The sequence below is a fragment of the Schistocerca piceifrons genome, chromosome 4 (assembly GCF_021461385.2).
Source record: "Schistocerca piceifrons isolate TAMUIC-IGC-003096 chromosome 4, iqSchPice1.1, whole genome shotgun sequence".
NCBI lineage: Eukaryota > Metazoa > Arthropoda > Insecta > Orthoptera > Acrididae > Schistocerca > Schistocerca piceifrons.
Window position 1 is genome coordinate 716,798,045 of NC_060141.1, and position 72,089 is coordinate 716,870,133.

Here is a 72,089-nt window from a genome sequence, read left to right on the forward strand (position 1 = left end):
ATCTGTTGTTTCAACTAAAGATACACATAATTTTATGATCATTTAACAAAAATGTTCACATTGCAGAATAAATAAAAACGAAAACCCACTGATGATGGCACAGTGGTGCCGAAACATGTTTGTGTACTGAGAAAAAACGGTGTTTTGCATAACTGGCGGACCTCACATCCAACAGTTTTCAATTCAGTCTTCAATACAACGACTATTCCGCATATGACGAGCACTGACTGCTGCGGAACAATGTGAATTTTATGAACTGGCAAACACACAAAATGGGCTCTGTGCATCTATGTTTGAACTGGAGGTCCGGAGAATGATGCTTTCACCTCACTGGCAGCGGCGTAATCGTCCGCGGCAGTGCACTCATGTCGTGGTGCCGGCTTCAGGAAATGTGGCTGCGTGACTGCCGGTGCGCGTATTTTAAAGTGCGGCCGACCGGATGGCGGCCGATACGCAGACTGAAACCACAGGTTTATTGGAAAGCACAAGCAGTCAAAACGTTTACTGGTAATTCTGTGGGCAAATTATAACCTCAAAAAATAATTTATTCAAGTGAGTATGGTGGCTTATTGTTACTGTAGTGGATTATCTTTGGGTTGTGGTAGGTGGGTATTAGGTATCTACAAATTGGTATTAGTACTCTTTGGGGTTTTTACGCAAGTAGGGTAGTGATTAGAGTACTTGACGCGGTGTGCAAATATGGTGTTTCCCATTTCAGTGGCTTAGGCGTTCAGAGTATTTTACTCTAAATTTTATGCTTGTCTTTCACACGTATGCTGAATGTCATTCATTGCAGGTTAATTGACCTATGTCTGCATTGCTTCAAATAGATACAGCAGAACAATGTGTTTGTAAGATTACTTTTCAAGGGCACCACGAATCATCTCGAGTATGTAGCAGAACGTTTCTTCCTTCATCTTATATATTCGTGCAAGTGGTTATTCCAGTGACTGAGGGCAGAGTGTGCAGTACTCGCCACGTTCTTTTTGAGACAGATAGAGCTCATTCAAATGCATTCGGCGTCTGTTTAACAGCAAAAGCCGCAATGCTACACCCGTCTCCCAGCACAGAGGCGTTGTGACATCAATCCCACCCCAGATTAAAGACCAACTTGCTTCCTACATAGAATAGATTCTAACCTAACCGAACTTCCTTGACTCCGCCAAACCTGCCGACGGGGATCGGACGTGCTGGGACCAAGCTGACGGCCGATGTTATCTGGCGACGGCGTCTGGCAACTGTTGCCGGTGCCTTTGTGAACCCAGCCTTGGGCGATAGAAGATTCCTGACAGATGGCATGCTGTTGCCAGCTTTCAGAAGCTGCGAAGTGCAAGAAGACTGCTATCAATACTGAACTTTTCTGACTGGTTCAATGTGGAACGCCACGGATCCCTCTATTACGCCAAGCTCTTGGTCTCACAGTAGTCACAGGTGCGTCAACAAAATCGCTTTGCGTCGTTGGTCATGGGAGACTGGCGAAGCAGCCGCGCCAAGTCCACTTCAACAGTGAAGTACTGTGAAACGTCTAGTAGAAAGGCCTACGGTACTGGGTAGCCCAACAGTAGACAAGAGGTAGTCGAGAGGTTGTAATAACGGAAAATTGTACTGAAATGCAGGAGGATCTGCAACGAATTGACGCGTGGTACAGGGAATGGCAATTGAATCTCAATGTAGACAAGTATAATGTGCTGCGAATACATAGAAAGATAGATCACTTATCATTTAGCTACAATATAGCAGGTCAGCAACTGGAAGCAGTTAATTCCATAAATTATCTGGGAGTACGGATTTGGAGTGATTTAAAATGGAATTATCATATAAAGTTGATCGTCGGTAAAGCAGATACCAGACTGAGAATCATTGGAAGAATCCTAAGGAAATGCAATCCGTAAACAAAGGAAGTAGGTTACAGTACAGTATCTTTCACGCACTGCTTGAATACTGCTCAGCAGTGTGGGATCCGTACCAGATAGGGTTGATAGGAGAGATAGAGAACATCCAACGGAGAGCAGCGCGCTTCGTTAGAGAGATTAGAGCCCACACAGAGGCGTACCGACAATTTTTCTTTCCACGAACAATACGAGACTGGAATAGAAGGGAGAATCGATAGAGGTACTCAAAGTAGGAATGGCCTACCTCAGGGAAGCGTCCTCGCCCCAGCTCTGTATAATATATATACAAATGACCAACCACTGCCAAACATCATGCGCCAATTTATGTATGCCAATGACACTGCAGTTGCAGCCCAAGGTAACAATTTTATGGATGTAGAGGAGAAATTAACCAGTACCTTGGAAGCTCTCTCCCAGTATTATGAGCCAAACCACCTAAGGCCGAACCCTTCCAAGACGCAGGTCTGTGCGTTCCATTTAAAGAACAGGGAGGCAAATCGCGAATTAAATATAATGTGGATAGGTGAACGTTCGAGCATTGTAACACGCCCAAATATCTTGGTGTCACGTTGGATCGCACACTGACCTATAAACATCATTGTAATGCCACAAGGGAAAAAGTCTCAACTAGAAACATCATCAGGAAACTAACCAGTGGATCCTGGGGTGAAAACCTAAAAGTCCTGAGAACTTCAGCCCTTGCGCTCAGTGTGTCAGCCGCGGAATACGCCGCTCCAGTATGGTCTGCATCAACACACGCGAGAAAAGTTGATGTCGCGGTGAATGAAAGGGCACGGATTGTTGTTACCGGATGCTTGAGGCCAACCCCAGTGCACAAGATATACTTAATCATGGGGATCGCACCGCCCAACATATGACGTGACGTCGCTGCCGAAGCCGAAAAAACCAAGCAAGAAAAGGACATGCGTCACCCTTTATATGGACACCAGCCTGCTGACCGACGGCTTTGTTCGAGGAAGAGTTTCCTGTCACGTACCTGAGCCCTGGAAGGGTCGCCTGCAGAGAATCGTTTGAAAAGGTGGGAAATCGACCTGAGAAACCCCCATCAAGATGTAAAAGAAGAACTGGCGCCTGGTGGATACCTACCATACACAATCTGGAGAACGCTAAACCGTATGAGCGTAGAAGTGCCAAAGTGCGATACAAACCTGCAGCAATGGGGTTTCCTAAAAGAGAATGAGAACACTCTCTGTATGTGTGGTTCTGTCCAGGATCCTCAACGCCTGCTTATCTGTCCCTATTTAGACCAGCCCTGCACAATGAATGACTTATGGGAGGCAAATGACAAGGGCATATTGGCTGCTGATTTTTGGAAGAGTGAAGTCTAGTTCCGGACACGGAAAGTAAGTAAGTACCCTCCGCCACACACCGTCAGGGGGCTTGGGGAGTATGGATGTAGATGTAGAAGAGCTGCGCCGCGCCCGCGTGCCGAAGCGGAAACACTGCTCGAGGCGCTGCAAACGCTGCAGCGGCCGGCACCACGCGGCGCCCTAGTCAGCAATGCAGCGTCTGCAGGGCAGCACGAGCGGTCGTCCCGGTGGTCGGTGGTGCATACACTCGGGACGTGCGCAGCGACATGCTACTGAATCTGACACGCAGACGGCTATTTGTCTAAATCCCGCTGCGACCTGCAATTCAGATGATGGCCGCGAAGCGGTTTGCGCTGACCGGCAAGTGCCAGTAATTGGTGTCGGGCTGCAGGCGGCGGCTTCCGCGAAGCGATTACCAGCGCTGTGGGCTGGCCGGCCCGGACCGGTGGCCCTGCGCGGGGCGCGTGGCCCGCCAAGGATGACAGGGAGGCGCACACTCGGCACGGGGCGCAGCGCGGCTGCCTGTGGCCGTGGCGGAGCGTTGACTCCCGGCCGAGTGCGTGGCGGCGGGCAGACGCAGTTCCGCGAACAAGTGCGTCGTACGAGCCGCGGCGCCAAGGATGCGAGGATACTGCAAGCTTCGGCAGGGTTTCGTCACTGGCGCCACTGCTGGCCACTACGGCCCACTTGCGGCCTCTGAACCGTCTAGCTGACTGCCCCATCATCCTCCCTGAAAGTTCATTCTGTTGCCAAGACTTTCTACATCCCACAGCCGCGAAACGGCCTCGCGCAATATTTTTCAGGGTGGGCACGGCCTTTGCAGCAGGTATCTCACAGTACCTGTGAGTGCTGGGGCGAGGAACGGGGGAATAGTCCATCCCCTCGCTCCCTCCCATCCTGCAGGCGTTTGCAGTGTGTGTTACAGGCCGCACGAAAAATTTGTCTTACAACAACACTTCATTGTCAGCCTTCTTGTGTTAACTTGTTCGCTATTTTCTTTTGTTTCTTATGTCTGGCTCCAGGGCACCAAGTTACATATTTAGCTTTTTTTGTATTTTCTTAGAGGTACGTATAAATGGTTCAAATGGCTCTGAGCACTATGGGACTTAACTTCTTGGCCTCACAGTTCATTAAGGTATCAGCGTCCACTGGTGACACTTCTGGAGGGTAACAAGTCATCAGTCCCCTAGAACTTAGAACTACTTAAACCGAACTAACCTAAGGCCATCACACACATCCAGGATTCGAACCTGCGACCGTAGCGGTCGCGCGGTTCCAGACTGTAGCGCATAGAACCTCTCGGCCACTCTGGTCGGCAAGTACGTACACATTGCTTAAATTTCGTGCGTGTTTTTCTATTTAAGAGATTTAATCTCGCGTTTTGTAAATCAGGCCGTCTGTACCTCGGTTGTCATTTCTTCTGAACAGCCAGCTTCACAGTTCAGCGTCCACTGGTGACACGTCAGAAGGGTAACAAGTTGCATATCTGGGTTTCTGTCACCTTTTATAGTTTACTTCTTCAGGTTAGTCTTGCAAGGATGGGTACTGTGTGCGGACACAAGACGAGGTGGCCGCAGTTTGCGAAACAGTTGTGGTGTTTCTTGATGCAATAATTTACCAACAGCCGTATGTACTGTACAAATTTATTTTATCAACATCGATGTTTGCAAACCGCCCTAGTCTGTGTCACCTGATCACCAAGAGCTGCTGCATAGCGATGTGATTCACGGGTCCAGTTATATGGTTCCTTTCGTGTATAGCGTCTTTACGACTATGACGTGTGGGGCCTCAAGATGGCATCAATGTAATGCCGAAACTGGTAGCACATGAGAAGTTCATAAAATAAATTTTTACAACACATACGGCTGTTGGTAAATTATTGCATCAAGAAATACATGCCAGCCGTTGCCCTACAGTCCATAATGGATCAACAAGGATTAAAGTTGTGGTGTAGGCTACGATAAGTCGCCTTCAGGCTACTGCTTCCGATGTAACGGTGGCCAAGAAACTGGTACGTCGCATGGGGCACCTCATACGCCGCTTACTTCGCCAAGGGCTCTGCTGCACCTCCTAGTGTACCCGACGCGATAGCTCCGCCCTAACAAGAGAGTGAATTGGTTGTGGGTGGGTGTGTGTGACGCGTTAACGTCGCCCGAGGTGGAGGGCCGAGGCTGTACGCCTGGCCTTGCCCATTCACCCTGTGGGTGAGCAGGTGGCCGTTCCTTCAGCAGGATCCGAGTAGGCACAAGTGGGCAGGGGTTTGCTACTTATCGAGAATTACCGTAGGAATTCCCAAGGGACCTCGTCCGAGATGTGGAAACGGCTTTGCCTGCGGCTATCAAGCTCGCAGGGTGCAGTCGTCTGCAAGTTGTTCCTCACGTGGGCAGCAACGATGCCTGTCACAAGGGTCCTGAGGCCACCCTCAGTTCAGGCGGCCAGTAGATGGGATGAAGGCTAATGGCCTCGCTTGCGGGGCGCAAGCAGAGTTGATCAAGTACTTTGGTTTGGAACCGAGTGTAGGATCTCAGCCAAACGCTTCGTCCAGTTTGTGACAGTCTTGGCTGCAGATTTCTGGACGTGGGTTATCGGGTGGGGAACCGCAGGAATTCCCTTCACGGAACAGGGATGCACTACACAAAGGAAGCAGCTACTAGGGTGGCAGAGTACTTGTGGAGTGCATATGGTCTTTTTTTTTTTTTTAAAGACAGGCAGTAGTTTGAGGTACTCTGGTGTACACTCGGCAGTCGTTACGCAGATAGCGACATCAGACTGCGTTCTGGGAGGAGGCACTCTGACTGTCAAAATTTTACAGTAAAATGCCGAAGTATTCGTAACGAAGTTCCCGAAGTTACAGCCCTTCAGGGAAGTTCTCACACTCAGGTTGTTCTTGAGACCGAGGGCTGACTAAAATCCGGACCAGAAAGCTCTGAGATAGTTAGCGAGTCATGGAACGTTTATAAAAAGGACAGATTAGAAGCCATAGGAAGGGGAGTGTTCACCGCAACTGACACAAATATTGTCTTTGTTAAGGTTGAAGCTGAGTGTGAAAATGAAGCTATCTGGTCCGCATGTAAGAGGCCTAGGTCAAACCAAGTTAACTGCTGGATGTTTTTTCGTTGTGACAGTTCTAGAGTCATGCAAAGAAAGTCTACGGTCAATAGTACGTAAATACACAGATCATGCAGTAGTAGTTGGAGGTGACTTTAAACCACCACGTATAGAATGGAAACACTGCAGGCCGTGCAGACAGACAGTCTTCCGAAGTACTTTTTGAACACGTTTTCCAAAGACTGTCTTGAGCAGCTAGTTCGGCAGCCCATACGCAATGGAAGCATCTTAGACCTTGTAGCTACGAACAGGCCGGACCTTACCGGCGGCGTGAGTATACAGACGGGTATTACTGTCGTGATTCATAGTGATCATGTTTACGAAAGTTTATAAACCAGTCAAGAAGGCTAAGAGAGTATTTTCGCTACAAAGAGCAGATAAGCAGTTGTTATTATCTCACTTACACAATGAACTACAAGCATTTGGTTCCAGTATGAGGGACACAGAAGAATTATGGGCAAAGTTTAATAGTGCTCTGGACACCTATGTGTCTGGCAAGTGCATTAAGGTCGGTAAAAGACCCACCTTGGTTTAGCAAGGTTGCACTCCCGCTTCAAAAGAGAACGCGGAAATGACGACAGTCAAATGTTAGTAGAGATCCGTGCGCATGTGAAAAGATCTATGCGCGAAGCATACAACTACCATCGTCATACCTTAGCAGAAGATCTGGCCGAGAATGGTGTGGCAGTTGGAAATAGCTAAACTGAAGCTGAAGTTTTAAATTCCGTTTTTATGAAATAGTTTAGCGGGAGAATCATACAAGCATACCGTCGTTTGACCATCGCACACCCGTACGGGCGGCAGAGTAATAAGCATACCTGGCGTAGAGAAACAACTGAAGGAGTTGAAAACAAATAAGTCGCCAGGTCTGGACTGAATCCCAACTCGGTTTTACGAAGGGTATTCCAGAGGTCTGGTTCCTTGCTTAGTTTGAATTTGTCGCGACTCTCATGAACGTCGATTTAATGCAGAATTCTAGAAAATATTCGGAGTTCGAATACAAAAAAAGTTCCAAGAGAGCGGAAAGCTTTTGTCCATGAATCAACACGGTTTTTGAAAGCATAGGTCGTGTGAAACTTAACTTGGCCTTTTCTCACATAATATACTGCGAACTATGGATGAAGGGCAACAGGCAGAGTCCATATTTCTAGATTTCCGAAAAGCATTTGGCACGGTGCCCTACTGCAAGCAGTTAACTAAGGTACCAACATTCGGAATAGGTTCCCAGATATGCGAGTGCCTCGAGGCCTTCTTTAGTAACAGAACTCAATATATTGTCCTTGACGGCGAGTGTTCGTCAGAGGCAAGGGGGTCGTCAGGAGTATCCAAGGGGAGTGTGATAGGGCCACAGTTATTTTCCATATACATTCATGATCTGGCAGGACCACTACTATTTTCTGTGTACATGAATGATATGGCAGCAGTCTGCGGTTCTTTCCTGATGATTCTATAGTGCACGGGAAGGTATCGAGCAATATGAAATGGGACGAGCATGTGAGGAATGTGGCAGGGGAGGCAAATGGTGGACTTCAGTCTACAGTAAGAATTTTAGGAGCGCGTGGTTCATCTGTAAAGGAGACCGGATATAAGACGCTAGTGCGACCTATTCTTGAGCACTGCTCGACTCTTTAGGATCCGCACCATGTAGGAGCAAAGGAAGACATCGAAGCAATTCAGAGATTGGCTGCTACATTTGTTACCGGTAGATTCGAACAGCCCCCCCCATGAACCATGGACCTTGCCGTTGGTGGGGAGGCTTGCGTGCCTCAGCGATACAGATGGCCGTACCGTAGGTGCAACCACAACGGAGGGGTATCTGTTGAGAGGCCAGACAAACATGTGGTTCCTGAAGAGGGGCAGCAGCCTTTTCAGTAGTTGCAGGGGCAACAGTCTGGATGATTGACTGATCTGGCCTTGTAACATTAACCAAAACGGCCTTGCTGTGCTGGTACTGCGAACGGCTGCAAGCAAGGGGAAACTACAGCCGTAATTTTTCCCGAGGACATGCAGCTTTACTGTATGATTAAATGATGATGGCGTCCTCTTGGGTAAAATATTCCGGAGGTAAAATAGTCCCCCATTCGGATCTCCGGGCGGGGACTACTCAAGAGGACGTCGTTATCAGGAGAAAGAAAACTGGCATTCTACGGATCGGAGCGTGGAATGTCAGATCCCTTAATCGGGCAGGTAGGTTAGAAAATTTAAAAAGGGAAATGGATAGGTTAAAGTTAGATATAGTGGGAATTAGTGAAGTTCGGTGGCAGGAGGAACAAGACTTCTGGTCAGGTGATTACAGGGTTATAAATACAAAATCAAATAGGGATAATGCAGGAGTAGGTTTAATAATGAATAAAAAAAATAGGAATGCGGGTTAGCTACTACAAACAGCATAGTGAACGCATTATTGTGGCCAAGATAGACACAAAGCCCATGCCTACTACAGTAGTACAAGTTTATATGCCAACTAGCTCTGCAGATGATGAAGAAATTGATGAAATGTATGACGAGATAAAAGAAATTATTCAGGTAGTGAAGGGAGACGAAAATTTAATAGTCATGGGTGACTGGAATTCGTCAGTAGGAAAAGGGAGAGAAGGAAACATAGTAGGTGAATATGGATTGGGGGGAAGAAATGAAAGAGGAAGCCGCCTTGTAGAATTTTGCACAGAGCATAACTTAATCATAGCTAACACTTGGTTCAAGAATCATGAAAGAAGGTTGTATACCTGGAAGAATCCTGGAGATACTAAAAGGTATCAGGTAGATTATATAATGGTAAGACAGAGATTTAGGAACCAGGTTTTAAATTGTAAGACATTTCCAGGGGCAGATGTGGATTCTGTCCACAATCTATTGGTTATGAACTGCAGATTGAAACTGAAGAAACTGCAAAAAGGTGGGAATTTAAGGAGATGGGACCTGGATAAACTGAAAGAACCAGAGGCTGTAGAGAGTTTCAGGGAGAGCATAAGGGAACAATTGACAGGAATGGGGAAAGAAATACAGTAGAGGAAGAATGGGTAGCTCTGAGGGATGAAGTAGTGAAGGCAGCAGAGGATCAAGTAGGTAAAAAGACGAGGGCTAATAGAAATCCTTGGGCAACAGAAGAAATATTGAATTTAATTGATGAAAGGAGAAAATATAAAAATGCAGTAAATGAAGCAGGCAAAAAGGAATACAAACGTCTCAAAAATGAGATCGACAGGAAGTGCAAAATGGCTAAGCAGGGATGGCTAGAAGACAAATGTAAGGATGTAGAGGCTTGTCTCACTAGGGGTAAGATAGATACTGCCTATAGGAAAATTAAAGAGACCTTTGGAGAGAAGAGAACCACTTGTATGAATATCAAGAGCTCAGATGGCAACCCAGTTCTAAGCAAAGAAGGGAAGGCAGAAAGGTGGAAGGAGTATATAGAGGGTTTATACAAGGGCGATGTACTTGAGGACAATATTATGGAAATGGAAGAGGATGTAGATGAAGATGAAATGGGAGATATGGTACTGCGTGAAGAGTTTGACAGAGCACTGAAAGACCTGAGTCGAAACAAGGCCCCGGGAGTAGACAACATTCCATTAGAACTACTGATGGCCTTGGGAGAGCCAGTCATGACAAAACTCTACCATCTGGTGAGCAAGATGTATGATACAGGCGAAATACCCACAGACTTCAAGAAGAATATAATAATTCCAATCCCAAAGAAAGCAGGTGTTGACAGATGTGAAAATTACCGAACTATCAGTTTAATAAGTCACGGCTGTAAAACACTAACGCGAATTCTTTACAGACGAATGGAAAAACTGGTAGATGCGGACCTCGGCGAACATCAGTTTGGATTCCGTAGAAATGTTGGAACACGTGAGGCAATACTAACCTTACGACTTATCTTAGAAGAAAGATTAAGAAAAGGCAAACCTACGTTTCTAGCATTTGTAGACTTAGAGAAAGCTTTTGACAACGTTAACTGGAATACTCTCTTTCAAATTCTAAAGGTGGCAGGGGTGAAATACAGGGAGCGAGAGGCTATTTACAATTTGTACAGAAACCAGGTGGCAGTTATAAGAGTCGAGGGGCATGAAAGGGAAGCAGTGGTTGGGAAAGGAGTGAGACAGGGTTGTAGTCTCTCCCCAATGTTATTCAATCTGTATATTGAGCAAGCAGTAAAGGAAGCAAAAGAAAAATTCGGAGTAGGTATTAAAATTCATGGAGAAGAAGTAAAAACTTTGAGGTTCGTCGATGACATTGCAATTCTGTCAGAGACAGCAAAGGACTTGGAAGAGCAGTTGAACGGAATGGACAGTGCCTTGAAAGGAGGATATAAGATGAACATCAACAAAAGGAAAACGAGGATAATGGAATGTAGTCAAATTAAATCGGGTGATGCTGAGGGAATTAGATTAGGAAATGAGACACTTAAAGTAGTAAAGGAGTTTTGCTATTTGGGGAGTAAAATTAAATCGGGTGATGCTGAGGAAATTAGATTAGGAAATGAGACACTTAAATTAGTAAAGGAGTTTTACTATTTGGGGAGCAGAATAACTGATGATGGTCCAATTAGAGAGGATATAAAATGTAGACTCGCAATGGCAAGGAAAGCGTTTCTGAAGAAGAGAAATTTGTTAACATCGAGTATAGATTTAAGTGTGAGGAAGTCGTTTCTGAAAGTATTTATATGGAGTGTAGCCATGTATGGAAGTGAAACATGGACGATAACCAGTTTGGACAAGAAGAGAATAGAAGCTTTCGAAATGTGGTGCTACAGAAGAATGCTGAAGATAAGGTGGGTAGATCACGTAACTAATGAGGAGGTATTGAATAGGATTGGGGAGAAGAGAAGTTTGTGGCACAACTTGACTAGAAGAAGGGATCGGTTGGTAGGACATGTTTTGAGGCATCAAGGGATCACAAATTTAGCATTGGAGGGCAGCGTGGAGGGTAAAAATCGTAGAGGGAGACCAAGAGATCAATACACTAAGCAGATTCAGAAGGCTGTAGGTTGCAGTAGGTACTGGGAGATGAAGAAGCTTGCACAGGATAGAGTAGCATGGAGAGCTGCATCAAACCAGTCTCAGGACTGAAGACCACAACAACAACAACAGATTCGAACAGCACACAAATGCTACGGAGCTGCTTCGGGTGCTCAAATGGGAATCCCTGGAGGGAAGGCTAAGTTGTTTTAGAGGAACGCTAGTGAGAAAATTTAGAGAAACGGCATTTGGTGCTGACTGCAGAAGGATCCTACTGCCGCCAACATACGAGGGTAGACTGAAAATTAATGCCTCCACTTTCGTAACTCTTCAACAGTTGGCAGAATTGGTATGCGACAGGTACTGGTTTGTTCCTTAGCCTCTTCTCTGCAGCCCCAGTGAGCGGGAAGCCTTAGCACTGAACGGTTGTGTTGTTACAGTGTAAAGTATGGAACCCTGCGCAGACGGTTGGTCTATGCGATTTAAGCGACGTGCAGTCGTTGAATTCTTGACAGCAGAAGGTGTCACCTCAAAGGCGATTCATCAGAGAATGAAAGCAGTTTATGGTGATTGTATTGATGTGAGTACTGTGCGTTGTTGGGCGAGTAAGTTTAAAGATGTTGAGGCGGGAACATCTGATCTGCGTGACAAAGAGTTGTACGTCCTGTGACAGCAACTACCGAGTTTCATAACCAAAATGTTGACAGATTGATTCAGGACGATCGTCGTATCACTCAGAGAGAAATTGCAAGCACAGTCGGCATTTCACAAGAACGAGTGGGTCACATTATTGCTTTGCTTGGCAAACCATACACTTCACGTGCGACCGCAGCAGAACTTCAGAGACTGAATCTTTCCGCCGTACGGCATCCACCATATAGTCCAGATTTAGCACCGTCTGACTTCCGTTTGTTCCCGATAATGAAAGCCCATCTGCGTGGACATCACTGTGCTTCTGATGAAGACGTTGAGAGAACTGTGAGACTGTGGTTGCAGAAACAAAGTGTCGATTCATCCCTGACGGCTTCAGAAAACTTGTTCATCTTTGGCAGAAATGTATCCAATTTGATGGTGATTATGTGGAAAAGTGAATATTGGTTATTAAAGATCACGTTCTAAGGATTATTTCTGCGTTTGATTTATTAAAAGATTGCCATCCAAACCCAATTAACGAAGGTGTAGGCATTACTTTTCATTCAACCCTCGTACATTTCGCTTAAGGACCACGAAGATAAGAGACGAGAAATGAGGGCTCATACGGAGGCATACAGACAGTCGTTTTTCCCTCGCTCTTTCTCTGTGAATGGAACAGGAAGGGAAAAGACTAGTAGTGTTACAGAGTACCCTCCGCCACGCACCGTACTGTGGCCTGCAAATATTTATGTAGATGTCCAGTTCCAAAAGCAGTGAGGAAATTGTTAGTGAAACGTGCATGTAGAAGTGACATTCATACTGAATGTAAGAGATAGACGAGATAATCTTATCATTGGCGTAGATTTGACTCATCTAAAACGAAACGTTTGTCGGGACTAAAAATTCGTTCGAGCATTTGCATACATAATATCTGTATGATCAAATAACTTAGGTAATGATGCTACGCACACGCAAATTAAGAATTTGACAGTATTGTTCCAGATACATCAACAGAGCTAAAATGATTTAATATATTTACGGCTCATCAAGTGAGAGACACGTACTATGTTCAGGCAACTGACTGAATTCGCGTATTCGTTATAACGGCGCATACTTTTCCTCTACACAACACATCACCATGTTCACACAATTCACTGCTGCATTCATGTAAAGGTGCGTATACAGTTGGCCAACGAAGGTCAGCGAACGACGAACACTGGATTCGGTCGAACGGTGGTTGCCAATGCACTGGCGATCGGTTTCCCATCTTTACAAAATGAAGTGCTTGAAGCCACCGAATTCGACCATGTGTAATCGCAGTTGGCTCTCATAACACGCCGACATTGCCCCCGTTTTGTTATTGTTTTAAGGGAGCGTCTGAATTAAAATTTCACCGGCCGATATTATGAGGGAAAAAGAGGATTTAGCAGTCGTTCCATTTGCAGCATTTATTTTACTGCAAGAAGCTGAAAGGAGAAGAAACGAAGCTGGTGCAAGATGTCTCTTTTAAAAAGTAGAGAGCAGTGTATTGGGACAAAACTTACGTCTGGTCTTCGTGCTGAATTCGAATATGGGCTATTTCGTATTTCCTCCCTAATGAAAGCTACGGATTTCGAATCGTTATTGAATTGCTTAGCCCTTAAAAGTTCCAAAGATGACACCTCATCTAGGAGAGCTGTACCTGCAGCAGGAAGATTAATAATCACTCCCAGTTTTGTTTGTTTCTCTTTGTCGTTCACGGAGAAAAGGTGTCAATACAGACCTTATTTTCTTTTTCATATCGTGAGCGTTTGTTTCTAACTGTTCGCTTATCCCTCTCCAAGCGACTAATCTTTTCAATTTTTTTCTGAACTTGCAGTTCGTAGAGGCCCATAAGCATTCCTTTTCGCGATGAAAGTCTATCAGCTTTAATGTTCTCTCCATATTCCACTCCATACGCCACTATTTTTAAACACAGTAAGTACACATCCTTGGCGAATGCAGACATTGCCTGCAGAAGGCACAGACACGTTTGAAATTAAGTTTTTCAGGACAGCCATAAGTCGCAGTCAGTATCAGTATTGACCGGTTTCGCTCTCTAATTTAACAACCAACTACTGCACTTTAAACTGTTAATTCCAGAGTTTCTGATAATGCTCTTGGTAAACTGAGGAGCGAAACCGGTCAATTAAACGAACTAAGTGCGACTTGTGGCTGTCCTGACGAATCTAAATGCACAACCGTTCCGGGGGCACACCAAATCGCTACTGAACCGACGAACATTCGCCCCAGCGTCCACACTACGAGTGGGATCCGAAGGCCGACCAAACGCCAACGCTCTGATGTTACAGGCAGTAGGCCTAACCACAACCAAGGCCAACCGCTTCGTTGACTCCAATTTGCCGCGCACACTAAGCAAATATCGGCCAACGAAACGCTTCGCTGTTTTTCATTGGCCTTCGTTGGTGTAGTGTGTACCCGTTCAAATGGTTCAAATGGCTCTGAGCACCTGTGACCGTAGCAGTCGCGCGGTTCCGGACTGCGCGCCCAGAACCGCTAGACCACCGCGGCCGGCTGCGAACCCGTCTTCACGCACATTCTTCTCAGCAATGGACGGTAAACTACATCAATATCTGCATATACACGCTGCAAACCACTGTGAACTGCATGGTAGAGGATACCTTCCACTTAACAGTTACGGAGCGCGGTAAGAATGAACATTTAAAAGCCTCGCGCAGTCTGTAATCAGACTAATTTTGTACTCGCGATCCCTCCAGGAGCCATACATAGGGGATTGTAATACCTACTAGATTCATGACTTAAATTTAGATTTTCAAAGTTGTATTGTATTATATTTTATGTTAACCGGGGACCTAGAAACGACGGAGAGACTCCGTCCCCGCCGCAGCCGCAGTGGTCCACAACCCCACGTCGACTACCGCAGTCCACTTGACCCCTCCGCCGCCCCACACCGAACCCAGGGTTATTGTGCGATTCGGCCCCCGGTGGACCCCCCAGGGAACGTCTCACACCAGATGAGTGTAACCCCTATGTTTGCGTGGTAGAGTAATGGTGGTGTACACGTACGTGGAGAACTTATTTGCGCAGCAATCGCCGACATGGTGCAACCGAGGCGGAATAAGGGGAAGGAGCCCGCATTCGCCGAGGCAGATGGAAAACCGCCTAAAAACCATCCACAGACTGGCCGGTTCACCGGACCTCGACACAAATCCGGCGAGCGGACTCGTGCCCCGGACCAGGCGATCCTTCCCGCCCGGAAAACCGTGCGTTAGACCGCACGGCCAACCGGGCGGGCTTCTTTAAAGTTACTAAGTAGGCTTTTACGGAGTATTGCGCGTCTGTTTTCAACCGTTTGCCAGTCCAGTTTTTTCAGCATTCTCCAGTGTGTCAAACAAACCTGTGACCAATCGCCCTGTCCTTTGTATACGTTTAATATCCCCTGTTAGCCCTATCTGGGACGGGTCCCACACACTTGAGCAATATTCTCTAGGATGTGTCTCGCACGAGTTTTCCTGTGTCAGCAGTCTCCTTGCACTCTGATTACATTTCCCAGGTACTCTCCCAAAGAAGCGAAGTCGGCCACCTGCTTTGCTTTTAACTGAGCATATGCGATTGTTCCACTTCATATCGTTGCAAATTGTTATACCCAGGTATTTGTATGAGTTTAGCCGGCCGGAGTGGCCGTGCGGTTCTAGGCGCTACAGTCTGGAACCGAGCGACCGCTACGGTCGCAGGTTCGAATCCTGCCTCGGGCATGGATGTGTGTGATGTCCTTAGGTTAGTTAGGTTTAATTAGTTCTGAGTTCTAGGCGACTGATGATCTCAGAAGTTAAGTCGCATAGTGCTCAGAGCCATTTGAACCATTGTATGAGTTAATCGATTCCAGCTGTGACACTCTGATATTGTAGACATAGGGTATTACTGTTTTTAGTTTTGTGAAGTGCAGAATTTTACATTTATGAACATTTTAAAGCAATTTACCAATCTTTGCGCCACTCTGGACGGAATATCTGGGCATGCTTTTTTAGACAGTATTTCATTTTAGATAACGGCATCATTTGCGTAAAGACTTGATATTATGCCCATGGTAAAGTACAAACTACGTGACACTTGTCTCACGAAACTATTGCTCGAGGCCGTTTCGTAGCGTAAACTTGCCCAGTAACACGAAGTATTAGTCGACCAAAATGTTAGTGCACCTAGGAGGGCGGGCGCTTCGGTCGGCTTAACATGAGTTTCTATAGCGATATTTGACCAGGATACTATCTGCACAAGTGCCCTGACGCATACACAGTGCGGTGCGTTTTCTTTAATAACCAGTAGACCCATTTACAGTCATGTCACCGCATATTTCCGGTAACAGTCGCGAGAGGTTCAAATGGCTCTGAGCACTATGGGACTTACATCTTAGGTCATCAGTCCCCTATAACTTAGAACTACTTAAACCTAACTAACCGAAGGACATCACACGCATCCATGCCCGAGGCAGGATTCGAACCTGCGACCGTAGCTCGCGAGAGGCCAAGTGCAATAATATCGTGGTCGAGCAGTGCTGAATACTCTTGTTTAGTCACAAGTTGTGGGGCAAGGATAAACATGTGATTTAATACGTACCACATCAAAAGAGAACAGAGGAAGATAAAATCTTCAGGAATGTCACAAGCGAGCACTTTCTGCCTCAAGGTGGTGGCTGAGGAATCGGCAGCCAGTCGGCGCAGTGCGACAGCAGCAGGTGCGCCGCGCTTGTTTACGCCCAGTGGGGACCTGCCAGCGGCTCTACTGCGCAGCCGGCCCGGCGCTAAGTGGGGCAGCGGCCTGCTGGCGTGATTCAGGGGCGTGCCGCCTGGTGAGGTGGAGAGGCGAGGCGACGAAAGCAAGCCACACGGCGCGCACGGGCCAACGTCCTCGTGTTTACGTCGCGCGGCGCGCTGGGCCGCTGCCAGCTACCTGCCGCTTGCTGGCCACGCCGCGTGATCCAGTACGGTGCCAATCAGGGCTGCCACTCGTAAGGGGAAGGCCTCGGACACGGCCAAGCGATTCTGCTCATGTTTTGCAGGTCGCTCGTGTAGAAAGGTTAAGAGGGGCAGGGCGCGGGTCGTGTCGCATCGAATAGGCTCAGACTGTGTGAGTTGTTGTTGTTGTTGTTGGGGTCTTCAGTCCTGAGACTGGTTTGACGCAGCTCTCCACGCCACTCTATCCTGTGCAAGCTTCTTCATCTCTCAGTACCTACTGCAACCTACATCCTTCTGAATCTGCTTAGGGAACTCGTCTCTTGGTCTCCCTCTACGATTTTTACCCTCCACGCTGCCCTCCAATACTAAATTGGTGATCCCTTGATGCCTCAGAACATGTCCTACCAACCGATCCCTTCTTCTAGTCAAGTTGTGCCACAAATGTCTCCTCTCCCCAATTCTGTTCAATACCTCCTCATTAGTTATGTGATCTACCCACCTAATCTTTAACATTCTTCTGTAGCACCACATTTCGAAAGCTTCTATTCTCTTGTCCAAACTATTTATCGTCCATGTTTCACTTCCATACATGGCTAGACTCCATACAAATACTTTTAGAAACGACTTCCTGACACTTAAATCAATACTCGATGTTAACAAATTTCTCTTCTTCAGAAACGCTTTCCTTGCCATTGCGAGTCTACATTTTATATCCTCTCTAATTGGACCATCATCAGTTATTCTGCTCCCCAAATAGTAAAACTCCTTTACTAATTTAAGTGTCTCATTTCCTAATCTAATTTCCTCAGCATCACCCGATTTAATTCGACTACATTCCATTATCCTCGTTTTGCTTTTGTTGATGTTCATCTTATATCCTCCTTTCAAGACACTGTCCATTCCTTTCAACTGCTCTTCCAAGTCCTTTGCTGTCTCTGACAGAATTACAATGTCATCGGCGAACCCCAAAGTTTTTATTTCATCTCCATAGATTTTAATACCTACTCCGAACATTTCTTTTGTTTCCTTTACTGCTTGCACAATATACAAATTGAATAGAAGCGAGCATATGACTCTTTGACGATGCTAAAGAATTTCGTTTGAGTGGGCCGCAGGAAAAGAGAAAACGCTCTCGAAAGTGTTTTAGTTACGTTGTGAGCGGTGTTTGAAAAGCAATTCCGGAGACATTGGCGTAAAGCAGTCGGTAAGCGTACTGTGTCATAATTCGGTGGTTCGAGTTCGATTTCCGCTACTACCCAATTTTTTTATTCATTGCATTTTATTCCTCGCAATGTTGAACTATCAATTACAAAATTTAAATTTAGTTTAGCAGTTCGATTTATATAAAGAAAATTAATACACACAATTATCTATGATTACTGTAATTTCAGTAATGAATATGGTTAAACAGTTAATTTTCATAACTGGGTGAAGTTTTTATGGAAGTAATATTTCCGAAAATTCTAGCAAGTAATTATCTGCTCTTTACTTGTTATGCGCAGTTACGTTACATTTTTTTGGGCGATAATCATCAAAGAAACATTTAACACATGAATACTGTTAACACAATGCACATCTTATGAATGCATTTTTTCAACAAGAACATTTTTTTTCGAATTTTATTCTTCAGTGGAATGACATTTCATTGAGGTTTTTAAATGAAGGTCTTTCCTCTATCAATTTTGATGCATAACAAGCATATCGAATTATCGGTGTGGAAACAGGAGCATTGAACTGATGCTGCACGATGGAATGCATTTTTTGTTGCATATTACGTGGACGATAATTCTCGCTGTTTTTGTACCAAATGAGAGGCACTTCGTGATCTTTTAATTAGATTTTGGACGTGAAGATAGAAATATACATCACAGGCTTGAGGCCGGCCGATGTGGCCGTGCGGTTCTAGGCGCTTCAGTCTGGAACCGCGTGACCGCTACGGTCGCAATTTCGAATCCTGCCTCGGGCATGGATGTTTGTGATGTCCTTAGGTTAGTTAGGTTTAAGTAGTTCTAAGTTCTAGAGGACTGATGACCACTGATGTTAAGTCCCATAGTGCTCAGAGCCATTTGAACCATTTGAACAGGCTTGAGCAAGGTGAGTGCATACTCTAGACACTGCCACAATATCTAGGAAAACAGCAGCAATCATAAACCCTCAGAGATGAATCATATAAAAATTTTCCTTGTTTCACTGTATTCATTATTCAAATTGAAGTAATTGTAGCTTCTTATAAACTGTATACATTAATTTACGAACATAAATTGAACTTGAAACTAGCCGCTAATTTTATAATTGATAGTTCAGCATAATGAGATAAAATGAATAAAAAAATTGGGTAGCAGCGGGAATCGAACTCAAGCCGCCGAATTATTACTCCATATGCATAACGACTGCGCCATGCCACTAACTGCACCTTCGTTATTCAAAAACGTCACATTTTGGCTCAACATTCCTCCGTTTTTGAGGAAACCTCCACTAAATTTCATGACACCACTTAAAATCGACGGAATCGATAGATAACTGAAAATTGAGCAGTTCTTATCATCATACGCGGCGCCGAAAACGCAAATTTTCCCTGAAATCGAAGAGAGAAACTGTAATGACTCTCCCTTACGTACCCCTTAGGTACATGACGGTAAACCAAAACGCTGCTGGCGTAGCGACCAAGACATTGGAGCGTGTTCTGTTCCCAAACGAATTCAGCAGGTTTTTTAATTTGTGCTTTTTTTGCATATCGAAACTAGTGGGAATAAGAGGATTTATAAGGTAAGCAGTCAATAAGGAATAAAGCCAAAGAGAGGCAAGTAGGTTTCTTAAAAGACTTTGATTAGTAGAACATTCATAGCATAATTCATCATCATCTGTCAACAAAGATTTTTTAGACGATGTTATTGTTTCTCGCCAGTCTTCAAAAGGAAAAATGTAGTTGCCCGAATACTGTATACATTAGACGCTCTTGATGCCGCGAATGTACTTACTTCGTGTGTTTGTATGACAAACACTATCCATGTAGTCGTGCGAAAGAATATGAGGACACGTAACAGAGAGAGTGAAAGAGCTGTTATAAGGTGCCCAGGATTAAAATCTTAATTCTTTACTAGTCAAACTCGTCACACGATTTATTTCCCTATCTTGCTTTTATTCATTATTGTTTTACTTACGTTATCAAACTTACTATTCCTCCCAAGTTCGATACGAAGAAAAATACTTTTTTTTTTATTTTATATAAAAAAGAAACCACAATAGTTCGTGCGGAAAAAGAACACGGGTTCTCTATTCATCAGTCAGATGCCTTTGTCGCAATGCCATTCGTGCTTTCGTTCGCCAACGTGAACCTTACGGATACATACGAGGCAGTCACAACAGTCTACTTCCTAGATTTCTAAAAAAAATATGCATTTGCGGAATCCGTATTTGACGATGAAAAATACTCAATTTTCAATTATCTGTCGATCCCGTCAATTCTGTGTCGATTGTGCGTACTGAGCTTTAGTGGTGGTTTTCTCAAAAAGGGGATCTTGAGGCAACATATCTTAAAGTCTTTCACTTTAGGTTGCACACAAGCGATCTGCTAAATATTAGGCGAATGGGTTGGCCGTGTTTGAGGTCTTCCCTTGTCGGCTATGATAGTATAAATGCTGTCCATAGTGACTGGTGAATTTACGATTCAAGTGCTTAGATGAAGCGGGATCTGGATGGTTACTATTCTTTTCTTGGGTGATATATGGGAGCAAAACATGGACCATAAACAGTTCAGCCGAGAAGAGACTAGAGGTTTGTGAAATGGGACGGTACAATGAAATGCAAAAACTATACGGGTAGATCGATTTATTAATGAAGGTGTACTTGGTTGAATTGCTGCGAAAAGATATTTGCGACTTAACTTGGCAAAAGAAGAGACACGTTGATATGGGACATGCTGACGTATCAGCGCGTCGTATTCATCCGCCGATAGTGTTTTCATCCTGCCGCGTGGGCTAAAAAATGGCTCTGCGCACTATGCGACTTAACTTCTGAGGTCATCAGTCACCTAGAACTTAGAACTAATTAAACCTAACTAACCTAAAGACATCACACACATCCATGCCCGAGGCAGGATCGAACCTGCGAGCGTAGCGGTCGCTCGGCTCCAGACTGTAGCGCCTAGAACCGCACGGCCACTCCGGCCGGCCCCGCGTGCGCTAGCCGTTCAGTCTTAGGCGCCTTGTCACAGTTCGCGCGGCTCCCCCCGTCGGAGGTTTGAGTCCTCCCTCTCGCATGGCTGTATATGTTGTCCTTAGCGTAAGTTAGTTTAATTAGTGTGTAAGCCTAGGGACCGATGAGCTCAGCAGTTTGGTCCCATAGAACCTTACCACAACTTTCCAATTTGTTTTGTTTTTAGCGGCCTGAGAGAGGGTTGTCAGCAGTGCACTTCTTTGCTTCCGCCTGGTACCGACGCGGATGACACTCGATACTCGGTCAAACCGTATTTGGAAATTACTTCGTCACATAATGAACTACCGATTTCTTCTTCTCAAATTTGACAACGTGGAAATCACCAAAATCACCAACACTGATTTTCTCAGGACTGGGAGTGATGAACTCTTTCCAATCTTCTGCAATAGACTTCCATTCTAAATCTTCCACTTCACTGTCGCTTAGTTTTGACTTCAATCGGAATTTGGCTGTGACCCTAAACTGGAAAAGATCCGTTTCTTTTTAGGCTTTCTGATTTCTATAAGCTCCAATAAATTCTTTGCTGTCGTCATCTCCTTTGTTTTCTACTTTATCAGTTTCGCTTGTCGTTTTCTTTCTTTTTCTTCGTTTCTTTTCTGGTTTTTCAGTATAAATCAAGGATTTTCTCCTCTCTCTTCCTTTCTTAGACGTCTTTTCACTGAAAACTTTTGGCGTTAGTAAGACTGTTAATTCCTGCTCGTATTTGTCAAAAAACTCAGTAACTGTTGTTTTATTGAATGCAAAACTTCTTGCTGCGGTTGTGTTTTTAGGTTTTCTGAGGTTAAGTTCCTGGTTCGTTTTTCTAAATGCTGTTGCCAAATCTTTTCCAGCATATTTATTTTTTTACATGAATATTGGAATTTATATCCCAAATACAAGCGTATGCATAAGCCATTGTCAAGAGTCTCTGCATGGACAATCCGTAGTGCATTTTGCTGCATGTCCATGAATAATGTGCAATAAACCTCTTGTCTTGTTTTGTCGTAAATACCTGAGCAACAGTATATTATGACCTTAGGACGTGGAAGAAGCCAACTGATGATTCTCTTCATGAGCTTTCCGAAACTTTTCAACATGGTGTTGCAAGATTCCAGTTTCGATACCGCGCTTTTCACCTGCTTTTCGTATATGCAGTATCTTCAGTATAAATTCGGTTATAGCAGATTTTATCTCCTTCTCACTTGCATTGCTTCTCTCAGGCTTTTATCTACACGTAACTACCATCTACTGGTGAAAACAAAAAATAATTATATCGCGGAAAAACTGCGCATTAGCAGGACGCTTCCGTACACAGCTGAAGTACACTGATACACATCTACACTAGGGTGACAAAAGCAGTGGAATGCCTCCTAATATCGGGTCAAACCTCTTTTTGCCCGGCGTACGACAGCAACTCCAGGTGGAATGGACAATTCGTTGCAAGTCCCCTACAGAAATATTGAGCAATGCTCCCTCTATATCCGTCCGTAATTGTGAAAGTGTTGCCAGGGCAGGATTTTGTGCACGAAATATTTGACATGGATGGCCAAGTCATTCGCTAGAAATGTTCAGAATGTTCTGCAGACCACTCGCGAACAATTGCGGACCGGTAACATGGCGGATTGTCATCCATAAAAGTTCCATCGTTGTTTTGGGAAATAAAGTCCATGAATGCCTGCAAATGATCTACAAATAGCCGCACGTAACCATTTCCAGTCAACGACTGGTTCAGCTGGACCAGAGGACCCAGACCCTTCCATGAAAGCACAGCCCTGACTATTACGGAGCCACCGCCAGCTTGCACACTGCCTTGTTGACACCTTTGGTCCATGGCTTCGTGGGGGCTGTACACTACACTAGGCCGGCCGTTGTGGCCGAGCGGTTCTAGCCGCTTCAGTCTGGAACCGCGCGACCGCTACGGTCGCAGGTTCGAATCCTGCCTCGGGCATGCATGTGTGTGATGTCCTTCGGCTAGTTAGGTTTAAGTAGTTCTAAGTTCTTGGGGACTGATGACCTCAGATGTTGTCCCATGGTGCTCAGAGCCATTTTGAACACTACACTAGAGACCTACCATCAGTTCTTGCCAACTTGAAATATGGACTCATCTGACCAGGCCACAGTTTTCCAGCCAGTTATGGTCCAACTGATACGGTCACGAATCCAGGAGAGGCGCTGCAGGCGATGTGTTGTCAGCATTAAGTCACTCGCGCGTCGGTCGTCGGCTGCCATAGCCCATGAACGCCTAGTTTCGCCGCACTGTCGTAACGGATACGTTCGTCGTACGTCCGACACTGATTTCTGCGGTTATTTCACGCAGTGTTGCTTGTCTGTTAGCACTAACAACTGTACGGAAACACGGCTGCTCTCGGTCCTTTAAGTGAAGGCCATCGGCTACTACGTCGTGTGTGGAGAGAGGTGATGCCTGAAACGTAGTATTCTGGGCACACTCTTAACACTGTGGATTTCGAAATATTGAATTCCGTAACGATTTCGGAATTGGAATATCCTATGCGTCTAACTCTCATTAGCATTTCGCGTTCAATGTCTATTAGTTCCCGTCGTGCGGCCGTAATCACGTCGGAAACGTTTCCACATGAGTCACCCGAGTACAAATGACAACCCTTTTATACCTCGTATACGCAATACTACCGTCATGTGTAGATGTGCACATCGACATCCTATGACTTTTGTTACCTCAGTGGATGTGCCCCGTGCTTTACTCTATCAATGTGCTCCAACGGAAATTTTCTCAACAATGAAGGCTACAAATAAAACAATCTTATTGATTTTTAAAAATGCGTGAGATCCTTAATGCTTGATGTCCTAACTTACATTTAGTATCCATAGTTACTCATAAAATGACACAAAAGATCGGTGAAACACTAAACTTCAACGTATTTTGTTACTTGCTGGCACTAGAAACACGTTCATTCTTGCCAATGGCCACTGGCTAACTGACGGTCGGGTGAGACGCCATTGTTGTACTCACACATGCTTCGACACATTTAAGAGTCGTCACTAATCGATTATGTTTAACCGATTATGAAATTGCTTCTGTGCCAAATGTGCCCCGTGTATCACCCTGAGCAACTTCCCCCTATACATTTATTTCCAGCAGTATCTCCAGCGAATTTCGCACTTTCAGTTTCACTACCATGTAGCTGAATGTTTATGATGTCATATCTCCTGAACTACGTGCTGTACAATGACATAGTTTTGTAGGTACATCCATCCTCTCGTATATGCGGCTTCTGTCTGCGAAATGTGTTGTGGATAGAATTAGAGATAAAGGAGTAGTAATTTAAAACTTTATGCATGATGCGGCAGTTTTTCACGCTTATCAGTGTTTCTGACGTCATAAATCTTTAACTATGTCTCGTACACAATATAATTTTTCTGTATCCCGAATACTGTTAGTAGTACAGAAGTAATAAATTAAAGCGTCGTCTTTCATGCGGCAATTTTACTGCATGAACAGTGTAAATGTAGTAAGCAATGAACTTTTATCCTTTCATCATTTTGCAAGGGTGGGGGGGGGGGGGGGGGGTGTTGTCAGCGAGAAAAAGTTTGTAAAGCTTTGAAATTACGTGTAATGTCCATCGCAAGTCCTAAGTGGTCTCATGATTAAAGTATGGGTGTATTGGCGCATCGTGGGCTACTCTGCTTCTTCACCATCACCCCTTTGATAGCTACTTAGTCCTTACCGCCCAGCGATAGTTTCCAGACAGTGAGTGAATTGTGTACCAAGTTTGGCTGAAATCGCTCCAGTGGTTTAGGAGTGGAACATAATTATAATTATAATGGGTTGAATGTTGCTGGTTATTTCTTATGGTGTTGCCACATTTCTGTTCTAGTGCCACCCTTTCAGGTAGTGTTAATTACGTTCCATTTTGCGTACAAGCTGTTATCTTCTTAGGGAGCTATAGTAGTAATACGTTTCCTGCAACCGTGGATACTTGGGCCGAACTCATAGTAAAATTTAGTTAGTACATCTCAGTAGTACGCATACAACATGTTTGTTTTGACGAGCGTAGGGAAATTATGTTGTGCATCTGAAGTGCGTGCGTGACCCGCCAGGTTAGCCGAGAGCGCTAATGCGCTGCTTCCTGGACTCGGGTAGGCGCGCCGGCCCCGGATCGAATCCGCCCGGCGGATTAACGTCGACGGCCGGTGTGCCGGCCATCCTGGATGTGGTTTTTAGGAGGTTTTCAACGTACCCCTAGGTGAATACCGGGCTGGTCCCCACGTCCTGCCTCAGTTACACGCAGACATTTGAACACTTTCGCACTATTCCATGAATTCCACTAGACGCAGACAGCAGGGGTACACTAATTCCGTCCCGGGGAGTACAGGGTGGCGGCAGGAAGGGCATCCAGCCACCCCTTCCACTAAAATTGCCAAATCCGATTAACCATGCCGACCCTGCCTAACTGCGGGAAACGAGGAAAACCAAAGAATCTGAAACGGGTGCGTCGCACTTCGTGTGTATTCGGATAGCGTGGAAGAAGGCCGCGAGCGCTTTCTTAGTCAACGCGGGCCAAAAGAATGTTCCAACTCCACACGCGCGGAAAAAATGGGAGCGCCATTTGAGCAGGGCTCCGCTCTGTGTTTTCCCCGCGTCGCATCCCCGTAGAGGAGAAATATTCCGTGTGACACCTTCACCGGTTTTCCGCTAGTTCCTTCTACATTTCTTGCAAAATATTAGTCAAACGTGGTGTGTGAGACGCCCTTGCAGCACGTGTGTCATAATTACTCAGCGCGGATTACGACCACTTCATTCCGCCAACACAGGTCGGTACTCCACGTCGACAACTCAAGAACCGAGAGAGGAAGAAAGAGAAACATGGAGACAGAGACAGAGAGGAGGAGAAACAGAAAATGAAGAGAGGCACTAGCGATATAAGCGAAGAGCTTCCACAGGTAGGTTTCCACTGGTGTGACTGTGTGTCATTCAGGATTCTATGCAGCCGTGAGCATGACTCAGCACACACGGAGGTATTTCACACAAGGCTGCGTAAGGATTTTCCTTTTGGCAAAGTTCATAAGCGTAAAACTCGCAAGTGGTACGAGATCGGAAATGTTGCAGTTTTTAAAGCAGTTCTGTCCATTCCGAGACGCAGCGGGTAACGAAGTTGTGGCAAGGGCGCACGCAAGAAAAGCTCATTACATTATGATGCAGTGTGCTCTGAGGCCTGGTTTTATACAATAAACCTTCATGTGCAGCAGGACAGATCTGCGAATGTCTGCGACGCACTCTAGTAGTTACGTAACAAAAAAAAAAAAAAAAAAAAAAAAAAAAAAAAAAAAAAAAAAAAAAAAATACCGCTTATTAAAGTGATCATCTTACTCAGAAATTCTTGAAGTGTTACTAGGTTTTATCTCTCTTAGCCGTACGCAAACTGAAATGTTACTTCACTAGCCGCATTTCCGTTTTATAAAAGTATCATAAACATTACGAGTGTATAATACTTTGTTGTTTTTTATTCCAAATTCTTAAAAAAAATCTTTTGCTTTAAAGACTTAATTTTTTACAGATGAATGACGGAGATTTTGATTCTTATTTTCATATTCTTTCTCTTCATTGTCAATCGACAGACACACTCTTTGAAGGATCCTTAAGAACAGAGGAATAGGCTGCACTACACGAGAAATAATACTGGAAGGAAAAAGGCAAGAGTAAGATTCAGAGGTTCACTATTGAAAGAATGTTAGATAAAGAGCGGTGTCAGGAACGAAGATGGATTGTTACAAACTTCGTTTAGCATGGCGCTTTACGAAGTAATTGGACAGTAGAGAGCAATAAATGACAAAATAGGAATACCAAAGATGCACGACGGGGCAAAAAGGACAACAGCGCCAAAAGTGGACTGCCTAACCTATACTGACGACACAGCAAGACAGAAGACGACGCAAAGATACATCTCGACAACCGAAGATAAGTTGTCAAAATATTGGGACTGAGGATCACCTAGATCACCTACGAGATACTGAATGCCATTAGAGATTGAAAATACCAGAATGCACCGAACAAAAGATGGAAAAATTTAAATATGTGGTAGATTTGTATAATAGGAAGAAACAGGAGCAACGAGGGATTAATAGAGAGGATGAAGAAGGTGTGGTCATTCTTCTGTAAGACGAAAGACTATATCAACAGACGCAAAGAACAGATACTACAAAGCAACGATCAGGAGTGAGCGGCTGAAGCTGTAACGCTAGGACGAAATGGTGCAGAACAGTTAGAAAAAGAAGAGAGAAAAATACTGAGGGAAATGCTGGGTCTGGGTGAAAGATGGATGCGAAGACCTAGGGAACGGCTGTAGTGGAGTATCTACATCTACATCTACATCTACATCCATACTCCGCAAGCCACCTGACGGTGTGTGGTAGAGGGTACCTTGAGTACCTCTATCGGTTCTCCCTTCTATTCCAGTCTCGTATTGTTCGTGGAAAGAAGGATTGTCGGTATGCCTCTGTGTGGGCTCTAATCTCTCTGATTTTATCCTCATGGTCTCTTCGCTAGATATACGTAGGAGGGAGCGATATACTGCTTGACTCTTCGGTGAAGGTATGTTCTCGAAACTTCAACAAAAGCCCGTACCGATCTACTAAGCGTCTCTCCTGCAGAGTCTTCCACTGGAGTTTATCTATCATCTCCGTAACGCTTTCGCGATTACTAAATGATCCTGTAACGAAGCGCGCTGCTCTCCGTTGGATATTCTCTATCTCTTCTATCAACCCTATCTGGTACGGATCCCACACCGGTGAGCAGCATTCAAGCAGCGGGCGAACAAGCGTACTGTAACCTAGTTGCTTTGTTTTCGGGCTGCATTTCCTTAGGATTCTCCCAATGAATCTCAGTCTGGCATCTGCTTTACCGACGATCAACTTTATATGATCATTCCATTTTAAATCACTCCTAATGCGTACTCCCAGATAAGTTATGGCATTAACTGCTTCCAGTTGCTGACCTGCTATATTGTAGCTAAATGATAATTGATCTTTCTTTATATGTCTGCGCAGCACATTACACTTATCTACATTGAGATTCAATTGCCATTCCCTGCACCATGCGTCAATTCGCTGCAGATCCTCCTGCATTTCAGTACAATTTTCCATTGTTACAACCTCTCGATACACCACAGCATCATCCGCAAATAGCCTCAGTGAACTTCCAATGTCATCCACAAGGTCATTTATGTATATTGTGAATAGCAACGGTCCTACGACACTCCCCTGCGGCACACCTGAAATCACTCATGCTTCGGAAGACTTCTCTCCATTGAGAATGACATGCTGCGTTCTGTTATCTAGGAACTCTTCAATCCAGTCACACAATTGGTCTGATAGTCCATATGCTCTTACTTTGTTCGTTAAACGACTGTGGAGAACTGTACTGAACGCCTTGCGGAAGTCAAGAAACACGGCATCTACCTGTGAACCCGCGTCTATGGCCCTCTGAGTCTCTTGGACGAAAAGCGCGAGCTGGATTTCACACGACCGTCTTTATCGAAACCCATGCTGATTCCTACGGAGTAGATTTCTAGTCTCCATAAAAGCCATGAGGATAGTATCATGAGAAATAAGACTGGAAGGGGTAAGATTTGCAGGACATGTGATCAGGATGAGTATGGATAGAATGACGAAAAGATTATGGGGCAGACAGCAACAAAGGCACGGACCAAGTTCGTTGGTGAACTCAGGAAGGATTGGTCGGAATTGGGCGTTTAGACGACAGAAAAGTAAAATTGGAGCAGCAATTACATACCGACCAATACGCCAGAGACTGACGACAAGAGAAGGACACAGGAAAGGGATAGACATTTACCAGTGTATCAGCCGAGATTGGAGGCTATTGAAGAACCCAGAACAAGAGCGAGAGAGGATGAAGAGGCTCTTGGAGGAGAGAGGGCAGGTGGTGGCAAAGGAGAGAGGAGTAAGGATGGAGGGTGGGGAAGGGAAGAGGAAGATGGGAGAGTATGAAAGGTTTAGCTTACCTTCGTCAGCGAGGTTCAATAGCAACGGAGCACAAGGTTGCGGAAACTGCCTTGAGAGATTTTGGGAAACAACGGAATTTCTGGACAAGGATTTTATCCTAGTCGTTACGAATGAGAGCCAGTCTCTTCTTAACCACTGAGACGACTCGCTCGGTAGACGCATCAAAGAGAGGCGAACAACCCGATTAATGGCGAAATTTGTCCTATATAGTGTTGTAAGGTGTCAGGCAAATCCAACACCTTCCATGAAAAACCTGGCATGATAAGCAAATCCAGTAGTATGTCACATAGCTCTGAATAAATCGTGATATTAAATTAACCAAAGTAATACGAGTAACGAGTGAGCAAATGGAATACCACAGACTAACACTAGAATGCCTAAACGCATGTCATACCTTTGCACCGTGAGACTGACGCATTTCCGAGGGGAGAAACGAGAACAGAAGCCGAGAGCAGAACCGTGTTAAGCTAGAAGGCCCTACGATAAGGGACGGACACCCACGTCGCCAGCTAACAACCAGGACCACCCCCAGCCCATTTTAAAGATAGAGCCCTCCAGAAGAACAGTACAGAACTTACGATAACATTAAAGGGCCACACCAGCTGCAAGTTTTAGCGTGAGACTTTTTCGCGTCTATGCTACGTTGCAAACTTTAAAAACATTGCCCCCCCCACGAAAAGTATAACGTTTCTCATTGGATAGACAGAATTTTTGTAGGTGGAGCTAAGGTTAACATTGAGACCCTGATTGGTCAGATGAAAACACAGCCAGATAGTTTTTTTTTTAAACCAACTTTGGTAAATTGTAGTAAGGAGAAGTTAGGAGAGAGTTGCTTCCGAGACGGCGAGCTGTATGGAGCTGCGCTGGCCGCCGCCCCCTGATGAACACCGACAAGGTAATGAACGCACGCGATGCCGCATTTTTGAGCGCATAAGGCTTCACTCAGAATTGCAGAAGTCTCATCTGTTACATCCCCTTTTTACGTAATACTAGCGTCGATCGTCAATTGAAGCTCATGGTATTCATATTTGCTACGTAAGTTAAAATCTGAAATGCGACGATTTTTCTGTTATATAATTATTGAGTAGCCACATCAGCCACTGTAATTTACGACAAGTTAGATAAGTAATTAAAGATAATTGATGGTCACTGTAGACCATGTTGATAGTTTTCTGTGAAACTTAATTTAAACCTAGATTATAGATGTGATATGGCATAGGTCATCCTTCGATCCATTGTAGAACTTGGAAACCCACTCAGGGAATATTCGTTCACATTTTTGTTGAACGCAGTTGGTTTTTATCATCCTGTATTAAAATATTTCCTTTTATCAATAGTGCAATTTATTAACAATGTTTTGTGAGTAGAATAAAATTTCCAGTGGTAAACTTAACTGCTTTTTCGACGTTATTTTACCAGCTAACTAAAAATAGGAAAGCCTTGAACCCCTTCCACTAAATTTGGTTAGTATTAAGATTCTTTTACAGGGAGTGCAGTGGAGCTGATGCTGAAATCATTAAGTATTTGGTTATATCATCGCTAGTCTCACTGAACTCTTCTGAACTCTACATGTCATGTGTGGTCTGGCGTCTCCTTACCAGCAACAGGTCCCAGGTTCATACTATTCAATTCCCTAAAAAACACGCTCAGAGCGTCGTTGCGCGAAAGTGGTAGGGAGACACGACTTAGAACAAACAGAAACCACGCAGAATGTTAGAGTGTGTCCCTCCTAAGTGTCGCCAGGCGCATCTTCTCTAGTGTTTAAGCAGATATCTGCAATTTAGTTTTTTAAATATGTAGCTGGAGTCAGCCCAAAAATTGCTCAACACGTTTTTCATGCTAACAAAACGATTTTTAAAAGCGGCATTTTACGTGCCCACTCGATAGAGCGACCCTAGATTAGTTTAGTGCGATATTCGTTTTAGCGTTATGTATAACAAGGACGGTACAATACCAACAACAACCAGTACTGCAGCAGCAACTGAGCAGCGCTGCTGTATGGCGGTAGAGCTCAGCGCGGCCCAGAGCGGTGCTGTCGGTGTTAGGGATACTGGTTATTCCTCGTATTTCAATGTTGCTATGAATACATATCGCTAACCCGATTATCGCACTAGACTCAATTGGGATTGTGCAATCCAATGGGTACGTGAAATTCCGCCTTAAAAATAATTTTGTCTGTGTCGGGTAACAAACCGACGCTTATCGTCGAAACTGTGCGTCGCATGAAAGACGTGATGAGCAGTATTTCAGCTTACTCCAGCTACACATTGTAAACACTAAATTTCAAATATGTGCCGAAACATAAGAAACAAATTCGCCTCTTAGGAGGTGCACTTGGTATATATGGGACTGATTAAATGTTTTTCTGAAATGTACGGGACTCCACTTGCGTTGGATAACAGCCTCTTGTTAGGTGCGGATGAAAAGTACTTGTTACTTAACGTCTGTCTCGTGACGCTATATCCTTCCCTCGGTTAAGGATCGGACAACAGGCATCCGACTCCTAATCTGAGTGGAATGCGTGCTGCCGGATACTGTTAAATCGATTGTTAGCAGGGCCGGCTAACGGGTTGCGCGCGTTTAACGCATTGCGCGGAACTGCAAGTGAACTGATGCTTTGTTTGAAGTTAAATATCTTTAACATTTCGCGGCCCTGTCACTAACTGTGTAAACATTAATTTTAATTTTAATAATTAACAGCCTCAGTTGCACTAGTTACCTAAAATTTACCTTGGTTTCAGTCGGGATAACCCAATCTTCTTCAGAATAACTGTGGACAAACGGTAGTTACTGTTATTCTGAAAAAGGTTGGGTTATCCCGACTGAAACCTAGGTAAATCCTATGTAAACGGTGCAACTGGGGCTGTTAATTATTAAAATTAAAATTAACTTTGTTTGAAGTCTTGGCAACAGCAGATATTTTGCGAGTGATGACCAGAGTTCTGGTTGAAGGCAGTACGTTCCAAGGTGTGAAGCAGCGACTGGCAAAAAGTTTTAATAATACGTGGAGGAAAGTGCCCTAAACTGGACTTTCCCTCTAAAGTGGACCCAATATCCCTTGGTTCTACATTCTCCTGCCCTCTAGTGGGACCAAATATAGTCGTAGTTAAGGCTTCTACTACTCTGTAGCAGGGTACACAAGTTGCCCGCTTCACTTGTTACTTACCGGTTCCCCATTCCCCGTTACTTGTTTAGACAATGGAGGAAGATTTTACATTGTGCTACATTTTTTGTTCTATCTTGCATATTGGCATGTATGCCTTTCGGCCTGTATCTATTCTCGAATAGTAAGGTTTAAGAATAATGTTCCTGATTACATAATTTCATTTAGGTGTTCGATTGCTTAAAATAATACTGCGTAAACTGGATCCCCTTCAGTAGCTTAAAGCAGACCTCTTACTCTTTCATGTTTAAAATCTGCCTGTTACAATTCCGTCTACAAAGGCTAAAGCTATTGATGCAGTTCAGAAAAAGAAGATGGGTTGGAAGAAGGCTAGTAAACAGTTTAATGTTGTAAAAACTGGACGTATGAGATAGCCCATCATTAAGTATGACACACCTGTGGAAGCAGCAAAAACAAAAAGAGGCACACCTATCGTTTTGGGTAAAGACCTTGAAGAAGCGCTGGTTTATTACTGTCTTGCTACGGAAGCATCTTGCGTTGGGCTTACTCTTAAGGGCTTGTGAAGAATGGTCGTACGAATGGCAGAGATAAATAGCACTGAACACCCTTTCAAGACAAAATTCCTGGGAAAAAATGGATTAATAGCTTTACTAGACGTTGCAATACCAAACAGTCAGAAGGAAAGCTAACAGGAACATCCTACAAGGCTCTTGGGTTCAGCAAAGAAAAAACAGAGAAATTCTATAACATCTACTTTGAAACTGTACTATGTTTACTGCGATTTAGTATCTTTTTCCAATTTTGTTTAGCGGTATCTCGGTTATTTTTAGAAAGTGTCCGATTTTGGCAACTATTTTTCAAACTCGCGAAGTGCTGTGCCTTTGAAAATCACTTTTTCATAACAACGTTTAATTATACTTTCTAAGAGTAAATATAAGTGGTGCATAAAATTATAAAGTAAATCTTACATGTTTTTAAAACATAATTTTTGGTATTTCATACTTCTTGGATATCAGAAACAAAATGCGGGCATCTATTTTGAGAAGTTCGTCTTCTTTTGCGATGTTGAATCAGTAACTCTTGACAGCCAAACCTAATAGATGTAGGTGTCCACTGCGGCTTTTCGCCGCCCGATGTAAACGCCGCCAGGTGCTTTTCCACCCGGGAAAAGGACAAAATAAACTAACGTAACAAGTGCGATGGCGTGCATTGCGGTTTTTTGCCACGCGACTTAGATTCCATGTGACGCCTCACTGCATTTAAAATCTGGGTTTTAGTAAAATGTTTTTTGTCATCGTTCAATTTTCACATCATCGGCGCAAAATGTTTGTTTCCCCCAGTTTTTTGTTCGTGGTAAGTACGATTACATAATGTATTGGCTGCTGTGTCCTTGTCCTCCAGAAGATAGGGGACACAGCCATGCATAGAAGAGCGCCGAATTGCGTACTACTCACAGGGGAACCTCCCCATCGCACCCTCCTCAGATTTAGTTCTAAGTTGGCACAGTGGATAGGCCTTGAAAAAATGAACACAGATCAATCGAGAAAACAGGAATAAGTTGTGTGGAACTATGACAAAAATTAGCAAAATATACAAACTGAGTAGTCAATGCGCAAGATAGGCAACATCAAGGATAGTCTGAGCCCATGAGCGCCGTGGTCCCGTGTTTAGCGTGAGCAGTTGCGGAACGAGTGGTCCTTGGTTCAAGTCTTCCCTCGAGTGAAAAGTTTACTTTCTTTATTTTCGCAAAGTTATGATCTGTCCGGTTGTTCATTGACGGCTCTGTTCACTGTAATAAGTTTAGTGTCTGTGTTTTGCGACCGCACCGCAAAACCGCGCGATTAACAGGAATACTCTCTCTTCCGTGCGCTGTAGTCGACTGACGTCGTGTGTTTCGATGTTTGTTCAGGTGTAGCGTCCCCATACTACGGCGCAGTTGCCTCGCATCGGACGGACGGACGGACAGATAATAATTGTTTGAAAATAAAAAATTAAACTTTTCACTCGAGTGAAGACTTGAACCAAGGACCTCTCGTTCCGCAGCTGCTCAAGCTAACCACGGGACCACGGCGCTCGTGACCTCAAACTACCCTTGATGTTGCCTATCCTGCACATGGACTACTCAGTTTGTATATTTTGCTAATTTTTTTCATAGTTCCACACAACTTCTTCCTGTTTTCTCGATTGATCTGTGTTCAGTTTTTCAAGGCCTATCCACTGTGCCAACTTATAACTATATCTGAGGGGGGGTGCGATGGGGAGGTTCCCTTGTTAGGTGCAACTTATTTATGGACTATGTTATGCATCAGACATAGATCAGTGAAACAGCCCCCAAGTGGGCACTCACCCACCGAATGCGGATATAAGCCGACACACTGCTCCACTCAACTAGCATGAACTTAGGATCGACGGTACGTCAGGACAGCTCTAGGACTGCCTGTACAGTCGCCGTCAAGGAGAGCCAAGTGATCAGAGTTATGTTCGAGGAATTCAGGACTGGATTAGAGTTAACGACCAATCAGTGCGGGTGAACATCAAACTATTGTTCACAATAAAGGATGGCAGCCAAAAACAGTTGCAGGATAGAATTTTTTTTATTAAAATTCTTGACCAAGGTTTCGGTACATATAAATATACCTTCATCAGAAGTAAAACTTCCTGAATAGAAAGACACATTCATTAGAAAAGCCATATCAACGAAAGTGAGAAACAGAAGCTTAAATAACGGTGAAATTGCTAAAGTAATACAGGCACACAATCTTTAGTACTTACTAAAATTACATCATGCACTGGAGAATAATAAAACAATTATGCCAAAAGGCGTCGTCAGTAATTAAAATATCATCTCCATTTGTACAACATGTGTAATGGGCACAGGATCAAAGCGAACAGTTTAACAATGTTACTTCGCCTATGAACTGTTGAGACACGAGTGTGAAGGCACTAAGGCAGATTGTTTCGCCGAGAGAGGGCACTTGCATGTGCCAGACTCGCGCATATTACAATCCATAAATACGTACATAAACGCATCAAAAATTATTAAAGGTTGTGTTAATTCAAACTTTGCTGCTGCAGCCGTGTTTAAAATCTTGATCAAACTATTGCCATGCGTCATCATCATACTACAGTTAAGTAAAGTAAAGTTTCCTTTAACAAATTATTGGGGTTTATTAACAATCTCTATGACCATAATTTCGCCATGGATGTCAAATAGCTAAGAGCAAGCAAGCCATCTCGAAACAGAAACTACTTTCGGTTGCAAAGCGTTATCTTTGTACCAGTTTATGTGTAATTCAGTCAAGATGTGGTTATGATTTTTAGTACCATCGATGGAGTATCAATGAACAGTACGCAACAAAGCCAATGAACAGCACCTTTCCAGAGTGAAACAGAAGCTACTTTCAATGAAACTGATGCACTTACAAATTCTACTTTTGTGATCACCAAATACCATGCATATTTGGTGATCACCAAATACCATGCATATTTGGTGATCACAAAAGTAGAATTTGTAAGTGCATCAGTTTCATTGAAAGGAGCTTCTGTTTTGGAAGGTACCCTTCATTGGCTTTGTTGCGTACTGTTCATTGCTGCTCCATCGATGGTACTAAAAGTAATAACTACATGTTGACTGAATAATTACGTAGGAAGAAGGAATACAGTTTTTTTTTTTTTTTTTTTTTTTTTTTTGAGATGGAGTTTAACGTAAATCTAAAACACACATGACTTTACGATTTTGCTGTTCTGTTATTGTACACCATCTGTGTTTCATTTTCTTACAGACTTCGCCACATAGTTTTTGTCTGAAGATCCTGTCACTGTACTCTTCGTCCTTATCGTACAAAACTAGCCTATTTCCACTTCTATAAATACTACTTCAGGGTTCACATCGAGGTCCGAAACATTTTCACATACATCACACGCAGGTGAAACAGGTGGAGATATTTTGCTCATGACTCACTGGATCTTCGCGGCGAACTGGGACAGTGCGCATAGCCCGCTGCCAACACGTGTGTCGCAGAACGAAATGCAGCCTTAGGGCCGCTCGCCAAAGACGCCGTCAACAAGCCGTGCCGCGAGAAAAACGTAGCCAGTCAAGTTTTTCTTCGCCGCCATTTCAAACTATCCGCAAGTGTGCGCGACTCAGTGAACCATCAGCTATAAAACTATGGCGTCGCAAAATAACGTGTGGCGATTCTGCCGCACGGCGAAACAATGCAGTGGGCGCCTAATTTGAGATGGCTGCAAACCCCACAGCAGTGCTGCTAATGGTCTGCCGAGTCTGGTCGCGGAGGGAATTTGGGGTGGAAGACCGAATTTGATGCGCCCGCTGTCGCCTCCCGCCACAAGCGGCTCCGATCGAGGCGAACCAGTCTCCTGACCTGAGGACACAAGAGTCACCTTTGGCACATACCGAATTACCCTTGTTGCCCACACGCCGAATTACCCTTGTTGCCCCAGTAGCGCCAAGCGACGCACCTACATTAGCATGCGGCTAGCTACGAGGGTCACTCCAAAAGAAATGCACACTATTTTTGTAAAAATACAGTTTTCATTCTGCATGTGTGAAAGTTTGACAGTGTAGATACATCCTCCCCGCTTGTTTTCAAACCTAGTTCAACGTGTTCCCGTGAGTGGCGCCGTCACAACATGTCTTCAAGATGGCTGCTACACTTGACGTTCGTCAGAAGCAACGTGCTGTCATAGAATTCCTGTGCTGTGAAAACGAGACAGTGGGAAACATCCACAAGAGTTTGAAAAAGGTGTATGGAGATGCTGCTCTCGATCGCAGTACAGTTAGTCGGTGGGCAAGCAGGTTACGTGATGAAAGCGGGCACGGCAATATTGAGGACTGTCCTCGCAGCGGCAGGCCTCGTACTGCACACACTCCAAACATTGTGCAGAGAGTTAACGAATTGGCGACTGCTGACAGACGCATCACAGTGAACAAATTGTCACGCTACGTTGGGATAGGGGAAGGAAGTGTTTGCAGAATACTGAAAGTGTTGGCGTTAAAAAAGGTTTGTGCCAAGTGGGTTCCCAGGATGTTGACGGTGGTTCACAAAGAAACAAGAAAAACGGTATGCAGCGAACTTTTGGAACAGTACGAGAATGGTGCAGATGAATTTCTTGGAAGAATTGTGACAGATCATGAAACATGGCTGCATCATTTTTCACCAGAGACGAAGAGGCAATCAATGGAGTGGCATCATGCAAATTCACCCAATAAAAAAGAATTCAAAACCACACCTTCTGCTGGAAAAGTTATGGCTACGGTGTTTTTCGATTCCGAAGGGCTCTTGCTTGTGAACATCATGCCATGTGGAACCACCATAAATTCTGATACATATGTGATGACACTGAAGAAACTTCAAGCTCGACTGAGTCGTATTCGACCACAATGGCAAAAGCAGGATGTTTTGCTGTTGCACGACAATGCACGGCCACATGTCGGTCAAAAAACGATGGAAGCGATCACGAAACTCGGGTAGACAACTCTGAAACACCCACTTTACAGTCCTGACCTGGCTCCATGTGACTATCACCACTCTGGGAAACTGAAACTCTCTATTCGTGGAACAAGGTTTGAAGATGATGACTCCCTTGTGCACGCCGCCAAACAGTGGCTCCAACAGGTTGGTCCAGAATTTTACCGTGCAGACATACAGGCACTGGTTCCAATATGGCGTAAGGCAGTTGAGAGGGATGGAAATTATGTGGAGAAATGAAAATATTGTTCCTAAAGGATTTATTTACACACTGTAAAACTTCAAAATATGTAGAATAAAAGATGGATTTAAGAAAAAAATAGCGTGGATTTCTTTTGAAGTGACCCTCGTAGCATAACAGCATTATGATCTTCTTTCTGCACTCGAAGGGAGCGAGGAGGCGCTTTGGTAAATTCCATTCCTAGTCCGGCCATTCATATTTACGTACCATCAAAGCTTATAAATTCCGTCCCTACAACTACGTACGAGGCTTTTTGCTCGGTTGACAAACGTTCTTCGCCTCTTTTTATAATTTTTTATTCTCGAAGCATCTTCAGCGGTCTGTAATACACGAACAATGATGAGCCAAAACATTATGAGCACCAGAGGCTTTATCCTACCCACGCGTGCCTGTTAGCCAGGCAGGCAGACTGTCGCACGTTGTCAAACAGGCTGGCTGCTTTACTCCCATCCTAGTCAAGCTGTGCTCAAACCAAGCAGGCCAGAGTCTTCCTTGTCCGCCCGTCTTCTCACTGTGCTGCGCTACGTGGCAGCCTATTCTGTATGCTTTCATTGTAGTGTTATGAGCAGTGTTCGGAAGACGATGAAACATCTATTTCACAAGACGGGGCTCAACGAAATATACAGGGCAACTGAGCTGCTGCCACCCATGGGCTTTATGCAACCCGCAACACCTTCAAAAACGACATACGATATTTTCATACTGTCTTCCTCGTTATGCATAAACTATTAGTCTTACAGAAAACAATGGACACGGCTTTTTTGTAGGAAATTTAAAGTATTTAAATTTTGTAAGTTTTCGTTGAAGACACCGTTTTCGTTTTATTCAAGAAAATGTCTTTGAAGGTCACTTTCGTACATTTTTCTTGAATAACTATGGCCTCTAGCGAAAATGTATCCCAGTAGAAAATTTATTTACATTACATTTCTTGCAAAAAGGTACTGTTCATTTTTTCTGTAGGACATGTAGCTGGCACATTGCAAGGGAGAGAATATGAAAATCTTGTGCCTGGTATTTGAAGGCGTTACAGGTTGCATAGAACCCATTGTTAGGGGACGCTGAATCATTCTGTATATTCAATTTGGAAATCTGTGGTAAGGTCTTCTGAGACCAAACTGCTGAGGTCATCGGTACCTAAGCTTCCGCACTACTTAATCTAACTTTAACTTACTTACGCTAAGGACAACACACACACCCATGTGCGATGGAGGACTCGAATCCCCGACGGGGGAGAGCAGCGCGGACCGTGACAAGGCGCCTGGTATATTCATTTTGGATCATTGCAGTACAGAAACTGGTGATCTATATTTGTCCTTTTTTTCCATTTCGGCGTATTTCGAGCTTATTTATTTACTTCGATATGAACAGATTTCTCCGCAACTTCTCCCTCTTTCAACTGGTACTGGCTGTTTTCAATTCGAACCATCATCAGGTCGCTCCTAATACATGTATTCTGTAATAAGCAGAACCAGATCTGAAAGTCAAGATCCTTTGCACCAAAGAACCTGATGGTGTCTATTACGAGGGCTATCCACAAAGTACATTACGTTTTGGAATTAAAAATAAATAAAGTATTGGAAATTTTTTTTATTATATGCAGACGAAAGCCACACTTAAATACTACTTTTCTACATAGTTGCCATTTAAATTAAGACACTTATCGTAGTGATGGACGAGCTTGGAAATTCCTTCGTCGTAAAATCCGGCCGCCTGCGCCTTCCACCACGTGGTTACCTCTTCTTGAAGCTGTGCGTCGTCATCAAAACGCTGCATAGCCAACCACTTCTTCATTGCTGGGAATAAGTGGAAGTCGCTCGGTGCCAGGTCGGGACTGTACGGCGGATGAGGAAACAACTCCCACTTAAAAGATTCGAGAACTTCACGAGTGGCATTTGCCGTGTGTGCCCGGGCGTTGACGTGAATCAGCAAGATCTTTGAGCCCAACTTTCCCCTGCGCTTGTTTTGTGTTGCTCTTCTGAGGTTGTGCAGAGTTTGGCAATACCTTTGAGAGTTTATTGTAGTGCCTCTTTCCAGGAAATCCACAAAAATCACACCTATTCTGTCCCAAAAGACAGTCGCCACGTAGTTGAAGGCGCAGACGGCCGAATTTTACGACGAAGGAATTTCCAAGCTCGTCCATCGCTACGATAAGTGCCTTAATTTAAACGGCAACTATGTAGAAAAGTAGTATTTAAGTGTGGCTTTCATCTGTATATAATAAAAAAAATTTCCAATACTTTATTTATTTTTAATTCCAAAACGTAATGTACTTTGTGGATAGCCCTCGTATAATGCAACGCCAACTAAAGTACAGTTTTGGAAGTCTAGTGTCTCTAATCTTAATGTATTTCAGCCCAATAAGAACCCATTTATCACAATTTTTATTACTTTTTTCAGAATGTGTGTTGCGGGCTCGCTCAATTCATTGGAAGTGGCCAAAATAGTTCATTATAAATTCCCCAAACGCATTGTAGCCAACACGAGGTTCGTTTTTCATATTATATTAATCTAAAAAGTACATGTCTGAAAGAAGCAGCTCTTTTTTCATATTAAGCTTGCCTCAGACTACGTTACATACTACTAGACTGTGGTTTTTAATATCCACTGAGCCACATTTTTTCCTGTTTGAATTAATGTTCACTCTAAATTTAGGAAGCCTATATACTGCTAAATGGCTTCACGTCCTTAACATACACTTTCACACACTTGTCAAAATATTTATGGAGTGAGGAAACTGCTGGTTAGATTTACAGACATGTTTTAACAGCGGGCCGCTGTGACCGAGCGGTTCTAGGTGCGTCAGTCTGGAACCGCGCGACTGCTAAACGGTCGCAGGTTCGAATCCTGCCTCGGGCATGGATGTGTGTGATGTCCTTAGGTTAGTTAGGTTTCAGTAGTTCTAAGTTCTAGGGGACTGATGACCTTAGATGTTAAGTCCCATAGTGCACAGAGCTATTTGAACCATTTTTTTGTTTTAATACACTCGATGTCCCTGAACGAGTGCTTGGCAAGTTTTTATGCAATTTTCATGGTGGAACAGCTACCGATTTATTTAAAGCTGCCACAAAAAAACATGAAAATTTTTCCCCTGCTGCACTTAGGCTCTTGTTTCGTGACTGACATATATTCCCCGAATCTTAGTTTCTCCTGAATGTGTTTCCATGAAACAGACCGAAAATGTAAATTTTCAATTTACTTTTTATTTATTAGCAGAATTCATAGGCAATAACCTAAACTTTCAGAGATAAAATCGCATCAGAAGTGCCTGAAAAATAATTAAATGTGTGACGCGACGTTCCTGCTACGCCCAATTTTTGAATCAACGTATAAATCCTAGCTCAGTGAACAACGATTCTGTGTATTAGCTTCAAGCAAACTTCCACGAGATACTTCCGAAAGTCTGTGATATATACTCTTCTGTTTTATAGATCATCTGTGACTCTTCCGTATCTTAGGAACAATACCCACAATCTAAATGCGTCTCTAAATTCAGCCATATTGAAACGATGCGCTAAACCGATATTTTCTTCTGCTACAGTTGTGAAAAATTGATTAAGGGCGCCTCTCTAAAGCTGAAAAGTCAGTTGAAGACCTACTAAAGGAAATAAGTCAGAAAAAAACCCCGAGAGAAGCCTTGAAGGGAAAGAAGGCCCTGAGTTCAAATTTGAGGCCTTATGAAGAGGTGACATAAGGAAAAACGTTACGTTGACCTTTAAATTGCGTTTCGTGAAAGATACCTTTTTTAAAGATAATGTACCTTTTCCTCAGAATCTATTAAGGCTAGAATCATGAAATTTTCCACAGTTATTTCTGTAAACTCAGTAAATGCAGTCTCAAGAGTGAATTTTTGATATTGTAAGTGTAAGCTGAGATATGGGGCAAAGTGATTGGAATTTTTCATGAATTTTTTATTTTACTTATAGGATTATAATTAAAAAACTATTAATATTCTCCTACTCGGTATGTTCAAAGAACCTCATGAGAGAAGCTTACTATATGCAAAGAGATTAAACAGAGACAATTTTGCAGAAATCTCTTGAGAAGTTTCTTAGAAAAAGGAACATGTCTTATTTTCCGAAAATAAAATTTTTTAATTCCATAGAAAAGTTAAATACATGTAACCCAAGGGACGTAACAGTAAATACATTAATTTCCAGCCAGCCGCTGTGACCGAGCGGTTCTAGGCTCTTCAGTCCGGAACCGCGCAGCTGCTACGATCGCAGGTTCGAATCCTGCGTCGGGCACGGATGTGTGTGATGTCCTTAGGTTAGTTAGGTTTAAGTAGTTCTAAGTCTAGGGGCTGATGACCTCAGATGTTAAGTCCCATAGTGCTTGGAGCCATTAATTTCCTGTTAAGCATGGTGCAGAATTTCATTGTCGTATCTTCAAACTTGTGGACTTGGTGGTTCTTTTAAATAGTGTGCGTTTCTCGTGAACGTCTCGCCTTAGGTTTGGTTCGTCCATTTTGCTGTTCCCACCGTTATAATACACTCCTGGAAATTGAAATAAGAACATCGTGAATTCATTGTCCCAGGAAGGGGAAATTTTATTGACACATTCCTGGGGTCAGATACATCACATGATCACACTGACAGAACCACAGGCACATAGACACAGGCAACAGAGCATGCACAATGTCGGCACTAGTACAGTGTATATCCACCTTTCGCAGCAATGCAGGCTGCTATTCTCCCATGGAGACGATCGTAGAGATGCTGGATGTAGTCCTGTGGAACGGCTTGCCATGCCATTTCCACCTGGCGTCTCAGTTGGACCAGCGTTCGTGCTGGACGTGCAGACCGCGTGAGACGACGCTTCATCCAGTCCCAAACATGCTCAATGGGGGACAGATCCGGAGACCTTGCTGGCCAGGGTAGTTGGCTTACACATTCTAGAGCACGTTGGGTGGCACGGGATACATGCGGACGTGCATTGTCCTGTTGGAACAGCAAGTTCCCTTGCCGGTCTAGGAATGGTAGAACGATGGGTTCGATGACGGTTTGGATGTACCGTGCACTATTCAGTGTCGCCTCGACGATTACCAGTGGTGTACGGCCAGTGTAGGAGATCGCTCCCCACACCATGATGCCGGGTGTTGGCCCTGTGTGCCTCGGTCGTATGCAGTCCTGATTGTGGCGCTCACCTGCACGGTGCCAAACACGCATACGACCATCATTGGCACCAAGGCAGAAGCGACTCTCATCGCTGAAGACGACACGTCTCCATTCGTCCCTCCATTCACGCTTGTCGCGACACCACTGGAGGCGGGCTGCACGATGTTGGGGCGTGAGCGGAAGACGGCCTAACGGTGTGCGGGACCGTAGCCCAGCTTCATGGAGACGGTTGCGAATGGTCCTCGCCGATACTCCAGGAGCAACAGTGTCCCTAATTTGCTGGGAAGTGGCGGTGCGGTCCCCTACGGCACTGCGTAGGATCCTACGGTCTTGGCGTGCATCCGTGCATCGCTGCGGTCCGGTCCCAGGTCGACGGGCACGTGCACCTTCCGCCGACCACTGGCGACAACATCGATGTACTGTGGAGACCTCATGTCCCACGTGTTGAGCAATTCGGCGGTACGTCCACCCGGCCTCCCGCATGCCCACTATACGCCCTCGCTCAAAGTCCGTCAACTGCACATACGGTTCACGTCCACGCTGTCGCGGCATGCTACCAGTGTTAAAGATTGCGATGGAGCTCCGTATGCCACGGCAAACTGGCTGACACTGACGGCGGCGGTGCACAAATGCTGCGCAGCTAGCGCCATTCGACGGCCAACACCGCGGTTCCTGGTGTGTCCGCTGTGCCGTGCGTGTGATCATTGCTTGTACAGCCCTCTTGCAGTGTCCGGAGCAAGTATGGTGGGTCTGACACACCGGTGTCAATGTGTTCTTTTTTCCATTTCCAGGAGTGTAGTTTGGACAAGAAGATAATAGAAGCTTTCGAAATATGGTGCTACAGAAGAATGCTGAAGATTAGTGGGTAGATCACATAACTAATGAGGAGGTATTGAATAGAATTGGGGAGAAGAGAAGTTTGTGGTACAACTTGAGTAGTTGAAGGGATCGGTTGGTAGGACATGTTCTGAGGCATCAAGGGACCACCAATTTAGTATTGGAGGGCAGCGTGGTGGGTAAAAATCGTAGAGGGAGACCAAAAGATGAATACACCGAGCAGATTCAGATGGATGTAGGTTGTAGTAGGTACTGGGAGCTGAAGAAGCTTGCACAGGATAGAGTAGCATGGAGAGCTGCATCAAACCAGTCTCAGGACTGAAGACCACAACAACATTTTTAGATTTTCAGACGGCTTTCGACACCGTTCATCTGAAGCGTCTTCTAATCAAAGTGTGCGCTACGGAGTATCGCCTCAGTTGTGCGACTGGATTCTTGATTTCCTGTTAGAAAGTTCACAGTTCGTTGTAATAGACGGAAAGTCATCGAGTAAAATAGAATTAATATCCGGCGTTCCCCAAGGAACTGTTATAGGCCCTCTATTCTTCCTTATCTATACTAACGACGTAGGACAGATGAATAACACTGCTCCAGCCGACCTGCGTTCTTGGCGCGCTTAATGTTTGGAACAGTCATTTGCCTAGATACCCGCATATACGGGCATGAATGCTGTCATTTACCGTCTTGTAAAGTCATCAGATGATCAAAACGACTTGCAAAATGATTTAGATAAGATATCTTCATGGTGCGAAAAGTGGTAATTGACCCTGAATAAAGAAAAGTGCGAAGTTATTCACATGAGTACTAAAAGAAATAAGCTAAATTTCGATTACGCGATAAGTCACACAAATCTGAGGGCTGTAAATTCAACTAAATACTTAGGGATTACAATTACAAATAACCTAAATTGGAACGATCACATGGATAATATTGTGGGTAGAGCAAACCAAAGACTGCGATTCAGAACACTTAGAAGGTGCAACAGGTCTACCAAAGAGACTGACTGCTTACACTACGCTTGTCCGCCCTATTCTGGAGTACTGCTGTGCGGTGTGGGATCCGCATCAGGTGGGACTGACGGATGACATCGAAAAAGTACAAAGAAGGGCAGCTCGTTTTGTATTACCGCGAAATAGGGGAGGTAATGTCACAGACATGATACGTGATTTGGGGTGGCAATTATTAAAACAAAGGCGTTTTTCGTTGCGACGGGATCTTCTCATGAAATTTCAATCACCAGTTTTCTTCTCCGATTGCGAAAACATTCTGTTGGCACCCACCTACATAGGGAGAAATGGTCATCACGATAAAATAAGAGAAATCAGGGCTCGCACGGAAAAATTTAAGTGCTCGTTTTTCCCGCGTGCCGTTCGAGAGTGGAAGGGTAGAGAGACAGCATGAAGGTGGTTCATTGAACCCTCTGCCAGGCACTTCATTGTGAATAGCAGAGTAATCACGCAGATGTAGATGTAGATTTTGACAAAAAGCCTGACGGAGGCTGGGAACAAGCGTCTCGAAAACGCGTAGCGGGTCGGCTGTCGCTTGATACTGTCGTTAGAATCAGTGGCGAGTGGTTTAAGGACGGTGTAACTACGAATAGGTGTCGAGGTGGTGATCACCCACAGCTCATCACGTATTGTGGTGGTCTAGGCTTGCCAGCTTTGTAAAGCAGGACATGCGCCGACCTGCGGAAAATCTGACGACAGCGTAAAATGCTGGTGTACTCATAAACGTTTCTCAGCACACCATTCAGCGGAAAATGTTGAAGATGGGGTTCCACAGCGACCGACTGTTACATGTTCTGGTGTTGACCTACCGACAATAAGACAGTGGTCATGTCCGTATACGCGCGTATCTAGGCGAATGACTGCTCGAAACATTAAGCGCGCCAGGAACGTAGGTCGGTGGGAGCAGTATTATTCATATGGATTTCCATCGGACCTATGATAGAGATCGAAGAAACCATGTCAGCTGTGGGCTACGTGCCCATTACTGCGGACCACCTGCCCCCCTCATGTTGAGTGTCTTCTCTGAAGGCGATGGCATCTTCCAACAGCATAACTGTCGTTTTCACAAGGCCACAATCGTGCTACAGTAGATTTAGAAGCGTGATGGTGATTTTACGTCGATGTCTTCGCCAACAGATTAGCCTCTTTCAAGCCCATCTGGGTATCTGCGGCCAAGTCCGCACCAGCAAACCACCAGCTCTTAATTTTCTGACCTGTGCGTAGACATCTGGTGCCATGTACCTCCGCAAATCTACCAAGAACTTTGTTCCTCACTGCCAATACCCGAATATTCGGAGACAACCAAGCTGACTGTTCATAAACTTAATCTTGATGCTGAACCTTCTAATTTGTGAACTTGTCCAGCGTGTTGGCATTAACAGGATTATTATGTGACTACTGATAGTTTCGTATGTATGTAGTAACGTCATTCTTCAACGACACCCAAGCGTCTCTCTGACTCACAGTCATTTTTTCAATCGGGTTTTGAATCGGACAATATTTTTCGAATGTCAGGCCCGTCAAATATGCGTCCTTTCAATTTAGTTTCCGATAAATGAGGTAATTTCTCCAACTTCGGCAAGGCTTTGACAAACTGTTTCGTTAGGCCCAGATTAGTATGTAAGGGTGGTAATTCAAATTTTTCGGATACAAGAGATTCTTACGGAAAAAGAGCCAGTGCAACCAATACTACTGAAATTGCTATTTCATATTATTTCTAACTGAAATACTACATAAAATATACATAATTACAATCGCTCAAAAATCTGTTTTATTAAACCATGAGTATTAACGGATAGCGCCTTGAAAAGAGACTATAAGATGAACATAACAAGATGAAATATGGTAATGGAGTAAAGTCAAAATAAATCAGGTGATGCTAAAGGAATTAGATTACGTGGTGAGCTGATACAAGTAGTACACGAGTTTCGCCATTTGGGCAGCAAAATAGCGTATGATAGTCGAAGTAGAGGTGATATGAAATGCAACAGCAAGAAAAGCATTCCTCAAAAAGAGGAATTTGTTAACATATGGTATAAATTAGAGTGTTAGGAAGTATTCTTGAGGGTATTTGTCTGTAGTGTAGCGTAGTATGGAAGTGAAACAAGGACGATCAGCAGCTTGGACAAGAAGAGAAACCTTTGAAACATGGCGATAGAAGAATTCTGAAGATTAGATGGGTAACTGAATGACAAAGAGGTACTGAATCGTATTGAGGAGGAAAAAATTTGTGGCACTACTTGACTAAAACTGATTCTGTTAATAGGACACATCCTGAGGCATCAAGCAATTTCCAAAAATGTTCAAATGTGTGTGAATTCCTAAGGGACCAAACTGTTGACGTCATTGGTCCCTAGACTTACATACTACTTAAACTATCTTAAACTAACTTATGCTAAGAACAACACACACACCCATGCCCGAGGGAGGACTCGAACCTCCGGCGGGAAGGGCCGCGCAATCCGTGACATGGTACCTTAAACCGCGCGGCCACTCAGCAGTTTGGTTCTGGAAGGAACTGTGAGGGGTAAAAACTGCAGTGGGAAACGAAAGCCTGAACACAGTAAGCAGATTGAAATGGATGTAGGTCGAGGTTGTAATGCAGAGATGAGGAGAGCCCCACAGGATAGAATAGCATGAAGAGTTGCACCAAACCAGTCTTGCAAAACAAGACGTTGGTGTTACGACTTTTTGGTATCACATTAGCACACTAAAACCGCAAGATCGAGTCACTTTCATTAAAATGTTTTGTTTTATCGTTGACCTGTGTTATTCACCACAAAACAAAGTAAATTGTCGATAGATCATGAAAATGCTTTGAAAAGCATTCTGACAAGGGCCAATTGCAATGTGGCTTCCTTACTTACTTCCCTGAAAAAACTAATCGTTAACGGGCAAAATGCTAACAACTCAGCACCGCCTACTCGCTGCATGTTTGATACCTTATTCACTCATACGGAATTTTCCTGTGCGCTACGAGCAGGTAAAGACGCGTGTCCAGAAATTCATTTGCAAGCGGAAATGCGAATGCGCGGAGCATTCCCCGGGCCCGAGTGGAGCTCCGTGTTTGACTGGAGGGGATTTCCTCCGCTAGCGTCAAGCAGCGATCAGGGGAGCGTTCGGGAGTTTCAGTATCTGTCTCCGCATTGTTCTCCAGCAGTACTCGCGTCACACTCGACAGTCACGGCACGCCACTTCCGCGAAAAAAGATCCGTGACGAAAACTGCAGGGGGCGGAAGGCAAAGACAAGAGAGGCAGGTGCGCCGTGGGTTTTTCTCTGCGGCCGTCTCGAGCCGAGCCGACACGACCCAGCGGCAGTTCGGCTGATGTGGTACAAGGGACCAGCACGACGACCACGTCCTCACGACGACGACCAGCTCCTCATTTTCTATCAGGTTCCGCGGCACCGACCGGCATGTACAGCTTAACGCGCCGCGCTCTAGCCTGTGACACGTGGGCGTGAGCAATTCTCAGAACCTGAGCGGCGGATTAGCAACCGTTGGTATGGTACACCGGAGAGCCTGAGCGTGGTTTTAGGCGGTTTTCCGCGCTGATTTACGCAAATGCTGGGTTGGTCCCCAGTCTCTGCCTCAGGAAACACCATAACACACAGAATAAACTTTACAGGTTGGTTGACGCTCACGACCCCCCCTCTCCTTTAGATCAGATCACAATAGGGACGTCATGCAACAAATTTAAAAGAAAAAAGAAAAAATGTTAGAACATGAAAACAGTAGGTTCCTGCACAACGGGTTAACAGCCAGAAAGTTTCCGTGGCACCATCTAAGTGAAAGTTTCTCGGTTAAGGTACGCGCGCTTGATACACTATTTACAGTGTCTAGAAGGCGTCTTTCCTTTCCCGTCTCGTATTCCTTCGAAACAATGCGACATACACTTGAGACTGATTTTTTTAATTTGATTTATTGCTCATTTAGAGAGCTGTTGCATCACATTTTACGACAGATCGTTCATTTCACAGCTTTTCATGTAGATTACAAAACATATTTCACATTACAAGTCTAGTGGTTCTAGGCGCGCAGTCCGGAACCGCGGGACTGCTACGGTCGCAGGTTCGAATCCTGCCTCGGGCATGGATGTGTGTGATGTCCTTAGGTTAGTTAGGTTTAAGTAGTTCTAAGTTCTAGGGGACTGATGACCACAGAAGTTAAGTCCCATAGTGCTCAGAGCCAGCCCTCACATTACAAACAGCAATTATAGTTCTCAGCAATTACAAAATGGTTCAAATGGCTCTGAGCACCATGCGACTTAACTTCTGAGGTCATCAGTCGCCTAGAACGTAGAACTAATTAAACCTAACTAACCTAAGGACATCACACACATCCATGCCCGAGGCAGGATTCGAACCTGCGACCGTAGCGGTCGCTCGGCTCCAGACTGTAGCGCCCAAAACCGCACGGCCACTCCGGCCGGAAGCAATTACAATGAAAGGAATAATAAATTAAAAATGCATTAGAAACTTAAAGAAAAAACACAAAATATATTCAGATTTTAAGAGGATATGATGATAGGTGGCATGGAAGACTTGGATAGTAAGAGAGAGAAATAGAGAGAGAGAGAGAGAGAGAGAGAGAGAGAGAGAGAGAGAGAGAAATGTTGCTGTATCTGAGCCAGCCTGGTCTGAAAGTCTCGGAACTACGTCTAGCCTTCCTGTCTCGGTTCGCTACAGTTATCCTTGAGACACAACTCACAGGCCTAAACTACCAAATCATTCTGGTGCTGTTTGGCTGTTTTCAGTTCCAGCAAATCCTCGATTCTTTAAAGAATCAAACTCCCATATATAAAACACCTTCAAATGTCTGATTACCTTTCAAATGAGTTAATTTTACGATAAGTATGTAAGCGAGAAATAGTTTAGAAGAGGTTTCAAATAATGCTCAAAGTTTGTTGGAAGTCGCTAAGTGCTCTCATTATGGAACACCGGATGAATAAAGTACGGGCAATTTGCGCTCTCTTTTAAGCAAAGGCATATTGTCCATGCATCTCAATATTTATGAGTCCTATCCCCAGAACTGTGCGTCGTACAACGGTATAATGCAATGATATATGTAAATACTGTCTGTAATCCGTGTTGCGAGGAGATTCAGGAGAAAAGAGGTAATAAATTAAAACGTCCAGTCTAACCCTGAAGTTTTACTCTAAGAACAACGACAATGTAGTAACTAATAATCGTCTTTCCTTTCGTCATTTTGTAAGGTGGGGAGGGGGGGGGGGGGCAATAATGCTATAATATATCATTGGAAACGGCTCAAGCAAAGAAGGTACAGAGTTCAGTTCTCGAAAGTCTGCGTGCAATTGTGTCCACAGATGATCGTAGCCCTACTTGTCTTAGAATGTTAGCCAAATGTTCTGCTAAATCACGTCTGCCACACGTGGACAAATTAGACCCAACGTCTACATCTACCTAATGTCTCGCAAACCACCGAACAGTGTGTGGCGGAGGGTATTTCTGGTATCAGTAACCGATACCCTTTTTCAGGTTCCACTCGAGAATGGTACATGGGAAGAACGATTGACGGTGAGCCTAATTTCGCGAATATCCTCATCGTAGTCATTTCACGAAATGTATTTGGGAGGAAGTAATATGTTGCCCGACTCTTTCCGGAAAGTACTCTTTCGAAATTTCATAAGTTAACCTCTCCGCGATGCACAATGTCCCTCTTGCAGCGTCTGTCAGTGGACTTTGTTAAGCATATTTCACGCTCTCGCGCCGATAAAACGATCCCGTGACGAAACGCGCCGCTCTTCGTTGGCTCACACCTACCTGCTATAGAACCCAGACTGATGAACAATACTCAAGAATGGGTCGAACATCTGCTTTGTAAGCCACTTCTTTCTTCGATTAGTTACATTTCCTTAAGATTCTTCCTATGAATCACAGTCTGGCATCAGTTGTTCCTACTACTTGGGTGGTCATTCCACTTAAGGTCGCTCCGGATAGTTACTCCTAGATATGTTACGGTATATAGTGTTTCCAGAAATTTGTAATCAATAGTGTCGTTGCACAGTAGTGGATTTCTTTTCCTATTTACGTTCAGGGTCATCCATTTTATGACATACGCACCGCTTGGCCAGAAAAGAAAGTGAGCGAACTGGGAGCTTCAGATGGCGGGGCGTTTAGAAAAAAAATAGCACTTTTGGTGCGGGTAGGGCGAGGCATGAGCCATTTGTGTTGGAGTGGTTTAGTGGCAGCTTTTTAGCGAAGCTGAAAGAGTACAGAACGGTATTCCGAGGGTCGTATGGTCGAGTCTCTATGCGGAAGCTTTCTTTATTAATATATTTAAAATTTTTCAGTTTTTAGGTTACTTATAGTACAAAGAAGCCGAAATAATGCTCAGTATCTGTACTTATTAATACAAGCATATTCATACAAGGCATTAAAAAGGAAAGGCTAAAGGAAAATTTGGGACTGCAAATAAATTTCCAGGAAGAGGCAGTAAGGGCTGCACGAGAACTTCGTATATTAAATTTGGGTAACTTTATTATTTTACACTTGATGACTTACATGTACTGGGGTCACGTTCATAATAAAAACAGGGGAAGCGGTGATTTTTTCGGCCTCTCGAACATTTTACAACCGCCGCTTTTTTTACAGTTACATACCGGTAGCTGTTTTACAGTTTGTGTAGAAAAACAAACGTCGTTTAGGTTGACAATAGCTCCTCTCTCATCGGACAGTTTGCCAGCAGACCATGCATAACTGAATTACGATCTCTTCTTGAAAGTTATTTGCAAAATATGGTTCAAATGGCTCTGAGCACTATGCGACTTAACTTCTGAGGTCATCAGTCGCCTAGAACTTAGAACTAATTAAACCTAACTAACCTAAGGACATCACACACATCCATGCCCGAGGCAGGATTCGAACCTGCGACTGTAGCGGTCGCGCGGTTCCAGACTGTAGCGCCTAGAACTACGCGGCCACTCCGGCCGGCATGAGAATTTTGAACGTATGTTATGACGGCATTTTTGACAAATTTTGACTCTGGCAGTTATATTCTAGGAATCACAAAAGGATTTCAGTCGGCGTAGTCACGAAAGCTCCAGACAGTCTACGAGCACACATCATTCCGCTCGCGCCAGTGTGACCCTGTAGCTTTTCTGTCGCAGTCGCTGTGTCTGGAGCTGGCAGATTTTCGCCTGCACTTGATGGCCGAATATCGAAAGCGGGCCGTGTGTCGTGGTCGCAGAGGCAGCACTGGCCGCTGGAGCGCGCGCCCAGTGGGCAGCGAGCGGCGGTCGGCGCGTGTTTTTCCGTGAAGCGCCTCTGGCCGCCGTGTTCCCACGCATCTCATTAAGCGACACTTGCTGCCCGTGACGCTTCGCCGAACCGCAGCCCGGCTGGCAGCAGCACGCGGGCCGGCCGGCCACTCACCATGTGAACTCTGCCGGAGCCCGCTGCCAAGACCGCTCGTCAACGCCCCACTGCTCACCCTGTGGAACTTATGTCCTCAGAAACCGCGCCCAACAGATATGTGACGCACAACCACAGTTTTAAGAACTGTGGCATCATCATCCTTTGATTTGCGGGGCCGTGCAGTCACCATGCGTGGACGTACCCTTCACACAGCTTCACCAAAGAAGCAGCAATAGGTAGACACTAGCGCGAGAAGATATGTTATTGTTGTTTATCTTGTGGTCTCCAGTCAGAAGACTGGAAGTAGCTCACCCTGTTACACTACACGTTCTTTGTCTCTTCGTCTCTACATTCTTTCTTTCGCTGCTGCCTTTATCCCGCATTGGGCGCAGGGTCGGCACGGTTAAGTACGGATGTGGCATGGTTAAGGGGTGGCCGGATGTCCTTCCTGCCGCCACCCCATACCCTCCAGGACGGAATTAGTGTACCTCAGCTGTCTGCGTCTTGGGTAAATGGTGAAATAGTGTGAATGTGTTTCAAATGTCTGCGAGTCGTGTAACTGAGGCGGGACGTGGGGACCTGCCCGGTATTCACCTAGGAGGATGTAGGAAACCTCCTGAAAACCACATCCAGGGTGGCCGACACACCAACAGCCGTCGTTAATCCGCCAGGCGGATTAGATCCGGGGCCGGTGCGCCTACCCGAGTCCAGGAAGCAGCGCATTACCGCTCTCGGCTAACCTGGCGGGTCTCTTCGTCTCTACATTAACTACTAGAAATTACATACGTTTGAACTTGTCTACTCAGGCCCCAGTCAATTTGTAACACCCAGTCCCCCAACCCAAGACTCACATTCATTACCAAACTAACCTGACCATTCTTTATTTCTCACGAGATATCCTATCAACCTGGCTCTTCTTTTAGTCAAATTGTAACATACAACTCTTTTCTCCTCTAATCGATTCAGTACCTCTCCAATGGTTGTCAGGCCAACATTCCTCTGTAGCACCACATTCTAAAAGATTCTATTCCTTCTCGCCCGTACTGCTTATCGTAAACCTTTACCTTCCGTACAAGGTTACACTCCACACAAATACACCGGTGTGCAAAAGTTAAGGAGAATGTAACTTCCACTTGATGTGCCACTACCAGATACGAGAGGTGCTCAATAAGAAATGCAACACTTTTTTTTTCTGCAAGCAGATTGGTTTTATAAAGGATTCCAATACGAAATATCATTCCCCACTTTTTTGGCTCCAAAACTCTATTCTTCAACGTAACCTTCGTTCAATGCGATGACTTTACGTCGCCTCATTGGGAGGGCCTGCTGCCGCATTGTATCACTTTATTGGTCGACGTCGGAGCCAACGTCTTGTATCAGTAACCTTTCCATCATCCACGTAGGTACTACTGCTTGCCGCAGAGCGCATCCTTAACTGGACCAAACAGATGGAAGTCGGAATGTATGACATCTGAGCTGTAGAGTGGATGTGAAAGAAAAGTGCAGTGAAGCTTTGAAAAAAAAAAAGGTTCAAATGGCTCTGAGCACCATGGGACTTAACTTCTGAGGTCATCAGTCCCCTAGACTTAGAACTACTTAAACCTAACTGACCTAAGGACATCACACACGTCCATTCCCGAGGCAGGATTCGAAGCTGCGACCGTAGCGGTCGCGCGGTTCCAGACTGTAGCGCCTAGAACCGCTCGGCCACCGCGGCCGGCTGAAGTTTTGCAAGCTCGTCTCGGGTGCACAGACTTGCGTGAGGCCTTCCCTTGTCACGCGAAAGGAGAAGTTCGTTTGCATTTTTGTGACGACTATCACGCTGAAGTCGCTTCTTCATTTTTCTAAGGACAGTACAATATATTTTACAGCTGATCCTTGCATTATGAGTGAGGACTTCGAGGCCTACAAGGCCGTCGCCATAACTTTTTACCGGTTGAGGGTCCGGCTTTCAACTTTGTCTTCGGAGGATAGGTGGTTTGACGCCACTCCATGCGTTGCCGTTTTGTTTCCAGTTCGAAATGATGAATCCATGGTTCATCGACTGTGACGACGTTCGGCAAAAATTTATCATGATCAGCCTCGTAATGCTGAAGCAGTTCCGCGCAAATCGTCCCTAGTCGCTCTTTACGGTCTTCTGTTTGGCGGCGAGGAACCCAGCGGGCGCACACTTTTGAGTACGCCAACTGGTGGACGAGTGTCTCAGCACTACCAACAGAAACGTCCAGTTGTGCAGCAAGGTGTTCGGTTGTGATCCCTCGAGCATCTCGAATCAGAATGTCTGCACGTTCTAATATTGCAGTAGCCACAGCTCTGTGCAGCCGTCCGACACACAGGACTTCGGATAGGTTTGCACGACCTTGCTGCGATGATGACTGATCCTTCGCCCGACGACTCGCCATGCTTATGTTCACGGCCAGGTTTCTATAGACCTTCTGCAAACGCCTATGAATAACTGTGATGTTCTGATTTTCCGTCAAAAGAAACTCAGTGACAGCTCTTTGCTTCGAACACACCCCCGTTATAGAAGCCATTTTGAACGCTACGTATAGCGCCACCACCTACCGGTAATTCATGGTCCCACAGGGGCTGGATCAGGAATACTCCACAATGTCCCACAGCAAATTAGCATTTTTTCAAGCGAAAATGTCCGAAAAACAGATGTATTGCTTCACGTACTGAAAGCCCCTCATAAAATAGCTCGATGAAACCTGGACCATACGTAGAATGAACTGTTAAAGTATAGTAGAGAAGTTAAATGAAAGAATTATGCAATGAGACGGACAGAAATGACACTTTTAGTCAAAGACAATAATTATATTGAAGTCATCGCGATTCAGGGTGCTCCCCTGGACATTACAAACGGCGGGACATGGCTGTTAATAGAGTGTTTGATCACCACGGACGCAATACATGCTTTGCCACGTGTTACCATGCTGGCCACAATTTCGGTGAAGATTTCTTGTGGTAGGTCATTCTATTCCTCCAACAGGGCGGTTGACAACTGCTGGATGGTCATTGGCGCAAGTGGGCGTTTTGTAATTCGTCCCCCCAACTCATTGCACACGTTTTCGATGGGTTTTACTTTGGGGCAATGGGCAGTCCAGTCCATTCACCGAAAATTCTCTCGTTTCAAGAGCTTTTGCAAATGGTTCAAATGGCTCTGAGCACTGTGGGACTTATCATCTGAGGTCATCAGTCCCCTAGACTTAGAACTACTTAAACCTAACTAACCTTAGGAGATCACACACATCCATGCCCAAGGCAGGATTCGAACTTGCGACCGTAGCGGCAGCGCGGTTCCGGACTGAAGCACCTAGAACCGCTCGGCCACAGCGACCGGCCAAGAGCTTCTGCACATGCGCTGTTCGATATGGTTGCGCATTTTCATCCATAAAAATGGAGTCAGACCCAAATGTATCTCTGAAAAGACGCTTATGGTGAAGGAGTTACGTGCCACAACAGCACTGGCTGGTGGCTGAACCGTTTGTAAAGATTTGCAGTGGTGCCAAGAGCATGGGAACTCGACAAACTAGGAGTGTGGTCACGCGCCCTTCTCGGATGAGAGCAGATTCAGTCTGCTTAGTTATTCTGTACGTACTCTCGTATGGTGATGGACGGGAACACGTAATACCCCCAGGAACATTGTCAAACATGATAATTTTGGTAGTCCAGATATCACTGGCAAATGTTAAAGATTTTTATTTCTTCTTCTTCTTGCCCTTTAATTCCTTTTCCAGATTTCTCATCGGTTTCCTTTACCGACTGTTATTTGCTCAGACTGAATAACATGGGGTATAGGCTGCACACACACACACACACACACACACACACACACACACACACACACACACACACACTCACACACACACACACAAGTACTTTAACTAATGATTTGCGTGCAATTTGCAACCAGTCTGTTTATAAGGTTTTTACTTTTATTACTGTTTCATTAGCCAGGTTTCGAGCAACTTTAGACTCATTATCAGATGGTGAGTATTTACCAGACACTTATGTTGTGCTTCACGTGTTGTTAGCAATTGAGGTTGTCGTGCAGGCGAAAATATCTCTCTTGAGTCTGTTTGTGACAAAGTACTGCCTTGTCACTATGTTTTGTTTTGCTTTATTGAGCAAAGAGAAACGCAGCACTAGATGAGCGACATTCTACGACGGGTTGTATCTTTAGAGCAGTGAATGCGTGGTCACCGGAGAGCATGGAAAGGACGAAGTCAGCGCGGCGTCGACTGCTGGGTCAGCAGACGTGCCTGGACGCAAGGAGCACACACCTGTGCGTGCAGACTGACATGCACACATCTCTCAGACTGTAACCGAACAGTCTTCACTCGGTCATCGCGCCACTGATGCCAAAAATATCAGCAAGTTTCACGTTTGTGTCACGTATCGCGTCCACCACTGCCGTGTCCCCAAACAACTAAAGACCATCCGTATCATACTATCATTCAATGCGTCTGCGTTTTGTAAAGTACTTGCAGCAGGCAGATTGTCTTAGGCCGCATACTCGTGTTGTTTAACACTTTGATTATATAGTGACTATCAATATTTAGTAAAACACAAACATTCACGACCAGAAAGATTAAAATTACGAAAATTCTTCGAGCTATTATGCCGTGGTCTTCTAGGATCTGTTACATGACCTAACGTTTCGTCGCCGTCTATGGAGGACATCTACAAGGGCGCTGTGGCTTCGATGTCAGTCTAGAGCACATGGCAGTACGGCACTGAGATGTCAACCGCAGATGGGATAGAATCATTAGGTTAAGTAATAGGTCTTAGAAAACCACTGCATAGCAGTATGGAGGATTTTAACAGTCCCAATGTTTTGTTGTTTCATAATTCCGTTTACGTACGCCAGCTACTAACACCATGTTCTGCTTCTCTCCTCCCCACACTGATCTTGTTCATAAAATTATCAGAAAATCAACCTCCACTTTACCGTCATTACGATATGAGAGAGAGAGAGAGAGAGAGAGAGAGAGAGAGAGAGAGAGAGAGAGAGAGAGAGAGAGAGCGACATACAGATTACAGAGAATGTAAAAAATGTTGTATCTATTTGTTAGGGTAGCATGAGATCATTAATTTGTGTAGTTTTCAAAGATGACTGATAACAAGAGTTACTTTTCGCCCGAACAATCATTAAAGGAAATATACTAAAATTTATTCTCTGTCGTTTGCCATCAAGATGTTATAGTCGAATAGTTAAGCACGGCTGAAAAAATTTCTCTTCGGCGCCCTGGTGCGCCATGAATGACCGCCTAGGGCGCCGTAGATTTTTCTCATAGTTGCTGGCCAAGAAGACAGTTGTTGAAAATTTCATTTCTGGTGTCAACCTGTGTGGCGTCGGAGAAATTCAACTTTAGATATTGGGTAGCCCGCGTGAGAAGTCAGACACTCTAATCTGAACTATCGCGCGTTACACCTAGCAGCAGCAGTGATCGTCGCGCTTTCAATCAGTTTTTATTATATTGCGACTTTGTTATTTAGTTGATAAAGGGGAAAACTATGGAAAGATTTTTTAAATTTGCCAAGTGGAATTAAAATGAGAGAACTTGCTGAGGACAACAAGGAAAGAGGTAATGAAGATAAGCAACTCAAATATAGAAAATTATCTGGGCTCACTGTGTGGGTAGGTACACTGATGGGCGTTACAGTGGTCTACAAGCATTTCTCTGCATCTGGATATCATGTGGACCCTTTCCATTATCCATAGAGAAGCACTTGCTTCGCAACATTTGAGTGTTGATTCGAATCAAGTAGTTGTAAAATGTCATAAATGTGGTAAACTTTATTAAAACTGTTCTCAGTAAGCTATATTTTTGTAGACACATGTGTCACGATATGGGGGCTGGACAAACACCTCTTGTATTTTATAACGGTACTCATTGGCTTTCTGGGGAGAATGTACTATTACACATTTTTGAAGTTGGGTGAGAACTTTGTTCTTACTTGGAACAAGAAAATCGTATAAGTGCAGAGAGCTTTCTAGACACTGACATTCTTTTAAGGGTACCATATTTATGTTACAGTTCTGAGACGTTAAACTGACAGAACAAGTATCTGCAAGAAGAGAAATACGTTTTATTCAACTTACTGACAAAATTTCGGTCTTCGAAAAGAAACTGCCTCGTTCGAAGAGAAAAATGAGCGACGGGGGAGAAATAGACTACTTTCCAAGTTTGCAGCATTTTATTAACGACAGTGAGATAGGCCTCACTGTAGACATTTTTTCTGCAATTGGAGGACATTTATCTGAGCTTCTTCTTCGTTTTGAAAAATACTTTCCTGAAAACCGTGTTAGGCGTCAGTGGGTTCAAAATCCCTTCTGAGATCAGTATTGCAGAGGAAGAAGGGGTTCATACAATCTTCATCAGATTATTCACTAACAGCAAAGTTCACTAAGAAAAGGGTTTCCAGGCTTGAACAAGAAAGGACTGAAGGTATAAATTCCTTTTGCAACCTCCTCTCCTTGCGAGAGTGGATGTCATTAGAACCAAGTATTTATGAGAAGAAGGAAATGAGGGTAGCTGTATCGTATTTGGTGCAAACATTTGACAAGTTGTGTAACGAGAAACAAGTTCATATGTTGCGTTGAGATGGATAGTATTTCTATTCATAACATTTTTATTAATGATTTCAGTTTTTACTAGATACCCTACAGGGAAGCCACGGAAATAACATAGTTGATAAGGGAAACCATGAACTAAAAAATGTTGAAGACTGTGTCTCTAAATTATATTGAATTGTTTAACAGACCTCTTGTAACAGAATGTTTTATTGCAACCAAGCCAACTTTTTGCTTAACTTGCTTTTCTGTAGGTAGAGCTATTGGCTCGAGTAATGACCCATAGAATAGTGACGGACTTTCAGCCAAATACCAAGCCATTTCGTTCCCGATTAAGAACATTCGAGAGGGGATTTCAAGTTGGAGCATTTGCCTTTCAACCCCCGGGGGGGGGGGGGGATAGGAACTGTTTCCAATCATCCCATACAAAAAATGAAATTTTGGGGTATGGGAGAGTGTGTTTGGTTGACTGTAGAAAGAATAATGTCGCTAGTCACGTGCACTGTTTTAATGAAACTATCGATTACCAATAAAATTACATTATCTATGGTTGTTATAAAATGATTTGCTCACACAATAGCAGCTGCGAGAACCGCTGTTTTATTGCATGTTATAGTGACAGAATATGTTGATTTCAAACTGTATTTACATGTTTTCGTACATTAGATTCTCCTCATAGTTAACGTTAATGTATACTGCAAAAATTCACTAAGCCTTTACGTCATTACTGAACCATCAGTTTTGCACTTCTACTTTTATGTTCGTTGTTTTTGACACTGTTTGGATGACGACAAGATCAACGATCTTACCTCGTCTGATGAACGCCATTCTCGCAAAATCTGCTTAAAATTATCTTTGGCCGCATATGCGGTGTCCAGCAATGTTATCCGACATCGTTGATTTCAGTAGGTGAAAAAAAAAACAATCACTATTTCGGTTTATCTGTTATATCCAAGTCACCGGACAATTTTGTTGTTCTGAAAAATGAAAAACAGTCAAAATACAACTCCGTCAGGATATAAGATGGTATTTTTCTTCATAAATATAACAGACAGACTCACGAACTGAAGTTTATGGTATGTGCACAGGTACTGACGTTTTGTACTATGTGCTTGTACAATTATTTTACAAATCACAATTCTAAATGATGAAACCATGCCCTAAAAAAATTTTTCGATAACTGGTACTCACACCCGTTCTCCGTCGTGGCTAAAAGTAATCATCTTTCATTCCTTTACACTGAGCTATAAGATATTTGTATCAGTAACTAAGCCATGAGTTTCATTCATCCGTTGGCCGATAAAACACATACGTCTTTCATTTTGAACCGTTCTACTACTAAAAATTACACTAAACTACAGACGACGCTAATCTGGTTGGTTTTTCCTTTTCAACACGCGTCTCCATCTTTCGCGGTCATCTCTCTGACTTCAGCTGTCTTTATCGGATTGATCTCAGATATTAGATATCAGTACACCACCGATTCTTTAAAGAATCAAACCCCCATGTATGAAACAGCTACAAACTTCTGGTTATTTTACAATGGAGTTAAAGTGTAAAATTCTGATGTTAAGCACATAAGCTAGAGAAAGTTTAGAATAGATTTGAAATTATGTTTGAAGTTTGTTGGAAGACGCTAAGTGCTCACATTACTAAAAACTGGATGAGTATAATCTGGGTGAATTCCACTCCGCTTTACGCAAAAGGTAGTTTTTAACGTATCTCACTTTTTATTACGTCATATATCCTGACGTATGTGTCGTGCAGTGACATAATTTTGCAGGTACATTCAGTGGTACATAGAGATAATAGTAAAGAGGTAATAAATTGAAACTTCATGCCTGATGCGGCAGTTTTACTGCATGAACAGCGAAAACGTAGTGAGCAATAAACTTTCTTTCCTTTCATCATTTTCTGTGGCGAACCAGCGGAAAAAAGTTTCGTAAAAGTTTGAAACTGTGTGTAAAGTTTATTTCCAAGTCGGTAAGTGCTCTCAAACACGGGACGAATATAGTCCGGGTATTTGCGCCCAGTGAATTACGTCGTTTCAAGACATATAGACAGTTTCTAACTGCAATACTTGCCTCACTTTGTTAAACCTTAAACAGAAGACTATACCTCTTGATCACTAGATTGCGACACCATTTTGAATTCGGTCAATAATTATATGAAATACAGAAAATAACATTTTTGTGGTCTGTGGAAGTCGAAGGATATACAACCTGCTACTGGGATCGGGTGGCCATGCACCTGGTTAGTCGTTTAGTGATATGTAGGGTGTATTATAATTAATGGCGTAAATGCATACAATTGAAAGTACACGATAGCAGAAGCAAAAAAGTCTCGGTAACCATGGGGGCGAAAATACATACCTTAAGTTTCACCAACTGCGACATAATCGCGTGCACATTTTACATACCTTAAGAGTTACGAGCAATTTTTCATCTTCGATACTGTTACACAAATCTCTTCTACTGCAAGTTCTTTGGTTTCCATATTTTGGGAAGCGGTAGTATGGACCAAAATAAGAAAAACACGTCCAGTAAACATGTGGTCTAAAACGCATACCTGACAAGTTACGAGCACCTGATCATTAGAAGAGTTGTGTTTCAAAGTAGCAAAGAAGAACAAGTGCTCATAGCTCTTAACGTATGGATTTTAGAGCACATGTTTACTGGTCATTTTTTTCTTGTTTTGGGCCATACTAACAGTTGCCACAATATGGAAAGCAAAAAACTTATAGTAGAAGAGATTAGTTTCACAGTATCGAAGATGAAAAATTGCTCGTAGCTCTTAAGGTATGCATTTTCGACCCTATTTTTACTGCGAATTTTTTGCTTCTAGTATCGTGTACTTTCAACTGTATGCGTTTACACCATTAATTATAATACACCTTGTATACGGCAAATTTATTTCCTTTGGGCGTGGTTCGTTAACGTAAAGGAATATTTTATATTCCGAACGAAATAACTAAGCTATACGTTCACTATTTGACTACAAGTATCCGGATACCTAGCAGTAGAAATCATTAAGAATGTGCCTACCCTTCGCCTGTATGGTTGCTTGCACCCTGCTGGCAACACTAAAAATGAGGTGTCCAAATGTATGCAAATCAAAGCAGCCCAATCTTCATTTTTCCTCAATAGCCGAAACCAGTGAAGGCAGGGTCTGGAACGAAGTCTACGTTCTAACCCATCTCAGCCGTGTACCTTTGGGTTCAGGTCGGGACTCTGGGCAGGCCAGTCCATCACTTCATTTCAAGAATGCTGTTGCTCACAAACCATTGCCTTACAGGTGCTGCTTTACGACAGGCTGCACTGTCATGGAGAAATAAACAATCATCGTCTCCAAACAGTTACTCTACTGTACACAGCGATGTATTCATATCCTTTCGAATAAGGGCACCACACCCCAAGCACGTAAGACAGCCACCTATCGTAGCGCCACCTCCTGCGTACTTCCCAGTTGACACTACACAGTTAACGTCTTCCAGGCATTCGCCAATCCTAAACCTTTTCATCGCTCTGGTACTGATATAGCGCGATTCATCGTCCAAATCAACTGTTTCCAGTCATCTACTGTGCCGAGGCGCCGCTCTTTACGCTACTATTAGCGTCGCTTAGCGATGACTAAAGAAATGTGTGGCTTATGAGAAGCTGCTCGATCGTAGTACTCCATACTTTTTTAACTCCTTACCAGTGCCACACTGAGGTGATCCTGCGCCCAAGGCATAACCGCCCAAACTGCGCGCCTTTTCCCCTCCCATAAAACTACCTTTCTACAAGTTTTACAACTAAGAAGTAGCAAATTTTATACTTTCGTAATTACTGTTAAGCGACAATGAATCACTTGTGAAAAAAACTGCCTAAATGACCAATATTGACGAAAAATATAGCAGACAACAAATTAAATGTGTCCTTGTATTAAATATATTACACCTTGTACAAACTTGTACAGTTTCTAAGAAACTGAAAGTAAAACATAGACTAGATCTTAATGTTTATGGCATCTACTGTACGTTGGTTTCATAATGATGCATAACAAAAAACCAGATTTCATTCGCTGCTCATAAATTATTAATTACAAAAATAGAAAAGAGACCATAAGTGGGAGATGAGTAAATATTCCTTTCTAGAAATTGTGTTTTTATTATAATTTTAATTTGAACTTTTTTGCTTTGAGCGCAACAAACTCATTCATTATGTCACTGAAGTCGGGTTTACCAGCTGCCACGTATTATATCGACAGGATAAGTAAACTGGAGTCTGCCTTCATCCGTGCCCAACCTTAAGTAGTTGCTTATCATTAATTTGCCGAAATCTTACATCATACTCCGACCGAAACTTGCAGAGTAGCCAAATCTGAAGCCTGAGACCGTGTCGGCGTTCATCAAGTATTTCATCCGAAACTTGAAAGTACTTACATCGGTAACTAGATCCACTGTATCAATCTGGCACCATAATGAGCTGCATTATAAGATATAGAGCCTCATTCGCTCTAGAATAACAACAAAATAACAAATACATAATCAGGACCCACTTCCACTAGTCTTATAACACCAGATGTTTCAGCATAGGATTGTTTACGCGAGTGTTCAACATAAATGGCTCTGAGCACTATGCGACTTAACTTCTGAGGTCATCAGTCGCCTAGAACTTATAACTAATTAAACCTAACTAACCTAAGGACATCACACACATCCATGCCCGAGGCAGGATTCGAACCTGCGACCGTAGCGGTTGCTCGGCTCCAGACTAGCGCCTAGAACCGCACGGCCACTCCGCCCGGCTGTTCAACATAGATTAAGAGAGTGTAGCCGCCTAAGTGCGCAACGACTAACAAGTCACGTAATATTATTAATCTGCCACAGAAGGCGTACTCTAGATTTTTTTCTTTATTTGCGTAACATATAGTAACACTCGAAACTTGAGAGGTGGTTCAAATGGCTCTGAGCACTATGGGACTCAACTGCTGAGGTCATTAGTCCCCTAGAACTTAGAACTAGTTAAACCTAACTAACCTAAGGACATCACAAACATCCATGCCCGAGGCAGGATTCGAACCTGCGACCGTAGCGGTCTTGCGGTTCCAGACTGCAGCGCCTTTAACCGCACGGCCACTTCGGCCGGCCACTTGAGAGGTGCAAATATATTCGCTGGAGGGGGAAGTACAACATATATCTCCTCTACCTTTTTTGTTTACATCTTCCACCGTCACGCCTCGCTCCAGTCCTCAGTAACTGGCAAAAAATGGAAGTCTAGGTTCAAATAGCAGGTTCCCTCCAATAACCGCATGCTATCGACTAAGATCCTACAACACTGTTGCGAAATAGCAGCAGCTAGAACGTAACTGAACGAGAGCGAACTCAGCAGTCGCCGGCTGGGCGAAACAACTGCACTTTTGACACACAAACTACGTCAGCGATAATTGGTTAGGTATTAACCAATTTCTCTTTCTTCTTTTCTTGTTTTCTGTCTCTTTTTGCCTCCCCCCCCCCAAACTCTTGTTACGGCCCCATGCCTACACACAATTCTTATGTTACCTGGACACTGTAGCTAGTGTAGCGCAAAGAATCTTCACTCTGCACCGGAGTGCGCGCTGATATGAAACTTCCTGATAAATCTGTGGCGGGCTGGGTCTCGAACCTGGGACCTTTGTCTTTCATGGCAAGTGCTCTGCCGACTAAGCTATCCAAGCACGACTCATAAACAAGGGTTGTACGTCGTGCTTGGATGGCTCAATCTATGAACACTCATTCTTGGAACTTCCCCTCATGCTGTGACTACGGCATGTCCCCGCAATATCTTTTCTTCTAGAAGTACTAGTCGCAAAAGGTATGCAGGAAAGCTTCTGTGAAGTTTGCAACGTAGCATATGAGGTACTGGCGGAAGTAACGCTGTGCGGGTAGCACTTTGGAAGTCACGATTGATTGCTTCCGATGATTACAGGCGATTTTTTTAGAACCGCTGTCTGCACTGTTCGATGGTCCCTGTCTGGCAGAACGTGAGGCGTGCCTAGCGTTGGTTTAGCTGTGATTGTTACTTTGCATTTCCACTTCACAGTCACATCACCAACTGTCCTCTCGGGCAGCTTAAGAAGAATTGAAATGTCGCCGATGGATTTGTTACTCAGGTGACATCCAATGACTAGTCCACGTCCGAACTCGCTGAGGTTTTGTGACCGACCCGTTCTACTGTTACTGCTCCTCTCCTGACAACAGAGTGTTCTCCAACCACGTTTTACTCCGATGAACCCGCCTTTCGTGGCATATAGTTCGCTTTACATACTTTTGATGAGATTGTGTACAATTCACGTAGGTATCCATACACACGAAATTTTCTGATCTCCGTTATATATATCATTCGGAAGTGGACCCTCTATTGAGCTTAACGCAACGCGAAGGAATCTTCCGGTGATTTGGTTCTGCAGATTAATCTACCTAATCAATAGAACCTATTTTATACAAGAGGATGGTTAGAATAACATACAGGATGGTCAGAAACAGTCTGTAAAGTTTGTTGCAGGGTAGGTTTTAGTGAGAAATAATTGTTAAGAAAACGATTAGATTTGTTGCGCCGTTTCCGAGTTAATTAGCCTTGAAGATAGCCATTTCGCACGCAAATTCGAGCGGCCCGCCAGAGACGGTGTCGGCAAACGTGTTCTTCGTTTTGTTTCCTGAAACCGAAACAATAGAGCGATAGAATAATTGGATATGGGACGTTGGTAAGGATCGAACCAGAGTCAAAGGCTGAGCAGTCTTATGGGATGCAAGATCAACCGATAGTAACTGCATCTGGCGGGCCGCTTGAATCTGCACGCTCAGTGGCCTGATTGGCTAACTCCATTACTAATTAACTCCGAAACGACACAATGTACCAATTTTTTTTCTTAACAGTTACTTCTGAGCACAACCTACCCTGCAACACACTGTAAATTTTTCGGACTGTTTCTGACCACATGCTATACTCCTAAAGATGTGTACTGTCAATCGGTCATTTCTTTTGGTCAAGTTGTGTCATAAATTTCTAATTTGGTTTGGTACTATTTCATCAGCCATCCGATCTACCCATCTAATCTTCACTATTCTCCTGTAACGCCACACTCCAAAAACTTCTGTTCTCTTCTTGTCTGAACCGCTTACCATCCACGTTTCGCCTGCCTGCAAGGGGACATAACCCTATCTTTGTAATCTATGGTAACAAATTTCTGATTTCCAGAAACGCTTTTCTTTTTACTGCTAATCCATATTTTATTTCCTCTCTACTTCGGCCATCGTCATAAATTTTACTGCCCAAATCGAAAAACTCATCTGCTACTTTTAGTGTAGCATTTCCTAATCCAACTGAGTCTCTCAGCATCGGCTGAGTTAATTCCACTACATTAGATGATGTCGTTTTACTTTTGCTGACGACAGTAAGTGGCGTAGTCGTGTGCCACTGTTTGTTATGTACCGTATACCATGGCTACAGTTTTCAAGTCCGGCCAACTACACACTAACCATGGGAATCACACAAACCCAAAACATACGTAGTTAACGCGTTTAACATTTTACTCAGAATGGTTGCACAGCCCAAACGCCGCAGTACGCAAGACAAGTATAAATGTAAATAAATAACAGCCATCTCCGTCAATCTGGGTCATAAAGGTTTCAAGGTTGCCTGTCACAAGCCAGGATAAACGAGGAGTAATAGAGGAGCAACACCTCTTAAAAAAAGAAGAAAACCTTGGTTCACCTGGCCCGCCCTATAGTGCCATGTGAGAGACCCTTGCCAGAATTATGGTGGAGACTTCAGCGCCAGTGAAGACGGAGAAGATGGACTTCTGTACGGCGGAGCTGGCTAAATAAGGAGCCTCTTCTCCAAGGCTAAAGTGGACAGTGGGAACGACAGTTAAACATTTCAGTGGCGGCTGAATCAGTAATATTCCTGGCTAACAACCAGGCCTTATTTTAGGAATTCAAGGATGACCCAACATTTCCTAATCTCTAAAATTTACAATTTCAAATTGCCAAATGGGAAGTTCGCACAATGGATGTACTATCCTAGAATGGATGTACTATCCTAGGTGGTAAATTTGATGAGAAAGGAACCATTACATCTTGTAATGCATTGGGACCTAGGGTTATGGGAAGTCCAAAGTTTGCGATGATGAAGAGATGACAAACCGTAAGTTCAGAAAGAAATACTACTTTGGAACATTAAATGTAAATTCTCTTCTGCAATCAGGAAACAGGTGAATTGGAATTGTTTCTACAGAAGAACCATATACAAATCTTAGCAGCGCAGGAAACGAGATTCTTAGATGATAATGTAGTTGACACACAACAATACAGAATCTATAAAGTGAAACCAGCAGTAAAAATAATGGAAAACATTATCGTAGAGAGCATAACAGAATTTACGTCCAAATAAGAAAGAATGTGCTTGTTAACAAGGAAGAGAATGAATGAAAGTTATGCCTTTATAAATTGCCAAGCACCTGTAAATGATGATAACGGAAGAAATCTGCAGGAAGTACATTAGTTTAGGGATCTTTTAGAATACGAAATCTCCAACATACCTAAAAACGATAAAGTACTTCTCAATGCATAAATTGGGAAGGAAAAGAAATTTAAGAATATTGTAGGGGAATACCGAGCACATTTAAGAACAAACAGAAATGGTGAATGCCTGATCAACGTGTGTAAAATGTTCCAGTTAAAACTGATGCCCACACGTTTTCGTAAAGTACCGTATAATCCAAATCCAAACCTAGTAGAATTTTAGTTGGGTCACGCAGCCATATCTAAAAGGTATATCATGGAAATTACAAACGTTAAAGTAATCGAAAATGTGAAATTTGATTCAGATCATTACCTGTCTAAGACTAAAATACGATTTCTGCCATACAAAACAAGAAATACAATCGAGAAAGTAATCAGATATAACTCCTCTACAGCTAATATTACAATAGAAAATATAGAAAAAATTAGAGAAGGAATTGAGACAGCAAAACAAGGTAACTGGCATGAACTCTACGTACAAATTAAAAAGCATCAGAGAAAACTTTAGACTGGCCAAGAGCGAAAGGAAGACATGGCGGAACGAAGAATGTGAAGAAGAACAAAGAGCTCAAAAATGGAGAAAATGGAGGTGTGTTCAAAATAAGAACAACATTTAGTAGAATTCAGACCACAAAGAAATGAAACATCAAAAATAATTCGAAAAATCAAAAGCACTTTTGGAAAAGCTCAGCTTATAGAAATGCAAAAAAAAAAAAAAAAAAAAATTACAAAAATAATACTAGAAATTTTTACCAAACTTAAAAGGTATCAACCACCAATCATATGTTTCAAAAATGAAAATGGCAAAACAGGACTAAGTAACAAAAAATTGCGTTATATAAGCCAACTTTTTGGACAGGGTTTCAAAATATCCAGTTCCAACATTTAAAATGGAATGTCCCTCAGTACTACAAAATCTACTAGATTTCCCACCAACACAGCAAAATTTTCATAAGCCATCGAATCACTTAAAACCAACAAAGCGAGTTGTGAAGACTCCATTAGAGCAGAATTATTGAAATGGTCAGAACCAAAGATTATAAATGATCTACAATGCTTTTTGAGAAGAACTGGAAAATTGAAAAGATTCCAAAACTGTGGAAAATAGAATTAATCCACCCGCTACGTAGAAAGGGAGATGTCGACAATTACAGAGGACTATCACTTATGCCAGTGGCAAACAAAGTATTATCAAAAATTCATCTAGACAGAATGGTAGAAACTTTACACAAGAACTGGGAGAATATCGGGGAGGTTTTCGAGCGGGAAGATCCCGCACAAAACAGATTTTCGACCTAAAATCTACAATTCGTTACAGAATGTCAACTATCAAATCTATAATATCATCATTTACTGATTTAAAAAATATTTGATTCTGTAGGGACAAAGACAATAGATAATATCGTTAGAGAATTTGGTGTTAAACCGAGATTAGCAAATATAATTCAAGAAACTTTGGCGAAGACGATATAAAACGTTAAATTTATGGGAGAACTGTCTGACATTTGAAATAAAAATACCTTTAATCCACAAGGTGATGGTTTGTCATCATTACTCTTTAATCAAGTGCTAGAAAAAAATGCAAAGATCTGGAATCTGGAGCTAAAGAATTACAAAACTCAACCAATCCCTACGAAGGAAAACAAATGGAATTATGTTAAACTTCCTAGCTTTTGCCATACTTTCAGAAAATCTGACAGATGTAGTTATTCAAATAAATCTTTTTGAAGAAATAGAAAATAGAATTGATCTCAAAATTTCAGCTCAAAAAACAAAATTCATGACAAACATAAAAAATGCACCAAAATTCATAGAAACGCAAATAGGTAAAATAGAACAAGTAGGTGGATTCAAATACCTTGGAAAAACTATACAACAGAATGGATTAGAAAAATTTGTAGTGGATGTAAGATTTAACAAAATGGTAAGAGCATTTGGTTTGACACATTTACAATAGGAAATGCATATCTGGAGAAACAAAACTAAAACACTATTCCACAGTGATAGAACCAGAATGTTTATATCTATGTGAATGTCTGACAATGAACTATAAGCGGAACGGAACAGAGGCACTTGAAAGACAGATAGTTCGGGAACAAATGGGTGCAATACAAACTACGGATGGCTGGGAAATGAGAAGTAATGAGGATAGCTGGCCGGAGTGGACGAGCGGTTCTAGGCGCTACAGTCTGAAACCGCGCGACCGCTACGGTCGCAGGTTCGAATCCTGCCTCGGGCATGGATGTGTGTGATGTCCTTAGGTTAGTTAGGTTTAAGTAGTTCTAAGTTCTAGGGGACTGATGACCACAGCAGTTAAGTCCCATAGTGCTCAGAGCCATTTGAACCATTTTTTAATGAGGTTATATGCAAAAGCATAGAGAAAATATCGGTAGTAATGACCAAAATAAATGTTTTTGGACACCTCTACCGAATGAACGTGTTGTGTCCTTGTCAATGGACGAAACCGGAGCTGGCGCGCTGAGATAGTTTCCGACTGGCGCCACGGGTGGTGCTTTGAAGTTTGCCGCTAGCCACAAGTGCGGCGCAATCAGCAATTTCCGCGCAGCCACGATGGACTTCCGCTGTGATAAGCGCGGCCACGGGCAGCAATGGACGGTTCGTGTTCGGTGTTGGCTTACAACAGTTCTAGGGCGGAGTTCCATGGTTGCTGTTCGTAGCTACAGTTCATAGTGGAGATTAGCCTGCGAAACATAATCTTCAAGTGGAGTCGCCTATAGCTTTCGCTTATGGACAAGTGAATACTACAGTGATTGACAGTGTGCGTCCCAGGACGGACATAGTCTTGCTGACGTTGTATTCAGTAACGCACCATTGATAGGCCACTATTTCATTGTATCTGTCTGCAAGGATACCCAACGAGTTGCTGTACAACGTATGTCCTGCAGTGCAATAAAGTGTGTATTTTTGTAATTTGCTTGCATTGTCACAGTTCCTCGGAGAAGCTAAACCTAATACGACGTGTGCGAGCCGTTCTACCCAGATGATCCGTATGTATCAGAACGGGACCTGGCTCACAAAACAAATATTCCTATATTTCTGGAAGAAGAAATTACAATAGCACGTATTACAGAAATATGGAAAGATCTAGATAGAAACAACACCAAAGAAACGGAACTAGCCGACAGGAATCTTTTGAAGAATAAAATATCAAATTTAGAACGCTTTAAATGCAAATGAAATAAGAAATCGGCAACTACATCGACAAAAAAGTAAAAGCCGTTGCAGGAAACTAATTTCTTTGAACCATGTAATCAATCAGTAACAGGTCTTCTCAGCTATTCATGTGCAGTATGTAACATTTGCTATTAAACAGAGCAAAAACAAAAAATCAACTGCCTTGGTTGAGATATGAACGAAAAATCAGCTGCCTTGAATGATTAACGAATCGAGCAAATGGAAACTTTAACTTAAAAAAAGAAATGGATTCCCCGACTGTTCAGCAACTATGTGAGCAGAAGCCCAATCCCATACAGCCGGCGGAAGGGCCAAGTGATCGAATTGCTGAAACGCGGCAAAGAAAGGAAATAATCCAAAGAATTTTAGACTAGTCACACTTAACAACTGCTGGAAATATTTGTTTTTCAAATCGACTATTACTTATAACCGACCAATTCTGTCCTGGCAAAAGCAGTACCAGACAGCTGCTAAATCTCACTAATTTCACAAAAAATGGGTTTGAAGCTCGTAAATTGACAGGAGTGGTATTTGTTGACTTGCCAGCAGCATATGACACTGTCAGTCACCAGCTACTACTGGTCAAAGTCTACACCTGAGCAAGGATTCTAGCCTAACTAGGCATTCGCCACTCCTTTGCAGAATCGCGGGTTCTTCGTCGACTTCAAAGAAAAGCATAACCGATGGAAACTATACAAAAACGGCCTCCGACAGGGAAGTGTGCTGGCTACAATTGTGTTCAGTATGTACACGAATGACCAGACCCGTAGCACCCAATAGCAGGAGCTTCTTGTGTGTCGATGACCTTGCTGTAGACACCCAGAGCACACACTTTGAACCAATGGAGGACACACTCATTAATGCCCTCGAACGCCTTTCTAGATACTACAACAACCAACTTAAACTAAAAAAGATGCAAGTGCGTGGTTATTATTTGAGGAACAGGGAAGCTAGTCGCAAATTAATGACAGTAGAGTCAGGTGTCGAAGTGTAACACAGTGAGACTCAAAAATATATAGGAGTTACATTTGATGGATTCTTACTTTGAAGAAGGACTGCTTCAGCTGCAAGTCAAAAGTTTCCATCAGGAACAATCTTCTGACGAAGCTGGCCAGATCACAATGGGAAAATCAACCTGAAACTCTTGATCAATTGTGCGACGGCACTATGTTATTGTGCGGCAGAGTATGCATGTCCTGTTTGGTGTAAGTCAAAACGTGGCAAACAGACGGACATAGCTCTCAATGAACCTTCAGAATCATAACGGGTTGCCTGAAACTCACTCCAGTCGAATGGGCTTACCACCTCCTGTTCGAATAGAAGTAGCTGCGAAGGAGGAAATAAATAAAGTTGAGCAGGGGAGAATGCATCCTCTGTATGTGCACTAACCACACCCGCAGCGATGAAGTTAAGGAGTTACAACATCGATGGCACTTAGTACCGCTACTCAAAAAGCTAGGTTGCAACTATGGAGGGCTAGGACCTACTTTCTCCCTTGCTGGAAAAGAATTTT